At 34.0% G+C, this 72,089-nt stretch overlaps 2 protein-coding genes across 2 annotated transcripts; both read right to left on the reverse strand.

Moving 5' to 3' along the window:
* Positions 1–20,219: 20,219 nt before the first annotated feature.
* Positions 20,220–46,891, reverse strand: LOC149779720 (neutrophil collagenase-like). Its single transcript, XM_089940577.1, has 11 exons — positions 46,593–46,891; positions 44,184–44,266; positions 42,697–42,863; positions 41,827–41,902; positions 37,649–37,788; positions 32,144–32,401; positions 29,036–29,146; positions 28,306–28,482; positions 26,546–26,670; positions 25,930–26,081; positions 20,220–21,962 (listed from the first exon to the last, which is right to left on the reverse strand). The coding sequence occupies exons 1-11, from the start codon at positions 46,734–46,736 to the stop codon at positions 21,863–21,865; spliced, it is 1,533 nt and encodes a 510-aa protein (XP_089796703.1). The 5' UTR covers positions 46,737–46,891; the 3' UTR covers positions 20,220–21,862.
* Positions 46,892–53,635: 6,744 nt separating this feature from the next.
* LOC149779721 (uncharacterized) lies at positions 53,636–57,484 on the reverse strand. Its single transcript, XM_089940578.1, has 2 exons — positions 56,935–57,484; positions 53,636–55,883 (listed from the first exon to the last, which is right to left on the reverse strand). Exons 1-2 carry the CDS (start codon positions 57,159–57,161, stop codon positions 55,355–55,357), a joined length of 756 nt encoding a protein of 251 aa, XP_089796704.1. The 5' UTR covers positions 57,162–57,484; the 3' UTR covers positions 53,636–55,354.
* Positions 57,485–72,089: the final 14,605 nt, after the last annotated feature.

Genomic DNA, 72,089 nt, shown 5'->3' on the forward strand with positions numbered 1-72,089 from the left:
ATGCATAAATTGACACATAGACAACCATACAGGTTATGATATTTATGGTATAAGTTATTAATAGTAACTATTTATAATTTCCGGTTTTAGAAACTTCCCCATGTTGTCTAAATAATACTCAAAGCTAGATCTAACTTATTAAGCATCATAATTACTGCTCTTCTTACCATAGACTCAATCATTAAACATATAATTATACGTCAATACATCTAATTATAATGATGTTCTATTTAAAGGAGCCTCAGTGTAAGTGCGCCAAAATAATAAGCTGGAACTAGTTCAAAATATTTTCTTGCAAAACTTTCCAAATTCTTAAAAGTATGACACAACAATAAAGTATCCTTCTTTGTGTAATAGTCGTGAAGATCACTCGATAACAGCTTTTGCGTTGTGGCAATGGTTCCCATTCATTCTGAGATTGGAACACAATCATTATATTGGTAGTAATTCGAGTTTTCTTAACTTATTAAAATAATGAATGTATACACACTGATTACTATGCCGATTCAAAATAGTGGGGGTTTTTTGTCACAAAAAATTATCATCAGTTAAATAGATCGATAGTTCATTTACAGAGACATCCAGAAGCCTATAAATATGTCCAAATCTGACCTTTCTGCAATAATGTCTTTTCCATTTTTCATTGCTATCAGAAAATAAGATCTTTTTTGCTATATGAAATACTGCATATTCATCATCATCATCATTTTACATTACCATATTTATCAAGATAGTGATATCATAACTAGATGATCATCATGATCCAATAAAGTGTGAATTAAAGGTAGTAACTCATCAAGGATACCTGCAATCCGAATTACATTTAAGATGACCACGTAAATAAGCATGATTTTTTGCTTTCTCTTTCTTCCCTTCATTCCCCTTTTTACATATATGACAACGCTGGCTGCGTTGAATTAGTTGTATGCTCATTACAGCAGCCTTTTCTGCTGTAGTCTCTTCATAAGTTAATGCTGTTATTTATTTTGTGTAACTGCTGATAAAAAAGAAGTATTCAGTCTTTGCTTTTGGCAAGTGTAGTGTCATAGTCCTTGGGTAATAACGTAATGTATATGTAAACGTCTGATGAAAAATTAATTATCACTATTTACTTTACTACCTTTAACTGGTTTTTAATTGTTTATCGAAATAACAATAAATTACCATATGCAGTTTTGTCTTATGTTTGAAGTTCTAAATTTTGAAAAACTTCCTTCTCTTGGAATTTAATATTGTCGGTTACGTTGTCACTTGTTTCAGCTCAACTTTCATTGATCATAACTATAAACTAAACACATATTATAAAGTACTTTTTTTCGTCCTTCATAATTACCTTAAATGATTTCCACCTTAAAAGATCATTAAACTCCACAATACTGTTATCCAGTTCCCTCAACAAAGACTGGATAAACATCCATGTCCAAATAACTATTTTCTCTTTCTGTAATTCGTACGGGTCTTGTCTTATTTATTTCATCGTTTTGCTTATTTAGGTCCTCACTCTCTTATAAAACATTACCTGACAGAACCAATTTATCTTCGAATTTATCAGTATTTCTCACTTTATTATGCATTCGTGAAGCCAGTGTTTGGTGGTCTCTAGATGGGGATCTAATTTCGTCTATAGAAATACCAAAGAACTTCTATTGTAAACATTTTGCATGCTAACGCTGGTCCTTTGCCTCTAGGAATTCCGGCAACGTTATATATCATCTTTCTCTGACGTGTTGCTGTTTATCAACACGCAATCTCAGATTAACACCAAGCTTGTATTTTGACTTACTTACTGTCCGCAGTTTGTGTTTAGTTAAAAAAAAAATGCATATTAGCTATTTATTTATTTACTTATTTATTCATTTATTTATTTATTTTTTGTTTCTGTTGAAAGACTGTATCCTGTGTTACCAGTTATTAGTGAGTGATTACTGTGTTCCCGTTTCTCATGGAATATTTTGCTGGACTGATATGGACAATTTTAACTGAATTAACATATCTATACACGCTTCTATTTATCTCTGCTAAGGAGTCATTAAAATCTAGATACAACTCGGTCATTTTCTTTGCAAAACCTATACACGTTTAATTGCCCGTGAAACGAATCCTGAATCTTTATTGTCATTATTTTTCTTCTACTTGGTATTCACTTTTGTGTTTTCTTTTCTGAGTGGAGTACATATAAGTAGTAGTGTGTTATTATCCACTTTCTTTCTTTGTTATCAATTAGTAATTTAAAATGCTCATGCATTTTACAACTAATGTTTAGGATTAAAATTGATTATGAAACGTACTTTGATGTGAGCATACCACGATGCCTTGATGTAGTTGGATTGTTTTGGCTAGTGATTGTTATCTTTACAAAAGCATAATTTACTTTCAAATTTAAACATTCACATATGGTTTCACATTAAAATTTTCTTTGAGTTTTTCTTTGTTAATAATATTTTCTCCACTATATTGTCGGTGTGATTTTCTCATGTTTACGTACATTAACATAGTTGGCATTTTGTGTTCCGTTTTAATATTTCAATGCAGTTTTCTTGTTTACACCGACGGAATTGGATAGTACTCCTTCATGTTACTTGTATTTTGTAACATATATTGAATCTGAATTTGGAATTAAATTCTTATCATGCCACCAGAGCAAGCCATCGAAAGTAGAGGTGTCCCAATTACCACCATCCGTGCTCCTTCTATGAAGGCTGTGACTTCGTACACAAGTAGCAATAACTTCATTTATTCCACATATATGTCCCAAGGTTCTTATGTTGCGGGGGGGGGGGGCCTAATCTACCGCCAAACATTACATTTTTGTATACAAGGTCATCTAATTAGACACTCTATTCCTCTCTAAAATTAGACAGATGCTCTTTTGAAAAGATAGCATCAGTCTTTGAAATCCAAAACTGTTTCTCCTATATTAAATTTAGTTGTTCCAAATAATTGCGTTCTTAGGTTGCCAGAGAGATTAATCGATATTTTGTCTCAGTTTCTTCTTTGCTCGCTTGATTATGTGGTATGCATATGCGTCAGTGGTGAGGGTTATTAGTAATGCATCTACCCATTATCGAGAAACATTTGGAGTGAACTACTTCCAAATATTAAGTTTTTAAAGTACTAATAATCTTTTTCGCTACCGTATGTGTATCATCACATTGTTCCAGATGAAATGCGAACTAATCACGTTTTCATTTTTAGCTGTTTTTCTCATTTGTAGTTTTCTTGAGTACTGTTGATGTTAGAAACTGCGGTGACCGCGGTTTAAAACGATTTAGGGTGAGGTGGTTTTGTTTGCCATAATATTAACCAAAGAAGTATATCTTATAAATCAGCGGATGGATAAAACATTATTTGGTCTTTTTAAGGTAAAAACCAGTCATAATTTACAGTCGTTTTAAACCAAAGTTTCCCCAGATCAATTGGCAAATATACATAATTTTTCAAATCAAGATTTAGTTTGCTGCTAATTTTGCTTTAATTTGGATTGGATTTATGATGATGATTATGATTATGATTATGATTATTATTATTATCATTAGTGGGTTGGGTTGGAAAGGGTACGAATAGGGAGGAAAAGGTGACAATGTTTTTGCAAAAAACAACGTCCAAACTACTTATATTCCGAATGTAATGGGCATGTAGTCTATTAAAATGGCACGGCCATCTAGTCTATTAAAATGGCGTGGCCATCTAGTCTATTAAAATGGCATGGCCATGTAGTCTATTAAAATGGCAGGGCCATGTAGTCTATTAAAATGACTTGTCCATCTAGTCTTTTAAAATGGCATGGCCATCTATTCTTTTAAAATGCATGGCCATGTAGTCTATTAAAATGGCTTGGCCATCTTGTCTATTACAATAGCATTTCTATCTAGTCTATTAAAATGGCATGGTAAAGTAACATGTTTGAACAATTTCAAGTTAGATGCTATTTTATGAGACAGTAATGAATAGTTTTATAAACGATTCGTGTAGAACAACAAACTTACAAAGTTTGCTTACAACGATTGTACTCGTTCTAACAACTTACTTTAAAACTTTAAAACGGAATTCATAGTGGTTACACCAGCAGAATACTGAATAAGCCTGCATCTCGAATATTCTTCCAAACGTTTGCCGACGGTCAACATGAAGTCATGACGTTTATGAAGATATTTCTCTTGACGGATATCAAAGATGAAGATTATATCCATGGAAGAAAACAAGAGGTATTTTTTTAAAATTAAACAAATGAATAGTGCAATATAAAAACGCTATTTACGGTACGTCTAAGACAGTTGAATAATTTTTTAAAATCTAAAGTCACGGAAATATCCCTGTCAGTATTAACCATTTCTACGTTAACTCATCAACTATGGCATCTCTTTACGTTACTGGGGGCCCCGAGTGGCCGAGTGGTCTAAAGCGCTCTCCGTTACGGATCACTGCCATCTCACCTCTGTATGTGCCGGTTCGAGTCTCGGATTCAGCCAATGTGGGTATGTGGGAAAGCTTGCCAGTAGCTTCTCGTGGGTCGATGGTTCTTTCCGGGTTGTCCTGGGTTCTTCCTCCACCATTAATACTGGCAGCTATGTATAGCCTATCGTGTGCTGAAAAATGGCGTTAAACCCCACAACAACAACATTTTAAGTTACTTTTGTCTTCGCACTGGATCTTGTAATTCCATTTTAAATATGAAAACATATTTAAGTTCGATGTCGTCCACTTTATCGAAGTGATTACATGGGTAGAATGTGTCTCGTACATTTAAGAAAAGCGTGTAATAAAACGGTCTATTTCACACCCTAAAATTTATATTTGAACGATTAATCTCCACAGTCTGAATTCTTTTCCTCGCTGAAAAGAAGAAAAACAAATGTTCGGTCATTGTTTTTTTACCGCGATGTCATCAACCTAAGAAAGTATTCTCGAATTTTACTTCACGATACTAAAAGTTAAAACCATGTCTTATGACCTTCTTAACATAACATTTGTGATGAAATACACTAGACAAAAACGACAAGACAACAACAATAATGAAATCTGCATGTAGTTATCAAATGAATAACAACAAAATTTCGGCCTACTTGTGCAGTTTCATTTTTATCATTTATGAACAGAACTCATAAACTAGCCATGAGTTATATTCGTCTAGGCTTAAAATTATTAACTAAGGAAACCTCATTTATCTACAGTATGTTTTCAATATGTACGATAAATAGGTTATCAAATAATGCCGAGAAAATGCACATATGCCAACAATAATAAGAAAACAAGACTAGCGATTTCTTGTAATAAATCTAAATATAAGTGACATACATGATGTCATGCTGAAAACCAAATAATGTGATTACATGGCCAACAAAACCTCTAAGGGAATATAAATTTGTTTATTACTGTCAAAATTTATGCGCATAATAATAAGATGTAAATGTGGCAAATTTACATATAACAACAATGGCACAAGTTGAGATGGTTGCGTATCATTTGAATGACTTTCTTCAACCTTTAGGTAAAACATTTCCCCACCTTAAAATCGCCCTAGAATACGATGGACTATTCCTGATGTTTGAGCAGCAGAGCGGGCGAACGTACCTTTTGCTGAAACATTATTTTGAAATCTAAGACCTTATACGAAAGAAGAAAAAAATACGGTCACTAAAGCCAAACCAAAGCCTCTAACTTTACGGAGAGTTTCTTTAATTGGGTTAGCTTAATTTGTTACTTTATCGTTGTCGTTAGTGTTTTTCAAAAAGTATGCGCGGTTTCGTTTACCAACAGGACGTTTCATTGAGGTCGCGCACTCTCTTTTGCTATAATAAGATCAACCAAATATTTTATCAAGTCCTACACCATACCTTGTTCTAGGATCGTGCAAATTTATTGGTATAAATCCGTGTGGAGTAGATTGTGTTTTTGAAAAGAAGTTTTTAAACCTAATCATGTCCATATGCCCACCACACAGAAGTCTAGTGAATATTTCGCAGAGTATTTGTACCAACTCCATTAAACACAAAATATTAAAGTTATCTCTGATCACTATAGGTATTTGTGTATATCGTTGAGTAACATAATCACATCAGTATTGTTATGCCTACCACAAGAAAATATTCTTGCTGGATTTGTTTGTTTGTCCAGCATTACGTCGATTTATAATAAGAGATTATTAATAAATCCATCTAATTTGTCTACGGACGGTGCTTCATCAATATCGGTTTTAAAATTAATAATGCCAACACCATCATCATTTAACAATTTTGCATTTTCATTAAAATCTTTAAGTACATCGAAACACCGCTGATCATCAACTGACGGAGCTACTAAATATAACTTGCCCCACTTGAGCCATCGTATTATAAGAGTAAGCAGTAACTGTGGTTTTTACCTGATCCTGATGGGCCTATTATAATCATTCTGATATAATTCGGTAGTTCTGAAATATGTTTTACTGGCTCTTGCTTTCGTGTCACTGAGAAATCAGTGACATCCATGTTGTAGAAATATTATAAATATACATGAATCTGTATTGCTTACTTTGTAGAGTTAACACTCCAACCACTGATTTAGCCACGGTTACAATAAATAATGGAAAAATAGCATATGGTGGAAAATGTGTAATATGTAACATAATTATTTTTTGTTTTTACCTACAATTCAAAAGAAGGATGGTGGTGATATTGCTACATTAATGTCAAAATTTCCAGGAACTCCATGGGCTAAATACCCAGCAGAAAAACATCTTCCTGGGTATGACTATTGTGGTCCTGGTATCCGACTTGATATTCTACTTGATAAACAAGATTAACCAAGACCTGTTGAATATCCTATAAATTAAAGTGATAAAGCATGTCACGCTCATGATGTAGCTTATGAAATTAAAGATCTGCAACAACGACATATTGCAGATGTGGAATTAATTCATGTATTAAATTGCATCAAAAAATTATCTTTTAAAGAAAAATTAGCTAGATTGTAAAAGAAACAGCGAAGAAAGGTAAATTGTTGTTCAGAGCCGGTAATTAATCAACCAATTATTGAAATAATGGAATCGATTTATTATAGCCGAAGAAGATATTGGAAAGGTAGAGCAGCAATAAATAAACTCGCTGATGCAGCAAATGTTACACGTTCTGCTGCTGAAAAATGGTTAGCACGACAGGCAATATGGCAAATTAATCTACCAATTTAACTACCACCACCTAAAAAAGTTCAGCATGCACATTTTGATGTCAGCACTCCTAACGATGTTCATCAGGCTGATATTTTATTTTTACCACATGATACTATTAAAATTGGAAGACGTCAATTGACATACAAATACGCGTTGACTGTCGTTGACGTTGCAAGTAGGTATAAAAAAAACAGAGCCACTATCAACTAAAACAGCTGCTGAAGTTGTATCTGCTTTTGAACGAATTTATCAACGACCCTTGCGATGGCCCCAGCTGTTACAGGTTGGTCCTGGCAAAGAATTTCTTGGTGTAATATGGTCTCTGTTGAAAAAATATAATGTCGAAATCAGACGAGGTCATAACGCAATTCATCATGATCAGGCAATTGTTGAATGACTTAATCGAACACTTGTTAAGCGGTTATTTGGACAGCAATATGCGAAGGAAATAATTCAGAAAGATATAAGATCTCGCGAATGGGTTGCAAGATTACCAAGTGAATTAGCTGCATTGAATAATGAAATTACTTGTGGAACTGTCATGAAATTTATTAATGCAATTATAACAACAAAAAAAAAACAACATATACAAAAACAATGACATGACTTTTCAAAACAACCAGTATTATATAATGTTACTATAAGATATTTATATGAACCTGGTGAAATTGAAGGTGGTAAAAAAAGAGAGGCTGATCCTATTTGGAGTGTAACGACACATACAATATCTAGAGTGGTAAGACCTACGGGTAAACCTGCAACCTGCAGAATATATTCAACTGCTCCTCAACGCGGATTTGTACGTGAACAATTAGAAGTTATTCCTGAAGGCACAAAATTACCCCCGCGTTCACGATCATCAACCATCCAAATACTTGTATCAGAGATGGTTAATCCTTGTGATGAATGAATTGTCATTGCATATCCTAGCGTCACGAAGTTTTGTCCATAATTAATGCGCTCTCAACAACACTGACAGGAACTAAGACAATATCATTCAACACAAGATGTTGTTTCTCTGATGATTCTGGTATATCAACGTCGATATTCTGCCGTCGTGTATCAACCGGGCGATAACACAACGATACGGGTAGATTTGAAAAAATGTATTCATGTAACTGAAATAATTGATGTTGAAGTGTATCACGAACTATATTTCTACTTGCTACTTTCAAATCATTTTTTCTCCACAAATTCCAAACGTTGCTCAGAGGCGTTTCTGAAATCACCTCAAGCATCATTTCACACTGAAATTTATTAGGTTGTAGGCTGATTAATTTCTTTAAATCTCAACTCTGGATCAAGTGCTCTATGGTCATCAGTTATTTCTTCATAATCATCAGCAAAGAGTGAGGGTTGACCATGATCGCTTCCCATTATCAGAGCATTATTTTTTGTAAATAACAAATCAAGAAATATTTTTAATGTTTCTAACGACACTGTACATATTTCGTCCCAAACGATAATCTTTGGAATGTATTTTTCACCCATTCGATCAGGAGTCCATTTATCTCCTTTCCATCGAACGAATTTGTGATAAGTGCATGATTTAATCTTTCTTTCTCTCATTGCTCTTGCAAGTTGGGGGGGGGGGGGCGGGTAAAACGATCATATCAAAATTCCGAAATATTTCAACCACACGAGTCGTTTTACCAGAACACCTGATCCATTAAAATAAACTGTTCTATGTCTAGCTACTGGATCATACACTTACGGTGCTGATGACAATTTTGATTTTGGGTTATTTTTTTTAATAAATATCTTTGATTTCAGCGGATTCAGAATAATCAAGTATATTTTGTTGTTTTATTCTTCGTTCGCCCCATGATGCATAAGTGCCGAAATTAAATTTTTCCAACAATCCTGAATGATTTTAAATGTTGACCACACATGAGAGGCGCCATCTTTGCGAAATTCTTTCTCGGCGTCATGAATTTTATTAATCAAGATTTTATTCTTCAGATCCACCAGAGTATTTATCGGTAAGTGAGGGGACATTCTGTCACGAATAAACTTTTTTTTAGAAGACTTAATCTTAGATAATCTCTCGAATTCATCCATTTATAATTAAGACAAATATTTAGATTGAAATATTATATATAATGATTCAAACAAAGGACAAATGCAAGTGGTTATATATTATATGAAAAAAGGGTTTCCCCATTCACAAAACATATAAGATAGAATAGTTATCTTTTTGTGATACCTCAATCACATTTTAGGATTACTTAAGGGAAACAACTCTTGCCTCATTGACAGAGTAATTTAGCAATTACCTCCCTTTCTTGATGTCACTGACCTGAAAAAAGAGATAAATCTGTAGTATATGTTTCTCCGTAGATCATAATTAATTTTTGTCATTGTAATTAATGAATTCAATATTTGTGTGAAAATTAATATCAGTGAAGTAACATAATTGTATAAAAGTTCTAATTAGTAGAAGGATAATTAATGGTCTCTAAATTAAACACGAAATAAAAGCAGAAAAGCACGTGGTTACACGTATAAAATAATAGATCTGTTCAGAAATATATATTTTTCAACCCGTTTATGCTATGATGGACCCTCATTAATTGCTTTAAATGACCACTCCTTGGCTACATTGTGCTCTAGACTAAACGAACTGAGACTACATTCATCATTACCTAAATGTAAACAGAAGCGAAAAAGGAAACGTTGTTTCAAAGCTGGCAGGCATAGAACAGGAAGAATATTTCCAGTTATCTTCCTTATGCCCTTTCCGACTCAACAATTTAAAAATTCGACCGTTAATTTAGACGAACTAATTCAAATCACTATTAAATCGTCAACCTTTGTGTCAACTATCCAAGAGATACTTCTGCGTATTGCATTATTCAATACCCAATCGGTAGGACCACCGGAAAAGAGCACAGAAATAGTTAATTTTATCAACGACCACAATATTGACAGAAACATGGCTAAAAACATCAGGCGATGAACCCAAGTGCGCGGATCTAACACCCTCTGGTTACTCCATCATGTCGATCCCTCGTAACTCTCGCGGAGGTGGAATTGCTATCAACACAAAGAACTCCATGATCAAACGTCTTAACCACACCACAACATTCAATTTCGACCACACATCGTTTGAACTAGTCCAAACCACACTCACACTGGAGCAAAGGTCAGTCCATTTATTTCTGCCTATACCGCCCAACTCATAGTAGAAAAAGCAAGCTGACTGAATCTCTCTTTTTGGCGGAGTTTCCGAATCTCCAGGACTATCGAAATTGGATAGGTGGCAACCTGATTATTCTTGGAGATTTCAACTTTCACTTTGACTGTCACGGAAACCAAAACATATCAAAACTCCTAGATTGCATTAATGTTTTTAACCTCAAACAGTCAGTTAACCAGCCCACCCATAAACATGGTCACATTTTAGACTGGATTCTTCATAGACCTGATAAAATTCTAGGTCATCCCTGGTATCCCATGAACTTGCATCACCTCTGCATTATATGCCATCTTGACGTATCAGTCCCTACCTCTCCACCTTTATCTGCTACTAAGAGAAACCTCCGTATGATAAATATAACCAAACTAATGCATAACATCCAAGCAAACCTAACAACTTGCTTACCTCCTACAGGAGAACAACTCGATAACTGCCTGCGTTCATTGCTCGACAAACATGCCCCAGCTACCAAGTGCAGCGTATCAATTCAAAAGTGTTTTCCATGGTATAGCAGTGTTAGGGACCAGCTTCGCACTGCTAAAAGGGACCGCCGTACAGCTGAGAGGCTTTGGCTTTCCACCCGACTCACTATTCATAAGCAAACCTATGAAGCTGCTAAGAAGAATGTCACAAATGTAGTCCATGCAGCGAAATCAGCCCACTACACTACTAAGATCATGGAAAGTTCCAGCTGCAAAGAGATCTTCGAGATTACTAACAAGCTAATGTCAAGGAACAAATCTACACCACTTCCAACTACCTTCTCTCCAGTTGACCTTCTGGACCTGTTTGCAAATTCCTTTCGTGACAAAGTACAAACCATTAGAGATAAGCTTGACACCACAATTTCAATTGACTCGTCGTAACCGTACAGTTGGGATACAGAATTTGAGCGTCAACCATTAGCAGCATTTGAACCTGTCTCTATGGATTTCATACGTACAATCGTGATGAAGAGTGCACCAACGTAATGTGAACTTGATCCAATTCCAACATTACTGCTGCTTGAGTGCTTAGATCCAATATTGCCTTCACTAACTGGTGTTATTAATGACTCTCTCTCATCCGGGGAATTCCCATCATTTTTCAAAACTGTCATTGTAAAGTATCTGCTATAGAAATCAGCACTAGACCATAACGATTTAAAGAACTACCGCCCAGTTTCTAATTTCCCATTCATATAGAAAAATCTTAGAAAAGGTTGTTCTATCTCAGCTTGTATCTCATCTGAATTCAAACTGTCTTTTTAGCAATGTGCAATCTGCATATCGACCTGGCCACAGTACTGAAACTACTCTTCTAAAAGTAGTGAATGACATTCTCTCTGCTTTGCATAGTAGAAAGATTACAGTCTTCACCCTCCTTGATTTGTCTGCAGCATTTGACACGATAGACCATTATATATTCCTTCACCGTCTCCAGCATGTATTTGGCATTCATGATACAGCCTTACTGTGGTTCAAGTCCTACTTGGTCAACAGGACACAAATTGTATCTGCAAATGGAATACGCTCCAGCCCAGTTGATCTATGTTGTGATGTACCACAGGGCATGTTCTCTTCATTCTATACACTCAGCCGCTCTCAAGTGTCATATATCATTTTCCAGTGTCTCACCAATTGATGACACCCAAATATACAAATCTAGCCACCCAACTGAAGTTTATGCTACCATCCAAGGTGTAGAAAGGTGCATTTCTGATGTGCAATCATGGATTTTTCTATATACTATGGGGGTCCACTTCAAGCTCGAACTTCAACAGAGGACAAAACTCCTGCGTCAACAAAAAGTCTTTGTTGTGTACATCAATAACCATTTTAGCACTAAATTGTTCTGTGTTGACTGGTGACTGTGTCAATATTGTTCTGATGGCGTTTTCAAGTACATCCTCCTTGTCGTGTATGAAAACTCTCATATGTTGGTACATTATATAATATACCTCTTGATTAAATAATTAATTGTAAACACTCTGCAAAAATATCTCGTTATGATTTCACGTAGAGATTTATGTTAAGAAAGTATCCGCGTCGGTCAATTAAGTGTCCGGAATGATTAGTAAGTTTGAAATTTAGTCTTGATAATAACGGATTATGACATCGTAGATAAACAGGATTAATATGTTCTTGTACAATCAAATATCCAGGAGGTACTTGCGGGGTAAATGTATATAAAATTGTATATAGAATATATCCTTGGTGAGCCTGATTTGATTTTTCAAGATCTATTTGATAGCTGCAATCAGATCCATCGCATAAAAGATTGACTGCAAAAGTTGAAGTTATATTAACGATTCCTGGTGAAATATGACGACCTTCACCATACGGATTATTGTTATGTCATAGAAGAGATGCTATTGGGGCTATTTTTTTTTCCATGACTCAACGATTTGGGAAAAATATTCATTGATAATATCAGTGAGTGATTTCTATAGTTCGTCAGTTCTAAAGTCTGGTAATACAAAGTTTAATACATCTTTTTCAGCTATTTTACAATGATTAGCATACATTTGCATGAAAATTGTTATTTTTTGTCAACTTTATCTCTACTTTCATTTGCCATAAAAACAGTACTATGATCTATAATCTGAAGTTCTGATACTTATTTAAATTTTGTATTGTTTCAATGATTTGATTTTGTAGCTCGTCATTAGGATACTCTTGAATATATTTTTTGAATAAATGACGAAGTTTTGCGGATACAGTTTGATTTTCACCTTTAATTTGATTAGGTATTAATATAATCATATCTTCGTTAATATAAATGTATCATTCATCTAATATGTATCATATGCATCTACTTCTATGATGAAACTAGCGATTTAACGGGTATTAGACCAAGGTTGCTCATTTTTAAACTCTGGTTCCTTTATAAAAAGAACAATTTGTTAGTGGAAAAATCATTTCGGTTCATGTGGTCCTTCATTCTCTGGCGGGATTTCAGGCCAACCTAAAACAGATCTAATTGATGATTGATAAATATCTACAACGTAATCTGGAGAATATATCTCTATCGCGGATGATAATGTTGGTTCGTGAAATTGTTAAGCTATTTTCTCTTCTTTTCTGATTATAGGTTCGATTCTGCGTTGAAATTTATCATTGATTTGTTCGTTCTGATAATTTCCTGTAGGAATAGCGAAAACCTGCCAATCAGGTGTTGCATTTTTTTTTTCTAATTTGGAAATACAAGCGAATTATTCGCCTGTAATCAACCAAATGATTTTGATCTGATATTCGGCCAACTGTAGTATACTCGTAATTGTGCTAGTGCGATTTCCTTCACCGGAATTGCAGTTGGAAAGTTAACATTAAATTCTGCATTAGTTGAGCTCACTGATATCATCGTAGTTTTTGACGGAATTGTGTTCGTTATGATTTATTAAAGTAGCTCGCCTGACGTCAGTGGAGTTGACGTTATTATTTAAATCTTGATTTTCTAAATCAAACACGGTCATTGCTTCTTTGTAGAGTTTGATCATATCAGTGAACACAGAATCTGATATCTTTGAAGCACTAAGACTTGCTGATAATAGCCAGGATAATTTGGAGTGTGCTAACGTTGCTGTGTGTAATTTTATTATATAATCATGCAATTTTGTATTTGTGCAGGTACATATTTTTTCAACGATATTAAGAATACCAGCTATTGTTGTTGCAACTGAAACACAAATTGTTACAACTGCTGGTGATGTCATTGTTATTGTTGATAACATTATGCCGGCTCCAGCAATAACAGCAGACGCTGAATAAACAATCACATCAACAATAACTACAAGTCTGCGATATTTCTTTGCTTTTACTATATACCCGTCAACGATATTTTTTAATTTTGTTTGCCATTCACGTGCTTGATTGTATCTATAATGTTGCGCTGCAACATGGTGTTGAACGTTGATAGGAATACTCATTCTATTTTAATTAGGTGGGAATTTAACTACTAATTCAATAATAAATCAATAATAAATCAAGCCGAGTTTTTTCCTCAGGTTCCACAGTAAATGTTACCTCGTCGTTTTGATCTAACATTACTAAAACAAATCCAGAAGATCCAGTCAGTGGATAACGCCGTGAAATCGTGATAGATGTTGTAAATATTACAGAACCAAGCACTGAAAGCTTGTACATACCAGTAACCTCAGTGCGATGTTTAATGGTTTAAATGAGTGGTGACCATAATGCTTGGTCAGACGCTACTGTGTATACTATGTTGGCAATCTGCCCGTGGGGGATTTTAATCAGTTCAATTTTTTTAACAATATCAGGAACCCCACTTATAACATCTTCTAGTTTTTTTCTAATCGTTTCAATTTCTGATATAGCCGTTTTAATATCGCCGAGTTTTACGTCAGCTGTCAATGGGGAGCCAAAAAAATCATCGACGAGTTAATTTAGTTTTTGAAAATTTCTACGAGTATTTAAAATCATCTTTACGTGAGCGTCATACTCTACTCGTAGCGTGGATAATTTAGTATCTACTGTATGATAGCCGATGTCTACATATTTTTTGGTGCGGCATCATAATCAGATGTTGGATCTCTTAAAACAATATTTTGTTTCCGTTCACGCTGATTTCACCTGTCATTATATCACCAGTTGATTTTAAACGATTAGCAACACTTTTTTTAATTTCATTTTTCTAGTTGCGACTGATATACTTGTTATTTGCATCAGCACCAAGAACCTTTGTGACTGGTTTAAATAACTGAAAAGTAACGACCTCATCTCGATCAACTCCAGAGAGGTTCATAATAGCGGCAAGTTCATCTTTAGTTGCGTAATTTGACAAATCAATGTCATCTTTTTTTTCTTGCCCTTAGTGGTACCACTAAGAGAAGACATTCCGTAAATATCAACCATTATACTTTAATATCTGTTTAAAACGACGCGGTTACTTATATACTCGGGCACCACTTTATGAGGTGCACCGGAAGATTATGATATAGCAGCGAGTACATTAATTACTTCAAGGCCACATATCAGTGGGTCTGTCATTCATTGTGTTGGTAATGTTGAATGTCAGGCTAGAATATTTTTTATTGTGTTTGTATATTTAGAAATTCAATTGGTGGTGCCAACCCAGACGAATCCAAATAAACAATTCCACGTGGATCAATTGCGTATGCAACCCAGTGAGTTCCTTGACTATTATCGACATTAATAATGCCTGTTTCAAAATTGTTTGTTTATTTTGGTAATTGGTCACGCAAAAAACACCTCTAAAAAATTGTTATATTTAATTTTATAGCAGCATAGAGTAAACTAAAATATGACATAGGCAAATTTAGCGAAATGTTCCTGGAAGTCTCAGACCTTTTCCGTACCGATGAGAGGTTCCTGGTAATCTTAGACCCCTTCCCCTTGTTATATCCTTTTCCTGTTATTTTATCAACAATCATGCTACTAACCTTTCTAGCAGTACCGCTTAAAATACGAAGTGCAGCTGTTTTTGCAATGGCTGGGGCTGCAGCGGTTATTAAACCTGGTATATCGCAAAAAGTGGAAATATTCCACCAACTTTAACTATATATGTAATAGCGCTCGGAGAAAGATGAAGTTGAACTCCGCTTTTAGTTTCTAAAGCCTTATTAAAATGTTTAAGCTGAGTCTTGGTTAACGATAATTTGTTTGGACCACTAGAAATTTGATCCTTTTTAGTGATATTTTTTGTTCCGCATTTACTTGCAAGTTTTGATTGTAATTTTTTTCACCTGACCAGGAGTCAGAGTGACATTAACGTGACTATTCGACATTTTTATAATATGACAAGTGATTTAATTACATGTTTTCTACTGGTGCGTCAGTAACTCTCATTCGTCCACCAACACCTTCAATGAACATTGCTTTGTCGCTGAGCATAACAGCGATTGCTCTGCAATTAATACCAGTACCTGGATTTACGCGAGCTCAAAAATGGACATCAACAACAGACTGTCTACTTAAATCAAGATGTTCCAAAGAGAAGTAATAGATCGGATACCGATTTATAAATCTATCTGTGATATTTCACACCGGTATCTACATTTTGACCACATCCAATAAAAATCATCAACGATGATATGCACGTGCTTTATGATTATTTTCAAAATTTAATAATCGATCTTCAGCTGGTTCTTATATTGTGGTGCAGAACACCCTGGTATGATGCTACATTCCATGTAAATAAACCAGCAATATTACTCTGAACACTATCTGTGGTCGTTGTCGACCATGATAACAATGATTTACCACCTGAATCCATAAAAGAAAGTATTTTTTATTCTTCAGCAATTGATGGAGTCATTACTGGCATCCACAGTGAAAGTTTAGTCAGTATTACTTTACCAGCATCACTTGGAGCTCGCTAGATAGCACCATTATCATCACCTTTTCTAACAAGTACAACTGTATCTTTAGCCCCGAAGATAACTTTTCTTACATTTCTACAAAATCCAAAGATATATGACAGTCGAATCTCGCACGAAAATCTTCTACGATCACCCTTCAACGCAAATCGAAATTTTGCAAATCCTACATTAAAATCTGGGTTAGGGGAAAAAAATCATAGTTTCTACATCAACATGTGCGTTTCTAGAGAAGTGTCTTGGTCATGCTATTATAAATTGATTATAATCAGGATCGTTAGGATCGTTAGGATCATCTTTAGCAAACATCATCGAAGGACCGGCTGATCTTGTATAATCCTCAGGATATCTTGCTAAAACTATTACCGTCGTAGCAACATCAACATCTTTCTGAACCGTTTCAATATTTTTTTCGTCAACCATATACGTAGCGCTGTCAAATAACGCCATAATTCCGTTGTTGACAAAACCGATACTATAATCAGCAACGGATACAGTATCATCTGTTTTTATAACTTCACCCCCTACTTCAATAAATGCTTCAGCAGGTAAAAAAATATCTGCTTGTATCGTGAACTTGTAATTTGATTCGACCACGATGATTTGGTAAACGTGCATCATAAGAATAAAACCCTTTAAGAATGGGTGCATCTATATTGAACGCTGGATCGGATATACGCTTAAACATCTTATTATAATTGTTATCGTCTAACACGAAGACCACTTCCTGAAATAAAACTTGCATTTACCGGCATAATTGTATTAGTTAACTTTGCATGAACAACGTCATTAACAGCCAATTCCGCTAGTTTCTCATTTGCAGTTTATTATTTTACTGACACTTGCAGGCATAACTTCAGTACTGGGTAATTTTACTCCTTGTGGTTTTTGTCTACTTAACCGTGCTATTCTATTGTTGATTGTCGAGAACACTTTACCGGCAAGATAACCAATAGCGTCGATGCCCTTATTACGAACAAAATCAATAGCTTTCATTTCTAGCTGTTTTACAATCGGTATTACTTTTGGGGCTATCCTTCTAAATAGACCTTGAACAACATCACCGATTTCATCTCCTTAAGTTGCTTGATAGGTTAGTAATCGCAAATTTACTAATCTAACCATGATTGGTCCACGTTGAGCATGATGTATAATCATTTTATTTATTACTTATTCTGATCACTGTGTTAATCATCAGCAATTTCATCAATGAGAGAACGATAAACATTGATATACATAATACCGCCACAAATATCAGATATTCCATTAATGATTTCCGGCGAATTATTTCCTGTGCGTTTTCCTCCGGTCAGAATTTCTAATCTATCTACGTAAGAATGAATATTGTTAGGACAAGCAATAAAACCACTTCCTCCTGGCGTAGTTGAGTAAAAACCATTCCAGTTTTTCCTTCCTCCTCACTTCTTGTTTCCGTTTATTTCTCAAATAGTGTTAAGGGTGATCTTTCTACTTTTCCTTTTTTAAGTAGCTCTCTAGGCTTTTCAAGTTCCAACATCAACTTTTGCTGCAGTGAAGAAAATTGTTGTTATTCTATTTGTTGCTGCGGTGGAGGAAGTTGATATGAAGGCTCTTGCTGGGGAGGTTGTGGTTTTGATTGTTTCAGTTCCTCATTATAAAGTCTTTTTATTTCACTAGCAAAACTTTAATATTTTAGATCATTATTTCTGGCTTGTTTTTTTTGTTATAATATATGCGGTATACCTACCTGATGAAATTATCATAACTCACAGTATCAAGATCAGGTTTTAAATATTTGTCTCTTAAAAAATAGCTTCCGATATCACACGAGGTAAATCATTCTCTTTAATATCTTCATGTTCTTCAACAACACCTTCTCTACATTTTTAATCAATTTAGCATTTTCTTGTTTTACTTTAGGCTTAGGTGCGAGATATTTTTCCATTTGACAAACACCTTCAAGTATTTCTTCACCTGCAGGATAAGGCTGAGCAGCAGCTATTTAAGTTGGAAGATCTCGCAAATTCTCTTTTGTTTGTTTAGTTCTTCTTGCTATCTTTTGAGTTTGCTCAGCAGTTTGTTTTAATGTTGGAAGAAGATATTCATTAGCTTCTGCAACTCTTTCAGTAACCTTTGTGACTGGTTTAAATAACTTTTCCGTACCTTCTTCAAATTCAACTTGAGCTTCTTGTCATTCTTGTAATTGTCGCCGGACAGAATCACGGACGGGAAGAAATTTCTTTATTGCTTCTAATCTTTCTCGAGCTAATCTAGCTGTGTAAGATTCAGCACCAGATGCCGTTATTTACATAATAATGATCTATTTATAGCAAAAGGTATGTTCGCCCTCTCTGCTGCTGTTTGATATAATATATCTTTTAAACCCCACTGTGCTTCAGGGTTATCAGCTATTCCTAAGCAACGACTCAGATGTTGATATAGTGTGGTCTATAGTAACGTTTAAGTTATTTTGATAACTACTAAAAGATTAAGTCCCCTCATGTCAAACGGCCTGTTTAGATTAGTATGGTTTGATACGTGCGATTCGTGACATCAAGAGTAAAGGGGGGGGGGTATGTGTATATGTGTATGTGTGCATTCTTATGTATAATTAATTTAGTTGTCGGTCTGTTAGTTTTAATTTTTTATTAAATTACATGTTACTTTAATGTAATTTTGTTTACTGGATTTGATATTGTCCAGAAAAGAGTTCAGTTCTGACTGATCTTTTTACTTTTTTATTTTCCACGTAAACAACTAATAAATCACACATTGCATCTTTTTGTTGACCTTGTTTCACAGTCAGTGACAGTTTTGGTAAACAACGTGTTTTTTTTTTTTTTTATTCTTTCTCCGAATAAGAATCATTAAGCTGAGTCAAGGTCAGAGCTGGTCGACGTGATATTTATCATGTAACAAACTTTCATTTCTTCTAGGGGGTTGAACTCTTGACCCCCATCCGGGAATCTGTTTTGCGTTGTAGTTAGTTTCATAGCTGATGTTATGATAAGAATTATATTAGTTGTGCCTTAACACTTGAGACGTCAAGTTGTTTCATGTTGTATCCAGTTTGGGCTGAGTTTTTTTATTGTCTTCCAATTATTGAAATTCAAATGATTTTTTAATCTGGAAATACGCAAGTGCTCTGACAATTCTTGGACAAAGACATTCCTTGGAAATTATACAAAACTTTAAAAAATGGAATAATATTTTATTTGATTCAACAAGAGACTGTTGACACATCAGTACAACGCTGACTATTACAGACGTCATCGCCTTCCAGCTTGGATTACATCGGGATTTGAACTCTGATTCATTTAGACGTTTTCATTGATATGACTTGCGTTTTTTAATTCTTGGATTATCTTTGGACTTAATTCGCAATACCTTAAGTTCCTTTCATGTTTTCACTTAGTCGTTTAAGAAAATAAATTATTTGTTTAATTTTACAAAGATTGTTGTCTTTACTCTTTTCTGTTACATATTTCACGAGCATATACTAGTAACAGTATATATGTGTGTGCGTGTTTCATACACTTCTTTTAGGCACATACTTCATACCAACGAAACACATTTATTATACAACTTTTTATCACTATGAAATTCCTAAATTTACCGTAACCTTTTTGTACAAGTCATAGTTTTATGACCATGTGTTTTCCTCAGTATCATATCATCCATTTAAAAAAAGAAATTTTTCTGGTGAAAATTACTAGATGGAGAATACATGTGTATACAGTGATAATATGAAACATTTGTACACAGTATTTATGTTAAAAATTACGTCTATATACAGATATAATGTGATACATATCGAACCTTCCTGCGATTAATAGTGAGTACAGAAAACACTGGTTCCTTTGTTTAAGACATGAATCAACAGATCAACATAATAACTATGCAAATATGTATTTTCTATTCATAATATGCGCCATGTGGAACATTAATTTGCAAATCTCATATACGCAGTAGAGAACTAAAATAGTTTGTTCATTGTTTTCAAACTTAGCAAATGAATACAAAACTGATGAGTTTAGCTCATAAATAAACTAATATAGTGGGCGTGTTCTGATGTCTTACAATATAGTTTTGCCACTGGTGTAGACACTGTGTGGAAATAAAATTTGCCCAAATTGCGATGTTCTGATGTCTTGGATTCTAGTTTTAACACTGGTGTTGACACTGTGTGGAAATAAAATTTGCCCAAAGTGCGATGTTCTGAGTCTTGGAATATAGTTTTAACACTGGTGTTGACACTGTGGGAATACAATTTGCCCAAATTGCGATGTTCTGATGTCTTGGAATATAGTTTTAACACTGGTGTTGACACTGTGTGGAAATAAAATTTGCCCAAAGTGCGATGTTCTGAGTCTTGGAATATAGTTTTAACACTGGTGTAGACACTGTGTGGAAAACAACTTGCCTAAATTGCGATGCTCTGATGTCTTGGAATATAGTTTTAACACTGGTGTTGACACTGTGTGGAAAACAACTTGCCCAAAGTGCGATGTTCTGCGTCTTGGAATATCGTTTTAACACTGTGTGGACACTGTGGAAATAACATGTGCCCAAAGTGCGGTGTTTTGATGTCTTGGAATATAGTTTTAACACTGTGTGGACACTGTGGAAATAAAATTTGCCCAAAGTGCTATGTTCTGAGTCTTGGAATATAGTTTTAACACTGTGTGGACATTGTGGAAATAAAATTTGCCTAAAGTGCGATGTTCTGAGTCTTGGAATATAGTTTTAACACTGTGTGGACACTGTGGAAATAACATGTGCCCAAAGTGCGGTGTTCTGATATCTTGGAATATAGTTTTAACACAGGTGTGGACACTGTGGAAATAGTAATTTGCCAAACGTGCGATGTTCTGCGTCTTGGAATATAGTTTTAACATCAGTGTAGACGTTGTGTGTACACAATACTTGGCCATATTCCATGACGTTTTCGACTGGACTTTGACAGACGTAATCGCGCATAATTCACTGGCGAATCATTTTTGTATTTACAAACTGAAGTTATAATGATGACCAGTGACAAAATTTGCAGTAAATATATGTTACCTTACGTAACACCATTTTCTCACTAATTTTAAAATAACCTTCATATTACTGCATCAATTTAGGCAATGAAGTCAGGTAAATGATTCTACGTTGTAACAGCCTGCTACGGAATAATTGCAGAGTTATCTCACTTTTATTTAGGTATTGGTCTATCACAACCAAGCCAGGGCGCTGCTTTGGGTTTGGGATAGCCTGCCTCCATTTGTCTGCGACTGTCGTTAAATTTTATGTAGCTGCAATGAAACGAAAACGAAAACTGTATGCCACAAAAGAGTTACATGAAATTATGCGACAGCAAGACAAAACTTTGAATGAAGGTGAGGGGTAGGATGAAATTTACATGCTTACTCAATAAGAATTACATTAAGTTTCAAAAATATATTTTATTTTTTAAAAAATAAAGTATAATAATAGAAAATAATTTCATTTTTATGAGACCAACGTATGGATTTCAGTGGAATATGCAGTTTAATAAAGAATGAAAGATTGATAACATGATTTTAAATCTATATCCTAAAAATGACGTATGGGAAAAAATCAAGGTACTTTTTTGTGACGCACACAGACGCACATAAACACACACACACATTGTTCACATGGTAAAATTTTAACTTGCTTAACATTTTTGTCTTAAAATCCTTAATGAAACTTTTAAATTGAAGACATAAATCGCATAAATCACATAAATCGCATAAATCGCATAAATCACATAAATCGCATAAATCACATAAATCACATAAATCGTTATTTTGCACTTCTCAGGCTTTCAACGAGGTATTGAGGGTCAACCAACGGAGAAAATACTCAAGGTGATAATGAACATATGTATGGCTGTAAAGTCTTGTGTATTCCACAATGGAAATAAATCAGGTCCCTTTCCTTCCTATCAAGGACTTAGACCATGCGAAAATCATTCTCCATTATTAATTGCCCTTTATCTAAATGACACCGAAAATCACTTTCTGAGTTGGAATTGCAATGGCCCTATAGTTGATTTACTGAATGCAGATATAGTAAGATAATTACAACTATTTGTTGTAGAATATGCAGTCGATACCCTGTATTTTCAAATAATTCAAAAGATATGCACGTTAATCTTCGTGCATTATTTAGTTACTACAAAATTAATAGTTTATCAGTAATGCAAACAAACAAAAGTTATTAGTTTGGGTAAATACAGAAATAAACCACAAAAAAAAACGAATGTGAATTGGACGATTTGGAACATGAAATGGTCAGATATTAAAACTAAAAAATATTACAACCGATCCTAACGAAGAAGAGTAAATATTGACTAGGAATTAATAATCTAACTAGACAAGCCAAGAAAGCTGTTTGCATTCTTAAGAAAAGAATAATAAATCTTAATTTACCTGCAGACTGCAAGATTAAACTTTTTGATATGACAATAGTTAAAGTTATTAGATATGCAGCTTAGATCCGGGGCTTTGAAAACTTATATGTGATAGAATGGGATCATATAGATATTCTAAAATACGTAATGCACGTTGAACAATTCACCGCCACGTATATGCTTCATGGTGTGCTTGGTACACTCCTCTGCATTTCCAAATTAAATAGAATGGTTGGCTACAGGATCAATGTCATCAATGGTAAACAAACAATTCTTTTATATCATTTATCTGAGGTAATTGCCTGATTATAATAATGGTATAGGTAGAAGTAAATGGATAGAGAATATTCTTAATTTCTGATCGGAAACTGGATTTCAATTAATTTGGGTTAATCAAAGTATTCTCCAAAAATCCTAGCTAGATGCAATCTTTAAGGAAAGACCTTCCTGTTCTGTTTAGATAGACATGAGAATCAGTCATTACTAACTCGACAAAAGCCGATACATATAAAACAAATTAAACGGGAATAAAATCATAACTTTGGTTTTTGAAAGACTTATAAAAAGATATATTACAAAGATAATAGAATTTGAAAAATGTAATGAAAATATACATAGACTGGAAAATGAGAAAATTGACCTACACGTGACTGACTGTGCAAATGTTGCATTAAAATCTGCGTCGATGATGAATTTCCTTATCTCTTTCAATGTAGCTATTTCAGAGGAATAAAAGAGAAAGCAACTACGAGCCCAGACACTTCTATATCAAGCCAACTGTATCAGACGTTTAAGAATTGTTAAGTTTCCAGAAAGTTCTCGTTTTAAGATAAGTTTACATAATGATAGATATTATTTAATAAAAAATTGCTTTAATTTCTAATTATCTTCACTCGATATATTTGTTGTTCTTTCCCTTGTTGGAAGAGACAATGTACTATATGTTCATTATTGTAAGGTAATGAATTTACTATAGATTAATTTCTTTTGCGTTCATCGTAATTTATATTCTGTCTTTCCGATTAAGTCAACATCCAGATATTTTAGGTTCAAACTTGACCGCATTCCATTTGAGTATTGACTGTGATATCAACCTGAGTTAGATAACTGTGTAAAACATTATATCGTCCATGGCAGGTGTCAGCGCATTAAACGGAGATATTAATATTTTATCTAATATATTGTGTAGTGCAACCTGAGTGTAAGAAAGAATGTGTCATTGTTGTAACAAACTTGAACCAAGTCAACGTTTTTTGTCATGTGTCAGTGTTGTAACAAACTTGAACCAAGTCAACGTTTTTTGTCATGTGTCAGTGTTGTAACAAACTTGAACCAAGTCAACGTTTTTTGTCATGTGTCAGTGTTGTAACAAACTTGAACCAAGTCAACGTTTTTTGTCATGTGTCAGTGTTGTAACAAACTTGAACCAAGTCAACGTTTTTTGTCATGTGTCAGTGTTGTAACAAACTTGAACCAAGTCAACGTTTTTTGTCAGTCCTGTCTAAACACGATTGATGACGAAAGAAAACTTCTTATTGTCATGTTCTGTAAACCAACATCTAAGAAAAATACTTTTTATCTGATACCGAAAAGGTTTTGATAATTAATCAGATAACCGTTCATAGTATGAAATAACTGTACGATTTTTATAATGGACCATAATGTAAGTTTTGCAAACATAGTGGCTACATCTGTGTACTAGTCTTTTATAATTTGCAAAACCAGACTGCCCTTTACAGGCAGGCAGTTGTACTCAATATACCTATAACCTGTTACTATGTTCTTCTTTGGTACACTGTACACTGTCTGTCTGGTATGGATGTTATGTAAAATACAATGAATTGAACTGAACTGTGTCATGTATATTTAATTTGCCTTGTTTGTTAGTTGTTTTTAGGTTTTTTATTTCATCATGTTATTATAATGTAACACTGTATGTTGGACATAACCTTTTCCAAAATCTAGTTTATTTTCAACTTGACCTGAATTAATGATCTTTTTTCATTTTCTTTTAAAGATTTTAGTCCTCAAGCAATTAATACATAGTTACAATATTCTCTACGTGTATATATTTATTATCATCATCATTAATAGAAATTAATATTTTTTATTTGGGTCTGCGTCAAGGTTATTGGGATTCCCCTACAATTTACCTGGTGTACCTGACATTGTCCAGGTTATATAGTGTACTTTTAGTAACAGACTGCTAATTATAGAAATCATTTTTTGTAAACATTAAAAACGTCATATAAGGTTATTTAATAAAAGTTAGTTTAAAAAATGCTAATTGTGACCCGAGGTCAAATCTTTTTACTGGAAAAATATTCATCTGTGCTTAAGATCTAGCAGAATCAATATGTATTATATTTGTGTTCTGTGTTCATTTGTGCTGGAACTTATTTCTTTAAATTATTCAATTCAAGTGAATTTTCTCTGGAAATACAGAGTGATCATGCAAAAATAATATTCTTCGCGAGAGGCATTCGCTTCAATTGGGATTTATAGTGAATTCAAACCTGTAATTATATTACTGTGTTTCAACAAAAACACTGTTGGCACATCAGCATTATACAGGTCATCACAGACACAGCAACACTTCAGAGTTGGATTTAATTTGGATTTCCACTTAAGTTTATTCAGAACTGTAAATTATTACGACTTGTGTCGATGGTTCTAGGATCATTTTGGGATTTAATTTGCAATATCGTAAGTTCTTTTTTTATTTTCACGTTTTATTCCACGGATATAAATTAGTGGCTGAATTTTACGAAGCTGGCTGCTTTTCACTCTTTTCTCATTTATATTTTAAGAGCATAGACTCGGAACAATTGATTTGAACAACTCACTTCTTTCCTCTGAAGAAATATGTGATGCCGTCCCTCCATCGTATGGCAGCCTCAAGATTTGGTATTAGATTTCCCCAGAAGGATGCGATGGGTCGTGGATAACCATTTGGTGGCCTAGTGAAATCTTCACGCCAGACGCTGTACTGATCTTTCTATGTTAATAATAATAATAATAATAATAATAATAATAATAATAATGAAGAATAATGCGCCCGAGTTATAACAGACGTTGCATACAGCAAAGAAAATGTAAATGTTGCCAGATGTTCATGTTAGGTACAAAGCAGATCAAGCGTGCATCTACAATATTCAAGTCTGTTTCTTTCTTGGCGTTTTGTGAAAAAAGTTCCTAATGAAAAATGTTAGAAATAATCGAACAGAATTGTATTCATAAAATGACTCATTCTGATATTCACTTTTGGGAATAATATTCCAACAATTGCCTTTTAATCAAAATGAATGAATTACCTCCCAATATTTACTCTTCAATCGAAGTTAATGAATAATAAATATGCCACAACGTGTTACTTCAGTGATTTTCATTCACATGCGGACAATCTTTATCGAAGATTAAGGAAACCTGCACTGAACAAGACTTCATTTAGGTTCCATGTACCTTAAATACATAGATTTGTCCATCTCTCCATTCCAGGGCAGCCTGGATATCAACGTAGAACCCCTCAAGCATCTTAGGATATCCAGAATCCTTTGTGTATCCGGTAAATCGCCAAAACCGATTGCCTGTTAATAATAATATTGAACACAATGTTGAGTATATGTCACTTAATTTAGTATGTGTTGCACAGTGAGATATTCAAATTGTGGCAGTGGGAGAGAATTGTATCACTGCAGTAGCGAAACAACATTTATCGCAACAGTGGTGATGTTACATTTGGACTTTTCGAACTACTTTATGTATTTCTCTCTCTCTCTCTCTCTCTCCATGAAGATGAACAGTCTTACATTATGTCACGACTGAAGACCCTTCATTATACACATATGTAATTAATTAGAAAGGGTCGTTAAGAAATACCACCCACCCCTCAGACAACAAACAATAAGCTTCAGGGATTAATTTTTACAATTAGTTTTCCGTGTGAATCATGCAATTTATCGGTGACTTACATGACATGTTGCTATTCCAGATCTTAATATACTCATAATGTACCGTATACCCGCCACACTCGAAGAAAGAAATCATTAAATGTTTTAAATTATTCATAAAATGCAGTTATGAAATTGTTTAATTAGCGAATCTGGTCATATTTAAAGTTATGCTTAAAGACGATGACGAAATGAAGGATAGATGAGTGCTGAATGCAAACCGAAACTGCGTAACATTCTAAATATGGGTGCATTGCCTGTTACAAGACCAGATTGCAAGCTTGTCCAATCCACATATTTCGTGTGTTGAATATAGAACTAAGTAAAAATAAAGAATCCAAGTTCTTATCAGTTAGATCACACTAACTCAAATCTATTGTTCCAAGATGTTTCGCTCTGGGCTATGTTAAACAGTATACCCGTATTAAAACCGCTACAATGTTAAACAGTATACGTATATTAAGACCGCTATAATGTTAAACAGTAAACCTATAGTGCATCAAAATAGCCATTAAATACACAGTCTGAAGCATTATATGAACGAGCTAAATTTCTATAAAAACGAGCTAAATTTCTATAAAAACAAGCTAAATTTCTATAAAAACAAGCTAAATTTCTATAAAAACGAGCTAAAAAACGAACTAAATTTCTATAAAAACAAGTAGATGTTCTAAAAGTATTATGCAATTCTGGAATATTTTTAATCAATGTATCATTCAATCATTAATGACAATGGCACAACATAGAAAAAAAAAGATCATTACGTAACGACGAGATTTGCCGTTAAATATAATAAATATAATTATAGAATATAATAAATATATATTTCAATCGCGAAGTGCGGACATTTGGTATCATCAATGATGAAAGTACAATGTTTACACTTACGGGGTCGCTGTGGCTCAATGGCTAGTGTACCTGACTGGCGACTGAAAGTGTACGGGTTCGAATCCTACCATCATACCAGCCTAGAAAAGCTACATTGGTGTGTCTTTGTAAGAAATATAGATAACCTCTATATAGCCAGCATTATATTTCACTGGGTTTGGAAATACCTTCCAACCGATCTAGCATCTCATGCGTATTACAGACGTCACACAACCATTTTTTTGCAACACAGCTTGCTCAGGCTTGTTCCAAGCCATCACACCACGCGTAGGAAAGGCAAAAAGGTAAGAATTTAAAAATAAAGAATAGTGAAAGCAAAATATAACAGAAGAATGAAGACAAAATGGTGGGTGATCAAAAACAGTAAAAGAATTTCTTTCCTACCTTTGAATATGTATGTATGTCTGGTGTAAGAACTGTACAATACGGCCCCTACTCCATTTGGCGCCTGCTTGTACACATTCTTTATCGGCTGCGGAAACCCTGGTTCAATCCCGTAACCACGACTAGATAATTTGTAAATCTCTTTTTTTCTGAAGATATATGTACTGCCGTCATGGGCTGTAATTAGAAGACAAAAAGTTAAATCAGAAAAATATTGCATTTACGTGTGTATTTAAAATGGTTCGAGCTTTTCATATATTTCGTTGCAGAATTAACATTTCATCCAGATTTCAGGATAGAGACATTGTGGATGATCCGACGAACTAAAATGTAAATTAATGATAAAATGGTACATTCGAACAAGCAATGTTTTGAATGCTAGACACGTCAAGGTTAAAAAAAAACGTTGAAATTGAGCGTGGCAGCCCAATATACGCACATAGATTGGAGTTATAGTTGAAATCATTGTGTATTTGTGCGATATTTATCGATCCAAAAGTTGTTGTTGTTTGTATTTCTTTTAAAGGCAATGGGGGGGGGGGGGACTTTAGAACACAAGAACAAAAAAGCAGTCGGCTTTATAAGAGGACTAATGATTTAAAAAAATACAATTCATTTATGAAAAGGAGAAAGAGATAACAAATTAAAATATGGCTTAGTAGTCAAAGGTTTTCAATACAGGAAGTAAAATAGATACGATGGAAAATATAGGTCTAAATTAGACACTTGCCATTTGATATCCCGTCAAATTTTAGATCACAAAATTTGTTATTGGTCGACGGGATTATTGTTGGTTTTGGCGCCTGCGTAGGTTGAGGATTAAGTCTTCTATTTGGTCCTCCTGTAGTAGTAATAATAATAATAATAATAATAATAATAATAATAATAATATTTATTTGTAATACAAGGCACTGGCTCAGGATCATACATCATGCGGTACAAAAGATGTTTCAGTGCGTAACGTCGTGTATATATTGGAAGTGTTATACATGAAAGTGATCATTTTTGCATTTTTCGAATTGTGATTATATATATATATATACATATATATACATATATATATATATATATATATATATATATATATATATATATATATATATATATATATATATATATATATATATATATATATATACAGTAATTACACAAACTAATTTAAAGAGTACCGTCATGCCAGCATGGAGCCAGTTTTGTGATATTGATCTTATGTAGCGGAAGTCGATGATAAATCTGAAATCTTTGAGACTTCTATATTAAATACAGTTAGGAATTATTTTGCATAATTATCCTCAAATTTCTCAAGCTTGATTTTTATTTACAAAGGTAGGTAAATATTTCTTCGTAATTCTACATAAGTAGGCAAACAGTAATAACATGGAATTCACAATCTTTCTTCATAACAATTATTTTCATATCTTCCTGCATTACCTCTGACTGGCATGTTCTCCAATCTAATCATAGTGATTATGTAACAAAATACTGATATCTCATTACAATTCTTGATATCTTTGACAAGTGAATTCTACTCCCAATGACCTATATTAACGCAGTCTTTCCATTGATTTAATCTCATCCTGCAGCTTTCGTCTTCACATCTCTGATCAAACAATCTAATAACTGTATTTTCATCATTTATGCCATGAGTTGATAAGTGCAAATGTAAATATATACTATTCACATTGCTTTCTCTGCAATCACAATTTTCCCCCATCTTAACTTTAAAATGTAGCATTGTTTAGGATATCTATCTTCTGGCATATTTAGAATTCTTAGCCAATATTTCACAATACGTTTGTATTTTTCTACTCTGCATACAAATTCTTTCTAATTCATTGTATATGAATGCATTTAGAGTAGACTTACATGTACCAAGAATATATTAACAAAATGTCGATCGAACTTTTCCTATATCATTGGTATCGTAAAACCCTCAAACCGCAGCCCCATAATTAAGAATGAGAGCAGTCTTTGAGTCAAACAGACGAAGTAATCCAGTTACGGGTAATTTGCCAAATTTGACAGACTCTGCTTCAATATATGCATAGCCTTCAGCACCTGCAAGGACAGAGATCTCTGGCACATATATCAAGAGATTTTTTTAATGAAAATATGCATCCTAGATACTTATAATATGATTCAATCTTTACCTCTGTATGGCCATAGTACCAATCTGCGAAATACAGTCACTCTTGGGTTTATTCCATATTCACATTTAATTTCAGTATATAAGCAGTGTGTATGCAGCCTGTTGGACAAAATTTGCAATTGGTGAGCAGTGGCAGCAACGAAACTTTAATCGCCAACATACAACAGTAAAATATGTCTAACGGTTCTACCGACACTCCCCTGTTTCCTTCAGCTAAAAAGGGTTTCAAATCTTTCAAAAGTATATAAAAGATTAAAGGCGATAAAATACAACCTTGACGTACGTCCGAACAACAATCAAAAACACTGGTAGTAATATTATTGGACTTAAAACATGCTTTTATATCATTATAAACTGCCCTAATGATTCTTAAAATTTTTCCACTAATATTTTCAGTAACTAGCTTTTGGTAGAGCAAACACCTATCTTCGCCCATTAATTCGTTTTCTTCCAGCCATTCATTTACACTCTTGTTTAAGATCGATGTAAACACTTTGCTTAATACAGGTAGTAGACAAATATCTCTGTAATTGGAGTATTCATTTGCAACCCTATTCTTCAAAATTCGTATGATGACAGCCGTTGACCATTATTCTGGATAATATCCAACATCTAACAGTTTATTAAATAATATTATTGCTATTGGTGCAATTCCCGTAAAGAAATCGCTGGATAAAACATCTATTCTTCATGCTTTTTCATGATTCAGTTTACTCAATGCTAGGCTAACCTCCTCTTCAGTGATTGTTCTATCTAAAGTTGAATAAGTTGAACCTTTCCATTTTCTTATATCAAGTCAACAGACAAATTAAATAATTCGGAAAATTATTCATACCAAGCTGCATACGTGATACAGCTTTGAGTACCGACACATGGATTCGTTAAAAGGCGCCATAAAAGTTATGTATTTTTAGAGTATACTGCAGATAAAAGACTTGTATATTTCAATTTATATTGTTTTTGATTGCTTCTTGTAAGATTTATACATATATCGACAGAATTTATAATCTTCACGTGATTCACTTGTGCCTTTTACTCTTAACCATCTATGATATCTTAAGGATTTGCTTTTGGTGGTAATGCAATCTCTGTCAAAACAAGGCTGACGTTCGGCAAGTTTTCTTAGAGATGTCACATCCAGGTGTTGCTTTCTAGCGATTGTCTTCATTGCGCTTTCTGCATCATGGTAAATATCAGTAATTGTTTAGACACATTCGTTGAGTTTGTTATTGTTGAAATAAGTTAAAATCTTTTTCCATATTTTGAGAAAATATGTCTTTGCAATTTTGGAGAAAAGACAGATCTTCTTTGTTCCGTATATATTTATCTATTTCGTTACACCCAGAGACATTTCAAACTTGTTGCTCTAATTTACCAATGTAGTCAAGAGGAAATACAATGGGCATATATATATATATATATATATATATATATATATATATATATCCACATCTACCATTGACGATCCTCAACCCAGCCGTCTGGCATAGTTGTAGAAGTTATACTCGATAGTGATTTATCTCCCTTACGTCTTGATTAGCCATATCATACATGTCTCGTCTCCTGTATAATTAAATTATTGAAGTAGGTCAATAATACTATCATATTTGATAAAATCTGGCGCCGTACCTGTATAAGCATTAAAATTACTCACAATTATTATGTTATAGTCAGCATATTTCATTTTACCATATAATTGCTGAATGCGGTAAACATCGTCCGTGCCCAGTTTATAGTTCGGGTCATATCCGCCATAGAAGGGTTTCATAAGCGCTCCGATTGCGTTCGAATGGCCAAGTCCAAGAGCGTGGCCAAACTCATGTGCGGAAACAATTTCAAGATTAGTTCCTTTTTCCGTGTTTTCTGTCCAGATCTCGTCTTCATCAAAATGGGTGTCCCCAGAAATCGAAGCTGTACCCGGGAAAAAAGCGTGTGCCAATGTTCCGCCTGAAAAATGTATTTGACGATTGAAATAGTCCTTTCTGATTTGAAATTAATAAATATCTAGATCAAAGTTACAATATGCAAGAAGTTTCTTCTAAGAAAATACATTTTAAAGAAATTAACAATGAATGTAAGCATAGACTATTGATTCCTTTCTGTCAATGCCACTTTGCTTTTGTCTTTCTTTCTATTCCTTCATTCCCTTCTCTCGTTTTGTTTCATTGCAGCTCATAGCAAAGCAAAGTGTATGAAATATACTAAAAACCGTATAAAGATTTCTAGCGAGTAGTAATCATTCACATGAAATATACTAAAAACCGTATAGAGATTTCTAGTGAGTAGTAATCATTCACGTGAAATATGCTAAAACCCGTATAGAGATTTCTAGCGAGTAGTAATCATTCACATGAAATACACTAAAAACCATATAAAGATTTCTAGCGAGTAGTAATCATTCACATGAAATATACTAAAAACCGTATAGAGATTTCTAGCGAGTAGTAATCATTCACATGAAATATACTAAAAACCGTATAGAGATTTCTAGTGAGTAGTAATCATTCACATGAAATATACTAAATGACGTATATAGATTTCTAGCGAGTAGTAATCATTCACATGAAATATACTAAAAACCGTATAGAGATTTCTAGTGAGTAGTAATTATTCACGTGAAATATGCTAAAAACCGTATAGAGATTTCTAGCGAGTAGTAATCATTCACATGAAATATACTAAAAACCATATAAGGATTTCTAGCGAGTAGTAATCATTCACATGAAATATACTAAGAACCGTATAGAGATTTCTAGCGAGTAGTAATCATTCACATGAAATATACTAAAAACCGTATAGAGATTTCTAGTGAGTAGTAATCATTCACATGAAATATACTAAATGACGTATACAGATTTCTAGCGAGTAGTAATCATTCACATGAAATATACTAAATGACGTATATAGATTTCTAGCGAGTGGTAATCATTCACATGAAATATACTAAATGACGTATATAGATTTCTAGCGAGTAGAATAATTTATATCAGCTCAGTTGTGCAGGGACAATAAACGTTTTGAGAACTGTTACAACGTTTTCACGCATTTATGATAAACTAAAAACAGTGTCTGTTTCAAGCGATATTTCTATATTTGTATAAGTTTGGACATACTAAAAATGAGATCGGACTTTCTCCAAACTTTCATTAGCACTATACTAATGACAAGGGTCTCGTTTATAATCATTCACTATAACAATGACTAGGGTCTAATTTGTAATCATTCTCTATAACAATGACTATGGTCTCGTTTGTAATCATTCACTATAACAATGACTAGGGTCTCGTTTGTAATCATTCACTATAACAATGACTAGGGTCTAATTTGTAATCATTCTCTATAACAATGACTATGGTCTCGTTTGTAATCATTCACTATAACAATGACTAGGGTCTCGTTTGTAATCATTCACTATAACAATGACTAGGGTCTCCTTTGTAGTAAGTGTCTATAACAATGACTAAGTCAAGTTTGTAATCTTTCACTATAACAATGACTAGGATATAGTTTGTAATCTTTAAATATAACAATGACTTGGGTCTAGTTTGTGATCTTTCATTGTAATAATGACTAGTGCCTAGTTTATAATCATTCACCCATTTTTAGCCTTATTTTGTATAGATTATCCCTCGCATTAAAACTTATTTGCAAACTTGATTTGTTGGCATATCTTACATAAACCGTTCATTTATAGAATGCCTACTAAATGATATGCATTTTAGTGGTCCTAAAATTTGTAACTTCTTCATTTCAGAATTAACCAATGTTTTGATGAATAAGTGAATGTCATAAACTGATCATTTATGAATGAAAACTGGTATATATTTGGGCATTTAAATTTTAGACTGCATTCATTATGTGCTTGGCATCCAGATACCTACCTGCCACGTGATCGTATTCACACACTTTTTGATCTCCTACTTGATCGGTGTCTTAAACCTTTTGGCTTGTTACGTGATCGTTGCCACAAACCTTTTGGCTTGCTATGTAATCGTAGTCACACAACCTTTTGCTTACTACTTAATTTTAGTCACACACCTTTTGGCTTGTTACATGATCGTAGTCACACACCCTTTGGCCTGCTACTTGATCGTTGCCACAAACCTTTTGGCTTGCTATGTAATCGTAGTCACACACACCTTTTGGCTTACTAAGTGATCGTAGTCACACACCCTTTGGCCTGCTTCGTAATCGTAGGCACACACCTTTTGGCTTGCTACGTGAACGTAGTCACAAACCCTTTGGCCTGCTACGTGATCCTAGGCACACATATTTTGGCTTGCTACGAGTGCAAGCTATTTTGCTCCTAATTCATTGACAGAAAACTGCGAACTGCATCTAAGCAACTGATAAGTTGATCTATGCATAATACAATATTATATTCCATTAAATGTCCAATTGAACCCTGTCCGAACTATATTAAAATTTAAAACAGTTTGATGACACTTTCAATTTCGTCTATATTCAAGATATTTAGAGGGTTTGTTTGGTAGTTAATATTTATATGCATGGCTCCGGCTATCCCCTCATAAATATGAACGTTCCATCTAAATGAACTTCACAAAACCAAATTGACGTATGTGTCGAATGGGGATCTTATTCAAATGTTACTCAATGTCAGTGAAAAGCATTCTCTTAAACCAATCTCTAACTCTTTAGATTATATATATATATATATATATATATATATATATATATATATATATATATATATATATATATATATATATATATATATATATATATATGCTTCTAGCAAGTTATCTTCCTTAATTATTTTATGTTTTTATCTCGTAATTAAAAGGGGTTGCATTTTTCTCATTCGTTTGGTCTTGGTTCATTTTGATTCATTTAACTAAACAATTTTACTGTGACGTAGACATGGAAATAAATCATAGACAGAGGATCTCAAAGGGGTAACCATTTAATGCTAAATTTATCAAACGAACTGAATATTGTCCAGCTTTTGCGAGCTTTGCTGGCAAAAGCTGGACATTATTCAACGAGTTTCATGAATTTAATATTAAATTGTTACCCATTTGAAATTCTTTTTATCACGTAGCTTTTATTTTTCAGTCGAAGTTATTTAGATCGAAATAAGAATAAATAATTTCGTTCATTCTGACGGACGATGCATCTTTCATTTGTTGTGTTAAAAAAATAGTTACAAAGAATGTTGTACTAGTAAAATTCAATTATATTATTTAAAAGAAAAAAACTATAAATCTAAGAACAACAGCCATCCGAATAAATATGGCATTTGACAAAAACAAAATCATTTTTTCGTCTCCGAATGCCCACTGTGTGATATCACATTGCTCGGCTTGGTACACAGTACCGGCTGGAGAAGGCTTACACGATCCATTTTCACCTAAAATGTCACTTTCAATACTGGATATTACATTGTTACTGGGGGGCCTGGAGTGGCCGAGTGGTCTAAAGCGTTCTCCGTTACGGATCACTGCTATCTCACCTCTGTTTGCGTCGGTTCGAGTCTCGGATTCAGCCAATGTGGGTATGTGAGAAAGCATGCCAGTAGCTTCTCGTGGGTCGGTGGTTCTTTCCGGGGTTTTCCCGGGTTCTTCCTCCACCATTAATACTGGCCGCCATATATAGCCTATCGTGTGCTGAAAAATGGTGTTAAACCCCACAACAACAACAACAACAACAACAACATTGTTACTGTATTCATGTGAAAGGACGATTACCGGATACAGAACTCGCCATATATACTGCATTGTATTTGTCTCATAATAGTTGCAGTGTTTGATTCAGAAGACTGCACAGAAGATATAAATAAGCACATTTCCTTTCAATCGGATTCGCATCACATATTTACCGCATACATATGTTGTGGTTGGATAAAGTTCTGTCCGTTGGGAGACAGGTTTATGTCCACATTCTTTTGTGAACAGAGGTGAGTTTATTTACTTATGTAAGTTAACATTTAAACTACTCTTGTATGTAGCGTGGATTCGATGTCACATGGTCAACCTTCTACCCCCATCCTACGCTCCAGCTATCAATTGAGCAATACCCTTAGTTTTACGTCTTGTTGTTGTTCTTGTCTTTATAGTTTACTCTGTTTTTCACATGATAATATTGTTATACATGACATAGAAAATCGGGGGGGGGGGGGGTAAATTGGTCATATACAAACAGACGAGATCATTTTTCCCAAATTCCCTTTGCAGACTAAATTCGAAAAATGGCTGCCCAAATATTCCTTGAAAACAATAAATTCCAGAGGCCGGGTTTAAACGGTTTTCCCACAGTCGCAACCAACCGGTACAGAGAATTCTGCACAATAATTTCATGAGCTTATCTGAACCAATCAGAATCACATGAATTGAGATGCAACACGTTATGATATCAAAATATTGAAATTTCGCATACTATAGAAAACTTTACAGACTATATGATATTTTTATATGAGTTTAACTTGTACATTACATTTTTTGTACTATACACTCCGACGTAGCAAACAGTTTATGTTATTTTCTACGTCAGTATTTTAAGCTGTGACGTAGTATCATCTATAAAAAATATACTTTTGAGAGAGTGACGTATGTAAGGTGACGCTGTTTGCACTCGAAACATGCACATTGGAGAGAATGTTGGCATACGTCTATCCTGCTTTTCTGTATAGTGGCTGACATTTCTTTAAATATCGTACTCGTGGAAATTGTACATGATCTGCCAACTAAAATCACTGTTTCTTTGTGCTCAAAACATAAGTGTGAATTATTCCAAAAGGTAAACTATTTTGAGCAGCTATTAAAATAGGGAAAATGATTTTTTCCCGACTTCTGAAAGTGCATTGAATGAATTATCAAATATATAAAATTAATAAAAAAAGACGTTATCTTACCTACGTAAGCCATGAAGCATTGTTTACCTGTAAAATCCTAACAGTCAGCATTGTTTGTTCTGTTGTTTCTCTGCGTTAGTTTGCTGCATGTGTTTGATTTTTATTGCGTTGTTATTGTATCCCTACACGAGCTCTTGAGTACTAAACATTTCTACTTGATAAAACGCATTCAGTAGTATGTTGCTGCTTTAATGCTGTCTTATCACTAAACGATTTGTTGAGAACAACACATTTATAAACGATAGACTGCACTGTTAATATTATTTTTCTATTCTGATGATGTCGTATCCTTACATAAGAGTATCATATAAAATTCGGAATACCTCTTCCATCAAAAGAACTTCCGTCGTTATGGTCATTGCGTCTGTAGGCAATAAGAATGTCGGGATTTGAACCAGTTGATTCCCTAAAGATAAGTGGAGTAACTTCGGCCCATTTACTCAGCGCATTTTGAACAGCACGTCTGAAAATAAATCAAAACTAATGAAATGTGCACAGTCACATGACACATGTTCGTGGTGAAAAGATTTAATATTATTTGTTAAACGTGATTAGTATTTTGTTCTCAGTCCAATGGCCACTCCAATCTTCTAAGTATTCGCCGTGTTTGCATTTTCCTAAAAACATGGTGCAGAAAAGACACTACCTCATGTGAGAGCTATCTCTGTGAATTTATGTCAGAGTAATTTCAGTTTCCTAGGATACGGCAACATGATTGTGCTAAATTGAGATGACCCCTAGACTGAACATAAATATAGTGCCTTCTTGTATCAAAGCAATGCCACGGTCGAGCTTTCTGAGACAATGTTGTATATAGTAATCGCTATATGGTATCATGGTTCTCGACCAAATAGTCTTTCCTATTGCTAAATATAGCGAGCCCTCGCATGACAAAGTCTTTTGAATTACTGATTTTTGGATGCACTTAACACCTAAGTGTTAACTTGGAAACCGAATGTACATATATGCGGATAGAAAAAATTCATTAGAACATACTTCCTGTAGAATATTCAGCCCCCCACCTCCCTAAATGGTCGTTGTGGTGGAAGAGGATGGCGCTATATTGAATGCATAAATTTAGGATACAAAGCCGTCAACATAACATATAAATTTAGATATATATATCAAACTGGAACTTGGAAATTTTAATGAAACAAAAGAGACTGTAATATGAAAGATAGTACCAATGCAAAAAGGATGATATTGCCAACGCAATAAAATGATATTGCCTTCGTAAAAGGGATATGTTGCCATTATACATTGTCACAAAGATTATGTCACCATTGTAATAAGGATTAAATTTCCCTTTGTAATAATAATGTTAAGACCATTGTAATAAGAATGTCTTGAGCATTGTGATAAAATAACAATACCTTTGTAATATGAATTATATTGCCATTACAATAAGGATGATATTACCATTGTAATACGAATGATACTGCAATTATAAAAAGAATGATATTACCATTGTAATACGAATGATATTACCATTGTAATACGAATGATACTGCAATTGTAATAAGGATGATATTATCGTTGTAAAAAGAATAATGTTACCATGGTAAAAAGGATGATGTTGCCAATGTAATACGAATGATATTACTTTTACAATGAAGATGATATTACCATCGTAATACGAATGATATTACCATCGTAATACTAATGATATTACCGTTACATTAAGGATGATATTACCATCGTAATACGAATGATATTACCATTGTAACAAAAACGATATTACCATTGTAAAACAAATGATATTACCATTGCAATAATGATGATTATACCATTGTAATACCATTGTAATAAGAATGATATTACCATTGTAATACAAATGATATTTTCATTACAATACGGAAGATATTACCATTGTAAAACGAATGATATTACCATTACAAGAATGATGATTTTACCATTGTACTACGAATTATATTATCAGTGTAATAAGAATATTACCAATGTAATACAAATGATAATACAATTGTAATACAAATGATATTGCCATTACGATAATGATGATATTACGATTATACTACTAATTATATTACCATTGTAACAAGAATGATATTACCATCGTAATAAGAATGATATTACCATTACAATAAGGATGATATTACCATTGTAATAAGAATGATATTACCATCGTAATAAGAATGATGTTACCATTACAATAAGGATGATATTACCATTGTAACAAGAATGATATTACCATCGTAATACGAACGATATTAGCAGTATATTACTACTGATATTACTATTCTAATAAGAATGATACTGCCATCAAAATAAGAATGATATTACCATTACAATAAGGATGATATTACCATTGTAATAAGAATGATATTACCATCGTATTAAGAATGATATTACCATTGTAATAAGAATGATATTACCATTACAATAAGGATGATATTACCATTGTAATAAAGATCAAATTGCCATCGTAATAAGAATGATATTACCATTTTAATAAGAATGGTCTTACCATTACAATGATAAGTTATTATCATTGTAATAAGGATTATATTACCATTGTAATATGGACAATATTACCATTACAATGAGGATGATATTACTATTGTAATAATAATGATATCACCATTGTAATAAGAATGGTCTTACCATTACAATGAGATGTTATTATCACTGTAATAAGGATTATATTGTCATTGTAATATGGACTATATTACCATTACAATGAGGATGATATTACTATTGTAATAAGAATGATATTATCATTGTATTAAGAGTGATACTGCCATTAAAAAAAGATGATATTATCGTTGTAATAAGGGTGATACTGTCATAATTATAAGAACGATATTACCACAAACACACACACACACACACACACACACCGTCGTAATAAGAATGATACTGACATTATCATTGTAACAAAAACGATATTACCATTGTAAAACAAATGATATTACCATTATAATAATGATGATTATACCATTGTAATACCATTGTAATAAGAATGATATTACCATTGTAATACAAATGATATTATCATTACAATACGGAAGATATTACCATTGTAAAACGAATGATATTACCATTACAAGAATGATGATTTTACCATTGTACTAGGAATTATATTATCAGTGTAATAAGAATGATATTACCAATGTAATACAAATGATAATACAATTGTAATACAAATGATATTGCCATTACGATAATGATGATATTACGATTATACTACTAATTATATTACCATTGTAAAAAGAATATTGCCATCGTAATACAAATGATAATACCAATTCAATAATGAATATATTACCATTGTACTACGAATTATATTATCAGTGTAATAAGAATTATATTACCAATGTAATACAAATAATATTGCCATTACAATAAGGATGATATTACTATTGTAATAAGGATGATATTACCATCAAAATAAGAATGATATTACCATCACAATAAGGATGATATTACCGTCAAAATAATAATGATATCACCATTACAATAAGGATGATATTACCATCGTAATAAGAATGATATTACCTTCGTATTAAGAATAATATTATCTTCGTATTAAAATGATATTACCATCGTAATAAGAATGATATTACCATTGCAATAAGGATGATATTACCATCACAATAAGGATGATATTACCTTCGTATTAAGAATGATATTACCATTACAATAAGGATGATATTACCATCGTAATAAGAATGATATTACCTTCGTGTTAAGAATGATATTACCTTCGTATTAAGAATGATATTACCATTACAATAAGGATGATATTACCATCGTAATAAGAATGATATTACCATCGTATTAAGAATGATATTACCATCGTATTAAAATGATATTACCTTCGTATTAAGAATGATATTACCATCGTAATAAGAATGATAGTTCCATTACAATAAGGATGATATTACCATTACCATTTCAATAAGGATATTACCATTACAATAAGGATGATTTTGCAATTACAATGAGGATGATATTACTATTGTAATAAGAATGATATTACCATTGTAACAAGAATGATCTTACCATTACAATGAGATGTTATTACCATTGTAATATGGATGATATTACCATTACAATGAGGATGATATTACTATTGTAATAAGAATGATATTATCATTGTATTAAGAGTGATACTGCCATTAAAAAAAGATGATATTATCGTTGTAATAAGGGTGATACTGTCATAATTATAAGAACGATATTACCACACACACACACACACACACACACACACACACACACACACACACAAACCATCGTAATACGAATGATACTGACATTACAATAATGGTGATATTACCATTTTAATAAGAATAATATTACCACTGTCATGAGAATGATACTGCCATTGCATTAAGGATGATATCATCATTGTTATAAGGATTATATTGCCATTGTAATAAGAATGATATCATCATTGTTATAAGGATTATATTGCCATTGTAATAAGAATGATATTGCCATCGTAATTAGAGTGATACTGTAATGATTATAATAATACCTTTGTGATGACTCTGGAAGCTGTCTTGTAAAGTCAAGGAACTTGTAAGTAATTTCGTTATGGTCCCATTTGTAAGCTGCAAAAAGGTGAGGCACAAATTTGTTCACGTCTTCCAAAATACCTACAAAATGTCTAACCGGACCAAATTTGCATGCAAATAAATAAATAAGTGTGTGTGTGTGTGTGTGTGTGTGTTGGATTTTTAAGGTAGCTTTAAAACAAATTTCAGTCATATCACTTTGATGTCTGCAGTGTGGCAGTTTATAGTAATGCCATCATGCCGCAGATACGTAGCATGATGTCCCACCCAGTCAAATTACCCTTTAAATAAATAAAACTGAATGGAAGAAAATTGAGCAGCTAAATAAATCGATCCAGGTTAAAACTCAAAGACTGCATTACACCTATTTTCTTTATTCTCTTTATTTTGCTGATGATCAACCCTGCTGTGACGTAAACATTTTTGCATCTCGGGAAACTCAAGTTTAAGCCCAAAACCTAAAGAGCTCCCACTCCCACCCCACCCTCCAAAAGCCACCTGTGATACTTTTTGTATATATGTATATAATTAATACAACCGTAGTAATCTATTGAAAATAAAGGGAAAGAGGGATAATATAACAATATAGCAACATAACTGTAAAGAAAATGGTCGTTTTGCAATCATTTTCAGGATGGGCAGGATGGACAAATAAAGAAACGTCAGGTGTTTTCTTTCAGTTATTAAACTTGAACGAAAACATTATTTGAAGTAATAAGCGGGAAATGCGTGATTTTTGGTAGTGGAAATTATTCTCGGGCAAGCGTGAGCTACTAATATTTCTCGAGTATATTAAACATTAATCTAAAGAAATTAGAAATAAAAGTTACTATTGCTGAATGCCAATGGTTCATTCTGAGCCCTTGCTCTGAGTTCTGCATTTCTCTCGCTTGGACGAATGACGTCACGCATTCCACAGCGCCTCTGTCTCATTTTCTGCAGCGTAGCCTTGTCCAGCTGTCCCGAAACAGGAAGATTTGCGAACCTTTGGAACTCGCTTATGTAATAAAAAAACATAATTATGCTTCTTTACAACAAACTTGAAGCAAAAAATTATAATGCACGGATTTTACAAATTCCGGAAGGCCTGTATGTAATTTCTAGATACGAGGTGTTGGTGCAGACATTACAACGGATTTAATTGATAGAATAGCAGTATTCTATATAAAGGTTTATATACATCAAGGGTGGCTCTAATGGCATAAATTGATTTTTGTACGATGATATAGATATTTTGCGGCAATTGACCCACCGTCAACGCCAACACATCTTCAAAGATAGGTCTAATATCACCGTTCTGAAATACAATTTACAATTTTGTCAACAAACAAAATAGTAAAACATGTAATTCTCCATGATACACGTCATTGGGAGAAGATGGCGTCCAAATATCTTACAAATTTGTAAGTTCGACTAAAAGGCATTAATTAAGGTGAGGTTTTACGATTACATTTTCCAGTCTTTCGGCAGATCAGTTTTCGATGTAATTCATAAAATAACTGTATCCTTCATCGCTGAATTTCAACGTTACTTGATTTCAAATATACGACACACAAGTAGAAATAACCTTGTAATTATTATATGTGCTTTTCCAAGTGAGCAAGTCAAGTATAAATTCGCGTGCCAATAGGGATCATTGTTTCCTTTATATGTCCCCCCATCCCCGTTATCTGCCAAATATTTCATAATTTATTGGAAACATAATTGCAAGCCTTGTTATACATTTGAGTATTCTACAGCAATTATGTGACGTTGTCATAAGAATGTTGACTGAACTCGCCATTGTGAGCCCTCGAGTGTCTAATATGACACTTTCAAGGTTCAATATTAGGGCCACTATGCAATCAATATAAATACGTTTGTTCCTAAAATGTCATCAGCCTGGTAATCTGCAAAGAATGTGTGATAAAAGTATGTTACAGTGTGAGGGGTTTGGGGTTGTGGTTAGGGGTTGGGGGGTGGGGGTTGGGGGTCGCTATGATTCCCTTTTACTTCCTGGATCTATAAAGCGTAATTCTTAATTCCCTTAAGTGGTCATTATCCATTAACAATCTCTGAAGAAAAGATGAAGTGTATATTATAATCACACGTTTCCCTCCCTACTCACCTCCTACCCCTGATACTCCACTTCCCATTAAGAACCATTCATTTTTTCCAGTATGTTTCTGATATTTACACTGTGGTATGTCCTCTATTAAACGATCGTTTTTCATTAGCAGTAGCAATTGTTTCATTCGTTAGGTGGCATAAAAATGTTCTCTTAGCACACTAAATTCTTTCGTTTCTTAAGGCGACTAGACGTTCTGCCACATATTACCTTATTGCGTTACTCCTGGTCTCTTCGCTGTGAGATGCCTCGGCAGGAATAATATCAAGATATCCATACTTCTCCAGATAAGCCTGACAAAAATTCACAAATAAAATATAATAGATCCTCACTTATCCATATTTATCACATTTTTATTACAAATTAAGTATAGTGTGTGCAGTATAATTTTGTTTATGTCATCGTGTTAACATGTCACTTACGTGAATCTGAATCGTCCAAATAAGCCCAAGAAATTTGCGTGCAGTATTATCTTTAATGATTGGCTGCAACCACGGAAAGTTTCCTTACCTCGCCTTCTGTGATTTTTTTAGAAATCTGTTGCTATCAACATTTTGACAGCCATTTTACGAATCGATTGCCCATGTGGCATTGGGGAAAAAAAGTTACGTTTGTCAGAATGTGGCCAATTTACCCCTCAAGGGCTCGTTGCAAGTGAACTTAAGGGTCTCGATCAATGGATAGAGAGGGGGCGGGGAAACCTATTACTAGCAGTCCACCCCTATGACAAGCATTGTTTACATGTTTATCTATAAGAATAATTAAACTCAACTGTTTCGAAAGGAATGTCAACAAATGCCGTTCTCCCAAGCTAACCAACCACAGGATGCAAATATTTGGTCATAAATGCATTCATTCTGTAAGTAATACTCAGTAGCTTCTATAGTCTAGATTTCTTTCACATCTATTTCCTGCAACTGTAATCCTACATTTTCTGCCGTATACAATTATGTATCCATTGTAACACAACTGACACAATTTAGACAGAAATATTTTAAACGCTATAATTTAAATCGATAATATAATGCGTCTAATCTAACCTGAGTGAACTACGTGCCATACACAGTAATAGTGATCGAAGAACCAGTATTAAAAATAATGTCATCTGTATCGAATGTTCTACTGATTTGGAAGGCCAGTCTCTCTTAGAATTACAAAATATAATGTATGAGCATTTACTCATATTAAATTAAATATAAATTGTTGTTTTAAAATCAAATACTAATTTTGTTTAATGATTATTGAATCATCTTTACCTTAAATGTCACCCAGAAACTTCCATACGAAATTTATCGATCATTATCGACTTTTACCATGTTGACCAGGTACTAAACTGGGTCAAGAAAAGCGCACGTCAAATCTAATCATCACAATATAGGGTAGTACGAATTTGTTCATCAACGTGCGTAGCTTTCATTGTGACAAAATCCATCAGACAGAATTAGCCCATTCTACCACAGGCTGAATAACATCATAAAAGTAATTTAACAAGATGCAATGTTTAACTTGTGACATCATAGCGCGCGACCATCAATCCAGAATGTACTGAATCAGCACCTTTATGTTGATCTCGTTCAAAAATGTCCACGTACTTTTAACATTGATTTTGCCGTATGTACTTCTGGAATATGGATGTTTGAGTGAAATAAAGTGAATAATGTCTTTTTAAATGTACCGGAATGTAGCATCGAGTTCTAAATAATGAGACACCGTACTAAAATAATCGCTGTTGAATGAATACGTGACCTACATGACTTTTACTATAATAGTAACTGACAAAAACGGTCGTTGTTTTATTGACGGAATTTCAGTCCTTATATAAACTTGAGTCTGCAAACCTCAGTACTGAAAATACTGAAATTAGCAACTGGTTCTTTTTGTGCGGAATTTAAAACACATTTTACAAACACATAAAAGTCCATAAATTGCAGTGACTTATACGGCTTTCTCTACACAGAACCTTTCATCATGTGTATACACTGACCAATATAAGTTTGATCATGACCACATAGAAATGTAAGAAATTTAAAGTTATTGAATCTTTAATATCACTGGTGTTTGCATAGGTTTTCTATGGTACTGAATTAGTACCATAAGTCCCACAATGACTGATTCATTAACCTGGTCGTTGACAGAAGAAGTGATTGTACAAATAATTAGCATAGAGGTAAGGTACACCCTAGCGTATATATTTACGCATCAAAGCAAGTTTCGTACTATCAGAGCTTGTACACCTGAATTCTCAGTTATATGAATATTTCATATATAGTAAATATATGCATATTGTAAAGTGTATGAATGAACAAAATAAATAAATAAACCATCTTACGTGAATGCTCATTTTAAATGAAAATTGTTTGATGTATTCAATATGTTCTATATTTTGCGAGCTTTGTAATTATTCGACGAGTTTATAAACTTCGTTTAAAATGAGCATAAATGAAAGATTATGTTTATAGTGCAGTGAAAAGTCTTTGAAATACATTTATGTGTCGGTCATTATTGTGACGTCAGGAGGTATTATTATATGTGTTATGTATGCGAAGTATATTCTATGGGAATATTAACGTAAACTAAGAAAGTAGTCGTGTGATAAAGCATTTTTTGTACCATACTTACGTCTACATCAACCGGTGGCAGTGCTTGTCGCTTTCCTCGTGTCAGCAGTGCGTTCAGGCCCTTAAAAAACTTGTCCTCTAATTGGACAGCCTGGACCACAATGAGTAGGCAAGAAATAATCGTAATTGTGTGCTTTTCTTTCATATTGAGACCGCAGGACGAGGTCGTTTAGGGTGGCTGTATCAGTGACTACGTGTTAATATATACTAGTAGGTCACTTTAAGAAAGGGGTCGCGATAACACTATAGCAAAGAACCGAATGCCTCTGTCTCTCCGGAAACCACATACTTTCCTCAATATTTGGTTCATAATGATTTCACCAGTACTTTACCGTCCTTTCATACGTGGGGCTAAACAAGGGGGTGGAGAGTAAACATGTTCTCAACATTTGAAGTATTATGAGGCAACATTGTTTGGATATATATTATTGTGAAAGAGGATTAAATCATTATGTTCAAGATCACTACATGTATTAACTTCAAAATCAAAACATATATGTTTCAGAGGATAAAATGGAATGAAAATTGATAATAGCGATGTTAACATTTTATTGCTCGTCTTCTGAAATGGGCCCCTCCCTTCTAAGAAAATACTATTACGGTAACCTACAGTAACCATCAACGCTACACAAAAAATGTCGTCACATTTTTGTACTTTCAGTGACTATCTCGTCATTTATTTTGTCAAGATATAATTTTAGTCACGTGTACTACTAGTCATGTATACTTTTAGTCACACATACCTTTCGTCACGGCATGCTTTAAGTCACGGTATGCTTTTAGTCGCGGTATGCTTTTAGTCACGTATACTTTTAGTCACGTGTACTTTCAGTCACGTATACTTTTAGTCACACGTACTTTTCGTCACGGTATGCTTTTAGTCGTGGTATGTTTTTAGTCACGTATACTTTTAGTCAAGGCATGCTTTTAGTCGCGGTATGCTTTAAGTCACGGTATGCTCATATCCACGTATGCTTTTTGTCACGACATGCTTTTAATTTAGTTAAATGCTATATATATATATATATATATATATATATATATATATATATATATATATATATATATATATATATATATATATATTTGTGTGAATGTGCGTGTGTGTGAACACATTCAAAGTAGTATATAAATATAATTTATAGACATACGAATTCTCCGTAAATTGACAATAAATTACGTCTCATTTATATAATTTATTTTCCATACTAAATGAACAAATTTATGATGACAGTTTACATGAATGGAGACAACAATTTTGAAGAATTAGATATAGTCACTACAAGCTGATGTTGTTTTGTTGTCTTCGTCGTAATTGTCGTCTTCATCGTAATTGTCATGTTTTGTTTTGTCAGGATATTGATTCCTAAAGAACTGTTCATGCTACAGTACGGAATCCAAAGTCTGTCGATATCACACGTGACCTTTTGGTATACCTTGGGTGAACGTTTCTTGACAAACCGTGATCTATCGAAGTTACTAAGATATTTACATTGTAGCTAAAGATTTAGTACGTCTATGGAAAGCCATCGCCGCCAAAAAATATTAAATATAAGCAAAATAAGTAACGTTCCAATAAACCATGAAAAACTAAAATAAAACAAGCATGCTCGTAAATAAAAATATTAAAGTTCAAATACTAAGACCAGTACTCAAATAAAACAAACGAGGCCGAAAACAAAAGAGAAAAATTTCAAAACAAAGAAGCAATTAAGCAAGTAAACGTCAGAACGAAATAAACGGTATTTAAATAAAACAAACAAAACGTCAAGCTGGTTATGCTAAAATAAAATGAATCAAAGGTACAAACAGAAAATGTACAACACCCATATATTAACCAATTAACAAAACACAATAATCAAATTATCAACTTTATAAAAAGAACAGGGTCCACCTGCATTGTACGTGGAGATTTCACTTACTGAGCAAAGAGCGAAAAACATTTGAACATGGTGTATCAGGTGAGACAAAATGATTTAACTAACGCTGTAAGGCTTTTAAATGAAGCAACATATTGTGTTGTCATGAGCCATAAACAACAGTACATTTGCATCATGACATCCGCCTCCCTCCCACTCCGATGAGCCCAGTGTTATTGACAACATCAAAATTCCCCTTAAGTTCACAAAGGCAACACCATCGACTTCGGCTTCCCCAAACATCATCATCAACGGACACAGACACTTATTTGGAAGACTTTCTAATGTAAGTCGGTTTAACTGGTTCTGAAAATGTTTATTTGCAACTTGAACCGATTCAGGGAAATTCGTCTGAATCTCATTAAACCTACCAACAAGTGGATAGAGGGACTTCAAGATATTTTAGGTATGATTTCATGAGAGACAGAGAGAGGAAGAGACAGACAGAGACAGACAGACAGAGAGACAGAACACAGAAAGACAAAGACATAGAGAGAGAGAGACAGAGACAGAAGGACAGAGAAAGAGACAGACAGAGAGAGTATCCCTGGATTCTGGTTTTCCCTCCACGTCCTAACCATAAAAATGCTCATTTTTGAAACAAAATTCAGAACAAAATCTTATTATAGTGCGATGCTCTAACCCTATGAGTCAGCGAAGATTTTATGCCAAATCTTTCATATTTATCTTTTGAAATTTGTGAGATTCTTGTTTGCATCGTTTTTGTTATTTGAGTATCGATTGTATTATCTTAAATACTGTTTTGCATTTGACTTTAGCTTCTTTCATTCGTACTTGTTTTGTTTCTTGCGACATTTGTCTGTTTCGCTTGTGTCTTGGTTGTTTTATTTTAATATTGATTGTATTGTTTTATATACAGTTTATTTCATTTTTGACGTTTGCTTGTGTCATTCGTATTTTGTTTCATGTCTTTGACATATGTCTCGTCGTTTGTTCCTCGTTTGTTTTATTCGAGTACTGATCTTATTGTTTGAGGCAGTGGTGTTGTACTGTACGCAGGCACTGGCTTTGTACTGTACGCAGGCATAGGCGTTGTACTGTACGCAGGCTTAGTCGTTGTAAAGTACGCAGACTTTGCATTATTCTTCAAACGAAATGTCTTGAAGGCACGGGTTTAGCCCTTGTTCTTTACACAAACTCAGTTGTTGTACTGTAGACTAGAGGAAAGTTACTTCGAAGTAGATTGTTTGTATTCAGTAAGTACGGTGTATGAAGAAATATTCACTGACTGTTCCAAAACATTTGTTCCATTAAAGAAGTAAAGACAATTCCACCTGCCTACGACTGCAGTTTAAATCAATTGATATATCCCAAACAACATTTCTGAAACATGTTTCAAAGCTAAAGAGTAAATCATCATCTCATCAATGCAGAAAGACCGATGACACAACTACACAGTATATATCTAGACTGAGCCTCGGTTACGTACGTCACATGGGGATTTTGCAGAGTTTATACAATATCGTTCATAAAACGCTAAATTCCTAATTCATATTTTTGAAAGTATACATTGCAAAAAATTGAAACGAATCTTGTGACTAACAAGGGGATATGCAATAAGTACAAAACCACATAAGCGTTTTGTTCCGAGTCAGGGAAAGAAGGCCTCGAGATTGTCATCAAACTCGTTATTTCCGCCCACTCGGAACAAAGCCCACGTGTAGTTTTGTCTATATATTTATGATACTTTAATCACGTTTAACACGTGTCACGTATGCCAGTGCGGGGGCCAAATTGAATGTTGCGAAACATATTATAATCAAAGTCAACTTTCGGATAAGTTTTGAATTTAATTTTTTTCTAAATAAAGAAAAACTTATGTTTTAGTTATTACTAGTGTATGTGAATGGTTAAGTATAAGTATTCCTTTGATAGGCTGCGAAACAAGCTACGATTTCCCAGAGCGGACTTGTTTTCTGTCTGAGCTTGACGTAATTTTCTTAAATCGACTAAAGTTTGTGTTATTTTTACTGCTTTCTCCCTATTATACCACAGTGTAGCTAGTAAATTGTTGGCTTCAATATCGACACTTTCGATTATTATCACCAGGCTCTCAAAAACTTAATCCTCCCAGCTTTCAAATTTCTACTTATACAACAGTTAACATATACATAGCAAATTCCTCTTCCTTAAGGTGTTGGCCATTAATTGTTCGGGGTGGGATGGGATCGTAATTTTCTTTTGAGTTAAACTATTTTATTTTATTTTATCTCAAGATAATTTACTTTTTCCAAATAATGTCATTGATATAATATGACGTTATTTTGCTATAACTCATAGGAAATATTTTTCAAACTATTGACAGACAAAAATTAAACAAAAGGTGTCAGCCCCCTGCCGTGGAACATTAAAGTTTTGGTCCCAAATATACCGCGGTACATTCAGAAATACCGCGGTATATTCAGAAATACCGCGGTGTACCGCGGTACAACATTTCTCGCCGTATCCATCTCTACTGTAAACCGGCTGAGCATAATACAGTAAAATACCTTTGTTGAAGGGTATGGTTTAGTCGTTGTACTGTACAACATACTGTAAACTAGGTTTGTTGAAGGGACGTGTACAGGCGTTGTACTCTTCGTAGGCTTATCCACTGTACAGTAAACCGCATGCATTGAAGCTGCAGGTTTCATAGCTGATCAATCTCCTTTGCACCTTATGCAAACGGATTTTCTTCTGGCTTAGGTTACGTCTTATGGTGGTAAATGATGTAGAAGATAATAATTAGAAATAAAAAGTTTTTTTGTGCTTGAACTAAAATATACATTTTCTTTTTCAATTAGTCTGGCAAATCAGGAGATCAATGTTCCATTTGTATGTTGTATTGATGTGTGTCATCTTCTAGTTCATATTGCTTTTCTATCTTCCTGGTTACTTTTTGATCTATCTCTTCTAGCTTTCAGAAAAAAATGTGCTGTTTTTTTTTTCTCTTTAAAATTTTATTTCGTCAGACAATAAATTAATTGTTCTGCAGTTGTAATTTCTTTATCGACTTTGGCAATTATTTCATTGTAAACATTTTTCGCTGTACATGCTGAATATTTTCTTTTCATCTTTCATATGTTGAACTGAGATGCATGGATGGAAGGACTGATGGAAAATAACTTTCTTAGCTATGCAGTCAGTGTTACTAAGTATTTCTCCCAAAATTCACTTTAATGTAACAAGCTAAAATGTCTAGTGTGTACTAGATGTATCTAACAGGCACTTTTCAATCACTTTCATTAACACTTGGGATAATGGAGAAATCCTACCAGTCATTAAATATTCATTTATGCAAATAAGCAAATGACTTTGTTGAAACGATCGTTTTCATTGGACATTGTGGTTTATAGAAAATAACATTGACGTTGAGACTTGTGCTGCTGGAAATTTAGTATTATGTCATCAGACCGGTTGTGTATATACTTGAACCGTTACTAATAATGCATTGTACGTTTCATTTCAGCGCTGGTAATTACATTTTATTTTGTTTATTATTACAATTTTTTAAGTTCTATTTGAAATTAGACCGCCATTGGTGGCGTTATCAATTTTCGTGGATTGGTAGAATTGCAAGGTTATTTCGCTAGTAGTTTTAGTTTTATTATTATTATTATTTTTATTATTATTATTATTATTATTATTGTTATTATAACCGTATCTATGAATTCTTTGTACGTTTATATTTTTTAATAGACACGTTTTTAAATTAGAACTGAAATTAAACGAAACAGTACGCCTCATACCCATTTATGACCGTTATCAGTTTTCGTGTTTTAGTAATAAGATCGCATTATTTTGTCTACACGGCAGTACTCGTATTAGTATGTATACTGACAGCGTTACTAAGAAATAATTTACATTTTATTTGGGTACTGGCAATTACATTTCTTTCCGATTAAAACACTTCTAAGTTTATTACCCTTATTAATTTTCGAGGACTGGTAAAAAAAAAAATCTTTGAAAAACCCACAGGGGCTCGTATCGTTGTTTACAATGGACCTGTCATGCATGTGCTATATTGTAGTTATTATATAGTACATTAGTCCGAGTTTCCTCTGACCCTTGCCTCCCCATTTTGAATATTTCGACAACATAAATATCGTATAATAGTACATGTATGACAGGTCAGTTGTAAGTAACGATACGAGCCCCTGTGGAAAAACCAATATGGTGTGGCCTAGCTTCCGACGATACTGGTTCTGTGGTATCTCGATATTTTTTACCTTTTCGGTATTTATTTTATCTATTGCACCACATATTGTGTACTTATATGTACCACATGACCATAGGTTACTAGTTCTAAATCACCAGTTTATTTTGGGAAAATGTCAGGATTGCTGATTTCTATCACTTTAACAAAATGTTTAGCCAGTTTGTTGTCTGATAATGTTATACAAGAGTTAGATCATATGATTACTGTGATGGTCAATGACTAGGAAATCGAATCTTTGTCAGCAAATAAGAATCAAAATGTGAAGAATGTTAATGTCGTTTTTTTGGTGGCTTTTGCATTTAACAGGTGTTGACTTGAAAGCTGCATTATACACAGTTTATTACTTTTCATTGGAACACCGGTTGTTGTTCAAACAGTCTTAGGTTGATATGTACTTTCATCCTCATATTGATTGTTCATTCTCAGCAACAATCACAGAGCAACTCCAGTCATTGTGGGTGGTTATTTACAAATGCATTTCTTTAATTCTTTCTTATAAGTTTCTCTTGCTGTAGGGCACAGGTGGCATAATGAGTACCATAGAAGTAGCATCCATTTTTCAAGTTGATTACACTTTGTGCAACACAATGATACATTAAATTTCCAACATTAATACAAGTATATGCCATTATCAGATTATTTTTTTTGTTGCTGGTCTTACTGCAATATCAGAGTAACTCCCCTTTCACAACTAGGACTTTACATAACGTCTGTTTATTGTTTGTTTCCCACAGCCATCTGATTTATAGTGGAAAATAAATTCATTTTAATACAAATGGCAACAACAGACTTAAATTATATCTTGAGGGTCATTGTTTTTATTAACTTACTTGCTGATTGCAGACTTTATGACCTGAAATATCAAAGCACTCATGTATAGTAGACAACAGAAAATCAAAACAAAAGGAAACAAATAATTCGAATTTTAATCATTTTAAATCAAAAACTGAATTGACTGAGTCTCATAAATTTTGTGACATAACTACACAAGTTTTAAGACCCTTTTTGGTCTACTTAAATGATAAATATACATTATACAGCTTCATCACTCAAATGTATGTTACCGTAGTAGTTGTAAAGACTTTGCTGGGTCTATATACTGGTCCATATCTTCCCATATCCTATACGTACCAAAATCCATCCAAAAATCTCCTAAAACAGACGTTTTACAACCTTTATGGTAATCATATTGATATTTTACAGTCAGCTGATCATTAACATCAGAAGTCTGTTCAGCGGATGCATTAAGTTGAATGATAACTTTGTCAGTGCATATCCATATCTGGTGACAATAACAATCAGTACTGTTCGAGTTTTACGAATAACATGTCCATATAAACGTACATTTGCCTGTATATTACAGTATGTGTTTTAGATTTTTAACATAGCTTTAAAACAATTTAAGTCATATCACTATAATGTCTGCAGTGGCAGCTTATAGTGATGTCTAGCACTGGTTTATCATTCCCCAGACATGCAGCATCATCTTCCACCCAGGCACATTATCCTGACACCAGGCCGACCAGTCCTAACACTAACCTCTTGATGCTGAGCACCAAGCAAGGCAGCTGTTATTACCATTTTTTGAAGTCTTTGATATGACCCATTTGTGGTTTGAATCCACGACCTTCCACATCCGAGGCGGATGCTCTAACCACTAGGCCACCAGACCGGTCACCTGTATATTATATAATGCATGTACTGGTAAATCTTGTGATAATGATATGATTAGTTAATTCTGTCACTTTATTTTTTCTGTGACACTAATAGGTCGAGCATAAAGTATGTATTCATTGAGTGGAGGTGGGATGTGTTGAAAAAAATTCAAAAAGCAGTAGCCTGTATATGTGGCAGGGTAACTGCTAAGTATGTTCTGCAGCGATAGGGGTCAATATTCCTTGATAACAGTGATGTTTATGAAGACTAGTCAAGTCAGAAACATAACTAGCAGATGAGTTAGATGCAAAGTGGCTGGTATGCCATGTCAGGCAGAGTCAATATCTGCTTAGAATTATGAAGTGTGATATGTTGTAGTTTTATTGCACATGGTGCACTTTGCAGAAGACATTTTTTCCTCTTCATTTTCTGACATGACTAGTTATTTTATCTCATGATTCCGACAGATTATGCATTCCAGACCATGGTACCTCATGCGAATTTGTGAAGCCATACCTTGCCAGACTGGGACAGTATTGTATTTGGATAGACACATGGATTGCCTTTTAGACACGTATTGTCCTTTACTTTTATAAGCGTGAGATTCAGAAGCGTGTCTTAAATTAATTACTCTTCCTAAGCCATCTTGAAATGTCACATGATCGCACACACCTTACAAAAATTGTCACCTGAGAAAAGAACTGTTATGGTTCATGATTTTGATGATATCACTTGGGATAACGGAGAAATCCTGCCAGTCATTAAATATTCATATATGCAAATATGCAAATGAGTTTGGTACAAACGACGGTTTTCATTCGACATTGTGGTTTTAAAGAAAACAACCTAGTTCCTTTCGCCATTGAGACTTGTTCTGCTCGAAATATAGTATTGTGTTATCTGGCTGGTGGTATATATACTTTAACCATTACTAATAATTCATTTCACGTTTTATTTAAGCGCTGATAATTACATTTTATATTGTTTACTATTACAATATTTAACTACTAATTCAATTGACAACACCATTGTTTGCGTTATCAATTTTCGTGGATTGTAATCCATCGACTTAAGTTTATCTCTGGGTGGAAACTGCTTCACTACATCCGCATAAGACATACGGGTATCGACAAGGTCCAAGGATAACAATTTTTCAGCGCTGTTTATCTGCTCCATGTCCAAACTAACAACAAATGACTCCAATACTGTTTTCAATACATATGCACCATTTATATTTACATGGAGTCCATCACGTGCCAAATGCATACTTCGATCAAACAATGGGTTATAGTCAATAAAATGGCACTTATCACATTCTCGGCTTAAGCTCATAATGACATCATTTAGTGCAGCACATCCTCTTTGTAAGTCTGGTAAAACAGTAGAGTTCCAATGAAAAGATTTAAAGTTACTGGTGGTTCGAGGCAGAATTCCACAAACAGTGACCAGCATCGTGGGATTCATTTCCAGCAGCTGACGAATAAAGTCTCTGTAACAACTGAAAGCAAGAAGTGCACAAAAAGAATTAACTAAAATGCAAATAAAACATGACTAATAAAACTGTGAAAATTTCAGAAATTCACCACCATAGTAACTGCTGCCATTTGGGAAATATAAAGAAAATGATACAAAAATTTAAAAACATCTGCTACCAGGGTTATTTTGTTCAACTCTCAAGCTCTAAGCAAAAATAAATATCCCATTTTGACATCATATGGCAAGATTTCGGAACAATCAACACACTTCATTTTTGTTGTAGCAATGTAAAAATTGTATTGTCATAAAGTGCAATATGTATTACCTAATTAATGTTACCCTCCTCCTGATGTTAAGCCTGTTTATTTGTGGCATTTGGTGGATTATTAGTTAATAAATGTAGATTGTTGGAAGCTGAGAATACCAAAATCAGTTAAAATTGTGACAAGAATCTTGAATTAAATGAAGCTACTGAAACACTTTCTTCAATACTTTTATGTTTTTATTCATTTTGTTAAAGAAACATACTTCAACTTAATCTGATTATGGCATTCGCGGCATAAATCACATTTCAGGCAAATTAAACGTAGGCCAACATAACTTGAAATCAGGTCCACATGATTGTGTGAGAATTTTAATTTATTAGAAAAAAGGCATCAGAGTAAGAACAATCTCGCTAAATCATTGTGACTTTAATTTGTAGAAAAGCATCAATACGGGCTGCATAAAGTTTGAGATATTTCTGAAATCTGACTTCTCAATATGATGCTAGGTGACATCAAAACATGCTACACAAGCACAATTAATTAGGTAATAAAACCTTGACCCCAAAACATAAATATCAGGGTCAATGTCTTAGACTGTATGACGAGTAGTCATGTAAATTTGTTATTGAAAATTATGCTGGTCATATTATAATTAGAGAGAATATTTGGAATTCATCACTAGCCAGCTGTACTCTGTAAGATCAATATAATAAATTAAATATACAATAGAAATTTATAATAGTTATGCTGCAAATATTGGGCACAAATAATAAATGTTTTCAAAGTCAAATTTACAAGTAAAAATACCTTGTAAATATGCTAACATCTTTTCCAACATCATTCGAACCTATGTGAAGAATCAGCAGGTCAGGTTTTTGGGCTCGGACAACATCTAACACTTTGGATTTAAAATTGGTGACATCTCCAACCAATTTCGCACCAGGAATAGTCAACAGGAATAAGTTGGGAAGATTCAGAAGACAACTGAGTTGCTTCAAATTGGAATCACCTGCAACGAAAATGCTCCTCGACATTCTGACAAGTATGCGGCAGCTATGCAAAATATACAATGAATATGAAATGAATATCCACTATTTAAAAGAAGTAACTGTCTTTCTAAAAAGAAAATACAAATTACATAAACACTAAATTATACTTTTCACACCAGATCAAGTGTAATAAAATGGAAGTTAATCATAAACACTTCAGAAAACAAACTACTATCTTGGGGTAAAAACGTATCAAATGAATATAACTAATAAAATATTTTCTAGTATATTCTTCACGCTATCAGTTCCAATACCTTAACTAGTATGTGAATATGCAAACTTCTTACTTAGGTAGTAATCAAATTTAAACACTAATACATATATATGAACAAAAAAACTTAGCAATGCAAGTACAATATCAAATAAATTCAGCCAATATTCACAACAAATAGAAAATAAAGTTAAATTGATAAAACTTAAAAGGACTGAAACGAAAATTCAAATTGGTCTGGCAGTTGGTAACGTGACTATGGTCTATACAAACTAGTTTGTTAAATTTGCGCACTATGATAAACTGTAAAATAAATCAAAGCGTGATTAATTATAATTACATATATGTCTAACAATTTTTAAATATATATGAATCGAGAATATGTTAACTAAGATGCAGCAATTATTAATCGTTATCGCTCAAATTTGAAAGGCGTTCGCACGAATTTTGGTTCAAGCGGAAGCAGGAAGTAGAATTGGTGGTTTATGGGATTGTTTCTGAGGAATGTATTGTACAACCAATCAAAACCATCGTTTTTAAAGGATACATTTGCATATCTGAATGTACGAATATTTAATGAAGGTAGGATTTCTCCATTATCCCCCCTCTTAATTAAAGTTTGTCAATTTTAGTCGCTAGCTTGTTTTATACTGAATACATTTTTATCTATTAAAAACGTTGTTGGCGATGATAATTATGAAATCTTGTGCTAGAATATCAAAATGTTTGTAAAAATGGATCATAAACATAAATTTCCAACGAATCTGAGAAAAGTAAGTAAGGCTGGATGCGCCCTACAAAATGAGCAAAAAGCAAAATGTGGTTGGAATTTTTATTAAATCTTATTAGTATAAACTGAAATAAAATCAACTACATAAAACAAGATTTTTAGCAGCTTGATTTAATTTCTGTTATAAGTTTTATGTTCGCCTGCTGATTGCCATGGAAACCGTATGTTAGGACAATATGAAAGGAAAATGCAAATATTTCATCTGTTACATTTGTCATTGATACTGTCTATCCAAAACTATTAACTATATTTAGAATGACATCGTGTATATTTGTACTTTTCTGGTATAACGTTGCATTAAATAAAGTTCTAATTTATTTAAAATGACCATAAATAAACCATAGTAACAAATTTTGAATAAATATAATGTACAAGTCAACACGAAACAGTTTTCTATTAAATTGCAAAAATTAGACATTCACTGACAAAACAGAATCTGTGCGATTGAAACAGTTTTGTCTGATATTATTGATTATAGGGCTTTTCTAGAGGCTTCTATTATTCACTATAAAATTGGTGTTTTCCTGGAAGTGAACAATAGTTTGTTTGTTTTTTTTACTTTCGTCACAACATACACACACTGTCTACCATAAGACCTAAGTCTTAAACAATTCAAAACTTGGTTGAGTTACTAACGTTTGATAAGGAAAGAAATGATTTGTTTAATAAAAAAGCTATGTGACATAAACCGTTCATTGAAATAATCAATCAGATGTTCAGTTTAGAATTAACAGGTGCCAGCCCTTAATTCAGTCTACAAAGTCGCTCGTAATTCCTTTCTTTTTCGAGAGTGCTCCAAAGGCCTTGATGTGATACATTTGATAAATACCATCAGTGACTAATCTAATATTAGAATTAGCATGTGACTTACAAACCGATTCAAGAGGGAATGAAGAGAGGCTGGCCTGCTTTCTTTCAGCGGATCTGAGACAAAAATGTGTGCATTAGAGATAAATAAGACCCGGATGAATGCTGGTGATCAGCTAGTGCCTTTCAAAGGCAAACTTGGGCTGAAAACAATCGGACATAGTGGGGTGTTTACATCACATGGTTTCAACAATTACGTCATCAAATCATGTGTTCCAGCTTTCCACTGAAATCGATTGACCCAAAGATGTCGCTGGTCAACATCGCATTAATTCGTACACGTGTGAAAAATTGCAGGGTTTCTCAGTTGAGGGAGAAATTACATCGCTCATACTGTAAATAAACGTCGATATTATCTAGTTTTATTAGAACCAACGACGTTTAGGACCATTGTCTTTCATGATTCAGTATTATTAGGTGATTTGGCATATACGTCCCTTTTGCACGTAACAGCGGCATTTGGGCTTTTACGGAACGATGAGAATATTATTCGTTGGATGAAGCCCAGGAAGTGGAAGCTTTATGCCTCTCCCAATGACACACCGAGACAGCAAGATAAACCCAGTAATGTGCTAAATGTGCCGTTAAAGAAAACAAATCTAATTATTATTATTATTATTATTATTTTTATAATTATTATTATTATTATTATTATTATTATTATTATTATCATCATCATCATCATCATTATTATTATTATTAGTATTATTATTATTATTATTATTATTATTATTATTATTATTATCCAAAGATTAGCAAAAATAAAGAAGAAAGAAAAAGACCTTCCAAAATTAGAACCTGCTGTTACCATGCGGATGTCGGACGCATTGCCAAACTTTAAGTTTAACGGATATATACGCTGTCTAACTTGAAGTACAATTCTATTCAACAATCCTATCATTTTAAACTGATCATTACGATGTTGGTCAACCGCTCCGGTGGCCTAGTGGTTAGAGCGTCAGCCTCAGATGCAGGAGGTTGTGGGTTCAATCCCCCATCGAATCATACCAAAGACATACAAAAATGGTACTAACAGCTGCCTCGCTTGGCAGAGGCGTAGCTATGATATTTTGCGCCCGGGGACGAACTATAAAATTGGCACCCCAGCCCCCTCCCCGTTTAATCACAATTTTGAATATTACCCTTGTTTACTTATTATAATGTAACGTTGCTAGCCTCATTTTGGCGCCCCTGTACCTTGGCGCCCGGGGACATATGTACCCCCTGCCCCCCCCCCCCCCCCAGCTACGCCTCTGTCGCTTGGCGCTCAGCATTAAGAGGTTAGTGTTAGGACTGGTCGGCCTGGTTTCAGGATAATGTGACTGGGTGGGACATCGTGCTACGTGTCTGCGGCATGATGTCTCAGTGCTAGACATCACTATAAACTGCCACACTGCAGACATCGTAGCGATATGACTGAAAAATTGTTAAAGCTACGTTAAAAAGTCCAAAATCACACACACACACACTGTTTGTCCCTATATATTTATAAACAAAATAAATAAATTCTTCATTTTGCAGAAAATCAGTATCACATACACATTTCATGTGCGGCAGATAGTGTACATTTTAAAGTGCATCTAAAAAGATTATATTCTTGTGCACTCCATGGAAGTATATATAGTACAGTGAATCCCCCTTTGGAAGAGATCACTGTTGTTTGCAGTCCATAGAACTAAAATACAATGAAGCCACACATGTTTATATTTACAGTTAATATTGGTAAAACTGGGAGAAATTTCGACTGAATCTAAATTTCTTTAACTTAATTTTGCTTTGGCCTTATTTTGCTTTGGCCTTATTCTATGGATTAGCTGTGTGTGTGTGTGTGTGTGTGTGTGTGTGTGTGTGTGTGTGTGTAAATGCGCTACAGTGTCGCTATTTTCTTTTCCAACATGATCAGATATTTCTTCACAATTTGTTCCTACTTGGTTTGGCATTGTTTGCGTGATACTGTTGTTCCTACTTGTTATGGCATCCATTGGACGCCTCTCACTTTCTGCTTACCTTTTTCTCTAAAATTTTGCTGGAACCTTTCCTAAACAAAATTGAGCCATGCGAGCACGGCAAGCTGAAATTTGGAATAAGATTGTTATCTTGCTTGCTCGAAATATTTTGAGTCCAAATCGGATAGGAATAGAATAAAACGCGGTAGAAAATACATTGCTATTAATATACCCTTGGTGAAGACTGGGGTACTAACGTGAATTGTTAGTTTCTTAGTTATTAACTCGGTTTTGCTCTACGATGATATTTTGAAAACAATTTTGGACATAAGAAATACACAGTATGCAAAAACGTCTTGTGAAACAAGACTGCGCTCAAATCTACATTTAATTATGAAGATCCTAAATGCAGCATTTATAATACTAGCCCCTGTTAAGTCCAGCATTTATAACACTAACCTAAATACAGCATTTATAACACTAACCGATGTTAACTACAGCATTTATAACACTAACCTAATAACAGAATTTATAACACTAGCCTAAATACAGCATTTATAACACTAACCGATGTTAACTACAGCATTTATAACACTAACCTAATAACAGAATTTATAACACTAGCCTAAATACAGCATTTATAACACTAGCCGATGTTAACTACAGCATTTATAACACTAGCCGATGTTAAAATGTTGCTTGGGCACGAAATAAAAATATATAAATATAACAATTGCAAAAGCGTGTGATTTATATTGTAAAAGAAAAATAATAAGACTAAGCGGGGAAAAAAATTAACAATATTTCTTTTTCATAAAACCTGGATAGATAACACCAATTATTCAATATATTCCTTTAAAATAATATATATGTTTATATGCTCTGTTTGTCAGCCGGGAGATGGGAGTTAGGTTTGGACAACTACTCACAAAATATGAAACCCAGCAAAAAGAAAGGGAATAAAATACAAGTCGGAACAACTAATGCAACATCGTAACGGTGAATGAACAGAGACTATAAAAACAAATGTTTATCACAGATTATCCACAGCCATTTTGAGAAACCAAATCTTGAAAATGTTGTGAATGATATAGAATGAAATTCTTTGTAAATTAGCTATTACATGATTACGTTATATTTATATATAATGTATTTTACCTTTGTTGCAAGATTGTAAAACTCATATGAGTTATACACAGGTGTTTAAAAGTTTTAAAATCAATCTTAATAATGAAATAGTTAACAAGTTTGGGGTAATTTCCTATATAGCTCTGGGATGCTAGTTATCATATTGCTTAGAAAGTTAAAGTTTCTGGCACACGTAAGTTTTACTTTGAAATTATATTTAAAGTAGTAGCTTTTCTGTCAAAGTTGTTGATATGTTTTTGAAAATGTGAAGAAAGAAACATGAAAAGACAAAGACAAAATGTGTTCCAGAAATCTCACTTGTTAACTACTTTCTTTGCCCCACTTACTAAGAGTTTGTTTATGTGGAAATGTTGGATTACAATCAGTACCCGGGCCGTTTCCTAGTGCAAATAGATTGACAGATAGGTATGTAGGTCGAACTGTATATAGGTAGATACATACATGCAAAAGTAGATACACGTTTTATTCTGATTCGGCAATAGAAAAGAACAACACGAGTTTGATATTTGGTATTAATATATGAAGACCCTTTAGCAAGAGGTAATCCTAACCCAAAGGCAATGAGTTCCTTCCCCCAAAATGAACAAAACACGAAAGTAGTGTCATGTTTTTTACATACAGCAACTCTTACGGTTTCCTGTTTACGTCAGATGCACTAAGTGAATGCAGTGAAACAAGTTGAAATTCCTACAGGGTCAATTCGGTGTGTCAGTCGACACAAGCGTCATTGAAAAACAGTAAATCTGTTTCGACCTAAGTGTGTGACACGGAATAGGGATTAAACATCTACATCGAACGCCCTACGAATTATAAGATAATATAAAAAAATCAGAAGGAGAAAAATGATATCTCCAAAGAAGCCTTATCACTTATGGAACTACTTTCCTTTTCCATATAGGAAGAATATCTGCCTTCATGTATGTTCTTTAGGCCTGTATTTCTATATTAAGGCCTCTCTCTCTCTCTCTCTCTCTCTCACACACACACACACACACACACACACACACACACACACCATTCATCCCTCTGCCCCCTTCATCATAAAATATATTAAAATGTGTCATGACTGTTGACTCCTTTAGTATACATTTATGTAATCAGTGAAAATGCGCTATTAAAACGAACCCCAAAGAAAAGAGGGCAGACTTCGAGTATTAGCTCGTTTTCATAATTAGTTGTTTACATGTGTCATGCAATTGCCTGAACATTTATGATATATTGATGTTATTTGATAGCATGTGTCATCTTTACAGTATTGTATACCTCTCATACTCAACAACAAAAGGTACACGTGTTCAAGAAAAACTCTTGATTACAAATAATAATAGTAATTGTTTATGTGACGATTTTAGCTGTCATTACAATCATGTCCATGTCTGAAAACGAAGGGAAATTCAGGCACTGAATAGTGTTTATTGCAAACCGAAATTAAGTGACAATCGAAATTGGATGCAGCATCTGTTCCCGAAATTCATGCAGACTGCAAGTATGCTACCACACAAAATTTGTATGTAAATAAAGAGATAAACAAATATAGATGTCAATGTCCTTACCAATGAACTCACCCATATTCAGATCTTGTGTTCGATGACATTACGCTCTGGAGACTGCAGTCATGTTGCTAAATGTTCGATGTCTTTAAACTATTGTACATTTTTGTCGGAACTTCTTTGTATAGATGTCGTAATGTAGCGTTTAATCGTACTGACACAGACTGGAGAAACAAATTATGTTCAGGGAACGCCTTTGTTTTAAAATACAAATAGTGAAAAATACACGTTTTTTAATTAGATATAATATATATGTGTGTATGTCTGCCTGTCAGTCCGTCCATTCGTCCATACAACCAGACCATTCCATCTAAATATTGTTATAGCATCTAACAATCCTATTGGATGCATATGGATTCTGATAAGTCCCAACACCTTTACCTAATCGGGAACTTATAAGTTCCGACACTTTTACAAAACTGATGACTGATAAGTCCCGACATTTGTACTGAATTGGGAATCTGATTAGTCGCGATAGTTTTACTGAAATGAGGATACCGAAGATTCCACATACATGGATACACAATCCATATAAACGATAAAAAATTCAAAAGCTGCAGTTTGTTCCATTGATTGGTAAAGGATAAATGAAATTTTCATAAGGATATTATTTTGTTTTCTTTTCAGCATGAAAAATGTGAACTGTAAACTTTAATTTCTTGAGATTCTAAATGCAAAAAGTTCAAAGTTCTAAGTATCTATATGGTTTTATTTTGTTACTTTTGTCGCCAAAATCCCTAAACTGACTTTTGAAGAGCTTGTACAAATTAGATGAACTTATTTTAATGTATTAACCTCTAATTTACACATGCTTAAAAGTTGGAAACATATCTCACCATGATTCGATACAAACTAAATATAAAATTCTTATTAAAACAGACAAAAGTCAGAAGAACGCGCAACCAGGTAAATTCATATAGCATGGCTGGTTTTTATTTCACATTCTGTGTAAACTGAATACTAAGAAAATACGTTAGAAAGAAAACATTATGCGGACAACTATTATCATTACCTTCTTCATAAAGTGGTTAGTTAGATCAAATTATATTCGTATTCTCTTCCCAGGAAAATATCTGAGAAATATTGGTAGATGTTGAAAGTCTAACACTTGACTGTTAACAAACACATCTTGAATAACAACAATTCCGTCTCTCTGATTTCAATGCTGCTTTCGATCAGGGGAGACAAATGATACCTTTAAATCAAGAATTGAAGAGTTTTCCTTTCATTCAGCCGGCAATAACCTTTACCCTCTTGCCTGAATCATCCCTGACAAATGTTTGATTTCTGAACTAATAGCGCATATTTATTATTATTATTATTATTATTATTATTATTATTATTATTATTATTTCTTATAATCGGCATTGTTGTTGATAATAATATTACATTCATGTTTTTTAATAACTCACAATATGGCAATTACATAAAGCTGTGCTTTAATTGAGTATATCGATCTAGACGGAATTTTATTTTGCCCATAAACTCTTCAGAAATTGTTTTGCATTGAACTGAACGAATGTTGATTGCAGACTGATTCATAAGACGATTCAATGTCTGTGACATTAAACGTTGTCGCTAAAGGGAATTAAGTTCAACGGTAACTGATGGTAATGGACTCAACAGTAACTGAATTTAAATCAATTGAGCTTTTTGGTGGAGGACGTTAGATAAAGTGCATGGTACAAATAGGGCCTCAAAGGACACATTGCTTGACGAGAACAATGATCGTATTATTTGCAAAACGTAATTAGTTTTCCCCAGCGACAAAGTCAAACAAATCTATAGCAAATGAGCGGCCATTTAATTGTGCATATGTTCCGAAGAACTGGTCAATTATAAAACTATCGAGATTGAAGAAGAAAAGGAAATATAAGGATTTTTCCTGATTGTATGGGGCTTTGATCAGAGACAGACAGACAGAGACAGACTGAGAGGGATAACAAACCCTATCACTGTTGATCACTTTTTCAGAACAAGGATACTAATCATTTGCTTTTAGGAAGAATATAAATTATTATATTTTTCATGTCATTTTTTCCTGATAAGATCTTACTGAAAAAATGTTTTAACTTAATTAAGTAATTGATCGAATTTGCTGGAATGTTAGTTCTTGTCAAAACCGATCTTGTATAATATCGGCATAACTTGAAATGCTAAATTCCGATACGGTGCAAATAACATTGATAGAGATGACTTTGAAGAAGAGTGCATTCCGATATCCAACTCGACAAATTACTTTCGATTTCTCTATCCAGAATGCCAAAAACCAACGACCCTCTCATTTCAAAGGTCAATGTCATGTTTTTGATCAATCTTCTCCATCATGTGCCGTATAATGCCGATAGAAGACGCTTTTATCCACGAACGATTGCAAAAAAAATTGTTGAAATGGTTGATCGCAGATTATCATATATTGCTAGCAATGATAGGTGATCAAATCTGTACGGATTTTGCTCCATATAAATATAACATCAAGAAAGGTTTGGATCTTAGCAGCTTCCAAACGGTCACCAGCTCAGTACATATAGAGACGGTATTACTGCAGCAACACTGCAGTAACGTATCAGGCAATTACTTCTTCTCGAAGTGTCCGCAGGGTTTGATTGTCACTTTCAATTAGAAGAGAATGTTGAAATATCTTTTTAGCTTATCAATTATATGATATTTCGGCTGTGTTGGCAATGAATTATGGCGTTTTGTACAACCGCCATTGATCAAATATTTGTTAATTAGATTTGGCTGTTGGCGTTGGCGATCAACATGATTTGACGACTATGCGTGCATGCACGCATAGCTTTCTGGAAACATACTCCAAGCACGATGATTCAACAGAAAAGGAAGATTTCTTCACAATCCAGAATCGACGTCGTTTTGGATAAAATGGTCGAATATTTATTTCACATATATGCTATAAATCCTACATTAAATCGCTTTGCCATTATTACCCATCAATCTAACGATGTAAACCGATGTAAATGCTTCAGAAACAAATGCCATGTATTATCAACATTGACGTCCTTGTGTGTTAATGGACAAATTGGTTTCTCAACCATCATTTGATCTGATTATGTTAAATGTAACAATCACTGTAAGAAAGAGTGGAAGCACAGTGTCTGCCGCTAAGTCTCCTGGGGGAGGTGGCTGGGGGCCTGGGGGTGTATTTTTTTTTTTCATAAAACGGCAATCAGCTAGATTTATGTCATTACTATTAGTATGTACTACTTATGAAACATGCTTTCCTTGACAAAATTTTCTAGAGTTATTTTATAACATCCAAAAAGTGTTCTGAATTAATCCTTTTTGCTAACATATCTAATATTCTATTTGCTTATAAATAACGCCAATCATCTAACGGATAGTGCCAAAAAGACTTCTACATATATCTAGTTGAAACATGTTGGCATGTTTTCAACAGCTTCAAAATGGACCGCTTCTTTTAAAGCTTCAAATGGACCGCTTCTTTTAAAGCTTCAAACGGACCGCTTCTTTTAAAGCTTCAAACGGACCGCTTCTTTAAAGGTTTCAAATGGACCGCTTCCTTTAAAGCTTCAAATGGACCGCTTCATTTTAAAGCTTCAAACCGACCGCTTCTTTTAAAGCTTCAAATGGGCCGCTCCTTTCAAAGCTTCAAATGGACCGCTTCTTTTAAAGCTTGTGGCCTAGTGGTTAGAGCGTCCGCCTCGGATGCGGGAGGTCGTGGGTTCGATCCCCGGCCGAGTCATACCAAAGACTTACAAAAACGGTACTAACAGCTGCCTCGCTTGGCGCTCAGCATTAAGAGGTTAGTGTTAGGACTGGCCGGCCCGGTGTCAGGATAATGTGACTGGGTGGGACATCATGCTACATGTCTGCGGCATGATGCCCCAGTGCTAGACATCACTATAAACTGCCACATTGCAGACATCGTAGCGATATGACTGAAAAATTGTTAAAGCTACGTTAAAAATCCAAATCACATCACATCACATCACATCTTTTAAAGCTTCAAATGGGCCGCTCCTTTTAAAGCTTCAAACGGACCGCTTCTTTTAAGGCTTGAAATGGGCCGCTCCTTTTAAAGCTTCAAATGGGCCGCTCCTTTTAAAGCTTCAAACGGACCGCTTCTTTTAAAGCTTCAAATGGGCCGCTCCTTTTAAAGCTTCAAATGGACCGCTTCTTTTAGAGCTTCAAAATGGACCGCTTCTTTTAAGGTTTCAAAATGAACCGCTTCTTTTAAAGCTTCAAATGGACTGCTTCTTTTAAAGCTTCAAATAGACCGCTTCTTTTAAAGCTTCAAATGGGCCGCTCCTTTTAAAGCTTCAAACGGACCGCTTCTTTTAAGGCTTCAAATGGGCCGCTCCTTTTAAAGCTTCAAATGGACCGCTTCTTTTAAAGCTTCAAATGGGTCGCTCCTTTTAAAGCTTCGAATGGACTGCTTCTTTTAAAGCTTCAAATGGACTGCTTCTTTTAAGGTTTCAAAATGGACCGCTTCTTTTAAAGCTTCAAATGGACTGCTCCTTTTAAAGCTTCAAAATGGACCGCTTCTTTTAAGGTTTCAAAATGGACCGCTTCCTTTAAAGCTTCAAACGGACTGCTTCTTTTAAAGCTTCAAACGGACCGCTTCTTTTAGAGCTTCAAATGGGCCGCTCCTTCTAAAGCTTCAAACGGACCGCTTCTTTTAAAGCTTCAAATGGGCCGCTCCTTTTAAAGCTTCAAACGGACCGCTTCTTTTAAAGCTTCAAATGGGCCGCTCCTTTTAAAGCTTCAAATGGACTGCTTCTTTTAAAGCTTCAAAATGGACCGCTTCTTTTAAGGTTTCAAAATGAACCGCTTCTTTTAAAGCTTCAAATGGGCCGCTTCTTTAAAAGCTTCAAATAGACCGCTTCTTTTAAAGCTTCAAATGGGCCGCTCCTTTTAAAGCTTCAAACGGACCGCTTCTTTTAAGGCTTCAAATGGGCCGCTCCTTTTAAAGCTTCAAATGGGCCGCTCCTTTTAAAGCTTCAAATGGGCCGCTTCTTTAAAAGCTTCAAATAGACCGCTCCTTTTAAAGCTTCAAATGGACTGCTCCTTTTAAAGCTTCAAATGGACTGCTTCTTTTAAGGTTTCAAAATGGACCGCTTCCTTTAAAGCTTCAAACGGACTGCTTCTTTTAAAGCTTCAAACGGACCGCTTCTTTTAGAGCTTCAAATGGGCCGCTCCTTCTAAAGCTTCAAAGGGACCGCTTCTTTTAAAGCTTCAAATGGGCCGCTCCTTTTAAAGCTTCAAATGGGCCGCTCCTTTTAAAGCTTCAAACGGACCGCTTCTTTTAAAGCTTCAAACGGACCGCTTCTTTTAAAGCTTCAAATGGACCGCTTCCTTTAAAGCTTCAAACGGACTGACTATTCAGAAAGAACAATATCATGTGCTTTTTATATTGTATAAACAATCAACGATATTTATCAATGATACAATCAACGATATTTATCAATGATACTAAACGTCCAGTCGGTTAAACTTACTCAAATGAAAACTAGCGACTTGATTTAACGTTGTTTTACTAGAGACTTGATTTAACGTCGTTTTACTAGAGACTTGCTTTAACGTCGTTTTACTAGAGACTTGATTTAACGTCGTTTTACTAGAGACTTGATTTAACGCTGTTTCACTAGAGACTTGATTTAATGCTGCTTTCTCATATTTGTTTTTCCCACAAAAGTTAACCTTTTAAATTTTCCAAACTTCCTTTAAGGTATTCTTATGATGCTGAATACAATGCATCATGCTTTTAAATTAAACGCATGATGTCAAAATGTAATGTTATGGTACAGCCTCTATAAATATACACGGTATTCGATCATGAGAAAAATGGCCTCAATTTCCACATTGAATTTAAAAGCTTCTCAGATGCAGAAATTCCCATATTTACTTTAACATATTTGTGACTGGATATTTGCATTATTTGCCTGGAACAGTGGAGTACATAAACAAATTTCATTTTGAGTCGGAATTGCATCACATGTTTACCGCGTTAGTATGATATGGTTGGATGAATTTGTGTCAGATGGGAGAATTTGCTGTGGCCACACTCTTCGAGTGAACTGAGGTGAGGTTATTTACTTCTGTAAGTTAACATTCAAAGCACGCTTGAATATAGGGTTGTCTTCATGTTACAGGTATACAACTGACCCCTATCCCCACACCCACTATCAACTGAACAATGCCCTAAGTTTTACTTGTTGTTATTGTTCTTTTCTTGGGGTTTTACTCCATTTTTCATAGCATTTTATGCTATACATGGCGCAACGGGTCCCTCTGGAAGTAAATTCGCCGTATTCAGAAAGACACAACCTTTTTCTTCTCAATTCCCTTTGGTCAGTCGATTCAAAAGATGGCTACCAAAATGGCCATAGCATTGGTAAAAAGAAAAAGTTCCATAAGTCGGGAAAAGAATTTCTTCCTACGATCGCAGCCAATTAATAAAGATAATATTGCGCAAGAATGTCATCGGTATAGTTGGACCAAAAAGAAACACATAAAGTGATATGTTAACGTGTGGTAACATCAAAAATATTCAAATGAACACATCTTATGTAAAGTGTACAGACCCTGATAATCTGAAGCGTGTTCAAGATATGGTTTCTGTATCATTGTTTCGTATCACTTATTATACGTCAGATCTAAAAATAGAACCGTAATATTATAAATCGATGCACTTCTGGGTGGATCGGGTAATTAACATAAACCTTTATCTCCCCTGGTCCTATTGTAAGACTGTAGATTACAGTTAATGTTATTTGTTCTTGGTTTACTCGTGTTTTTGATTTTACATTTAGTTTAGAAAATAGAACAAACTTGAGATATGCCAACATGTTTTCATACAAAAATAATTACATCAGTTCGAAAGGAGTTCAATGTGTATTTCTTCTGAATTTAAACAAAGAAATTAATGTGGGTTGTAAAGGTGCTCAGTGTGTATTTATATGAATTGGGACAAAACAATCAATTAATGTGGGTTCTAAATGTATCCATTATGTATTTCTGTTGAATTTGGACAAGGAAATTAATGCGGGTTTTAATAATCCTCAGTGTGTATATCTATTTAATTAGGACAGAAATTAATATTTGTTTTTAAGATGTTCATTATGTATTTCTACTGAATTTAGACACAAAAATATAATGTATTACGTGCTCCTTTCATTTATGAAATTTTCTTGAAATTAAATACTTTTTTAAAATCTAAATGTACAATGTTTTAATTACATATGCCTCATTATTAAATGTACAATGTTATAATTACTTATTATCACATTTGTGAAGGTACGGTTTTATCTATGAGACCATCTCTGGTTGAACGTCCTACAAATACGTAATCTTTATAAATGACAGTAACAAGAACGTAGTCAAGTTTTTAAATAACAGAAGTTATGCGTGATAGCCTGTTCAACCCTACCTTCCAGTGCTCAATCTGCGGAAAATTTCTATTTATTTGTCCAGAGTTGTAAAGTAGCAAATCTGCCAAGAGAAGTATCGTCGAGAGACCCCCAGTCACACGTGTAAAAATGATCGGTCACATTTACTACTTCATGTTGTATGAGTGACGTTCCCCCGAGTGTCGAGTCTTGGTTTCTAAAATATAATTGTTTAGTGATGTCCAGAACAATTAGGCTAATCACTTCCAGATTCCATGTAAAGTGAGTTGTATGCCCAAATCGAGCTCATATATAACGTTGACGAGGTTGCAAGTTCAATATATCGACGGAAATACTTTATGCTTAGAGTTATGCATTATGTTTCATTTAGTCTCATGTCATTACAAATATGGAAGTTAGTCTTCAAATAAGTTTTGGAGGAAGAGAAACTTTAACTTTAAAACCATGCGCGCATAAATACACGCGCGCCCGCGCGCGCGCGCACAGACACACACACACACACACACTAAAGCAAACAAATGCATCCATACACCATGCATAAACACAATTGTACACACAATCGCGTGTGTGCACTGTGAATGAAAACAAACAAACATGCTCACAAATAAAGAGGATAGCATAGTTTGTTTTGCTGCAAATACTGGAGGAGAATTCCAAACGTTTATACAGCAGGAGAGAGGCACCAATGATTACGCGATGAAGCGATTTGACATTTTCACAGTCTTAGGGCATTGGTAAACTAAATTGCCATATTCCCTGAGGAATGAAGATTAGGATTCCACGAGATCGAGAAAATGTCACAGATAGGGCAGACATATAATTTTGGGAAATATACAAGAATGTCATTTATAACTGTTTTCAAATGAGATTTCACTCAGACCCGATATATATTTAAATCGGTTAAGTAACTGTGCCTCCTTTGAAGGGCCTACTTACTTACGTCTCCTATGAATGGCCTACTTACTTACGTCTCCTATGAAGGGCCGTCTTAGTTATGCCTACAATAAAT

Source organism: Sinohyriopsis cumingii, chromosome 17, assembly GCF_028554795.1.
Source record: "Sinohyriopsis cumingii isolate HCF-2022 chromosome 17, ASM2855479v2, whole genome shotgun sequence".
Classification (NCBI taxonomy): Eukaryota; Metazoa; Mollusca; class Bivalvia; order Unionida; family Unionidae; genus Sinohyriopsis; species Sinohyriopsis cumingii.

Coding starts and splice junctions, on each gene's coding strand:
- LOC149779721 (XM_089940578.1), bottom strand. CDS start 57,161: ATGTCGAGGAGCATTTTCGTTGCAGGTGATTCCAATTTGAAGCAACTC. Junction 55,884..56,934: donor GATGTTAGCATATTTACAAG/GTATTTTTACTT, acceptor TCTTGCTTTCAG/TTGTTACAGAGACTTTATTC.
- LOC149779720 (XM_089940577.1), bottom strand. CDS start 46,736: ATGAAAGAAAAGCACACAATTACGATTATTTCTTGCCTACTCATTGTG. Junction 42,864..44,183: donor ACCAGGAGTAACGCAATAAG/GTAATATGTGGC, acceptor TTATTACATAAG/CGAGTTCCAAAGGTTCGCAA. Junction 32,402..37,648: donor AAGTTCTTTTGATGGAAGAG/GTATTCCGAATT, acceptor TACATTTTTCAG/GCGGAACATTGGCACACGCT.